This window comes from Acomys russatus, chromosome 19 (genome assembly GCF_903995435.1).
Source record: "Acomys russatus chromosome 19, mAcoRus1.1, whole genome shotgun sequence".
NCBI classification, from domain to species: domain Eukaryota; kingdom Metazoa; phylum Chordata; class Mammalia; order Rodentia; family Muridae; genus Acomys; species Acomys russatus.
The window spans coordinates 37,164,512-37,235,466 of record NC_067155.1 but is presented as its reverse complement, the minus strand read 5'-3'; the positions used below and the strand labels follow the sequence as shown (position 1 = coordinate 37,235,466).

Here is a 70,955-nt window from a genome sequence, read left to right as displayed (position 1 = left end):
GAGATGGGAGAACGACTGGATAGTGCTGGGTGGCAAGCTCCTGTCCATCTGTTCTAGCGTCTGCCACTCCAGAGAGACACAGGGACACACTGGGAGAGATAGCAGCCGGCATACAGAGGCAAGAAGGAAGGAGAGAATCCAGAAGGGGGAACCAACCCCTGGGGGCTGATGGGAAAGTCCCAAAGCAAAGAGGACCAGGTGGACATAGAAGTGTTGGAAGAAGGTGTCTGCTTCCCCCTGGTGACCTGCACAGATGTTTACCAATCCCTGTCTAAACCTGCCCATGGCTGAGCCCCTATTGTCAGCAGGGACCACTGTGTGACCAACATGGGGTCAGCAGGCCCTGCTGTGAATATCAGAGCCTGAATATGATTGTATCTGTTTTATGACAGCCTGGGATACTGGGAAGGCCAAGGTTGCAGCCCAGGTTTGGGCCGCAGAGCCAGGCTGCGCACTCAGGCTTAGCCTGAGACACAAAGGCACAGAATGCCAGCAAGGATTTTGGAGGTGACTTTGGCCTCTGACTGAATGTTCCCACTTGCAGGGAGCTCACTATCTCCAGAAGCACCTGTTTGTTCCTGGCCAGTTTGATGACTTGCAAGAAGTTTGTTTGATTGTTTGTTGGTCTGTTTGTTTTCTTTTATAACGCTAGGAGAGAAAGGCAGGCCCTTCTACGCACTAGTAAAATGCTGTCCTGAATGACCACACCCCAGCCCCTCACTGGGGGATTCTAGGCAGGTGCTCTACCCCTGAGCCACACCCCAGCCCCTCACTGGGGGATTCTAGGCAGGTGCTCTACCCCTGAACCTGCTTTCAGTCCTATTTCACCCTCGAGATGGGGTTTCCCTAAATTGCCTAGGCTGACCTTGAGTTCTCTCATTAGCCCAGACAGGCCTTGGGTCTTTAATCTTTCTGTCTCAGCCTCCCAAGTATTGAAACAAGAGCAGCGCATCATCATAACTAGCATGAACATAAAACAGATTAAAAGCAGGTGGGTAGAATAATAGGTAAGACATAGTAGATAGCTCAATAGATAGATAGTAGATGATAGACAGGCAGGTACATAGACAGGCAGATAGATAGATAGATAGATAGACAGGCAGGTAGATAGATAGATAGATAGGTAGGTAGATAGATAGATAGACAGACAGACAGACAGACAGACAGACAGATAGATAGGTAGATAGATAGATAGATAGATAGACAGGTAGATAGACAGGCAGGCAGGTAGATAGATAGATAGATAGATAGATAGATAGATAGATAGATAGATAGATAGACAGGTAGATAGATAGATAGATAGATAGATAGATAGATAGGTAGGTAGATAGATAGATAGACAGACAGACAGGTAGATAGATAGGTAGGTAGATAGATAGATAGATAGATAGATAGATAGATAGATAGGTAGATAGGTGGGTGGACGGATGGATGGATGGATATAAAGAAAGAGATAATGAGAGATAGATGATAGATGATATATGTGTGTGCACATGTATGCGCGTGCGTGTGCGTGCATGCGTGTGTGTGTGTGTGTGTGTGTGTGTGTGTGTGTCCAGATAAAATTTGAAGGTGGGAGTCTTTCTCGGTTTCTCTCCATCTTGGTCTCTCCCTAAGCCTGGAGTTCACTGTTTCACCAAGCCCTGGAGGTTCATCTGTCTCTACCCATTAGCTCTGGGGTTTAAGGCTCAAGATACCATGCTTAGCTTCTTCTTCTTTTTTATTTTTAATATTTTATTTAATTTTTTAATTTATGTGCATTGGTGTGAGGTGTCAGATCTTGGAGGTACAAGACAGTAGTGAGCTGCCATGTGGTTGCTGGGAATTGAACCTGGGTCCTTTGGAAGAGCAGGCAGTGCTCTTAACCACTGAGCCATCTCTCCAGCCCCATGCTTAGCTTCTTAGAAGATTTTAGTTTATTTGTTTGTTTGTTTGTTTGTTTGGGAGGTTGGCACACATGCGAAGGCATGTGTGTGGAGGTCAGAGGACAACTTGCAGGCATCAGACCTCCCTTTTTTCCAACTGGGTCCCAAGAATCAAACTCAAGTTGTCAACTTGGTTGCAAGCACCTCTACCAGCTGTGCCCTCTCGCTGGTCCTCACATCTGGCTCCTCACACAAGCTCTAGAGATCTGAGCTCAGGTTCTTGTGTGAACATTTTGCCAACAGAGCCACCGGCACTGCCCTCCTTGGCCATTTTGGTTTGTTTCTGAGATAAGGTCTCACACTACAGCCCAATCTGGCCTCCAACTCATATGTAGCCCAGGTTGACCTCAAACTCACAACGGCCCTCCCGCCTCAGGCTCCTGAATACTAGATTACAAGCACATGGTGCCACACCTGGCTCTCTACTCCTCTCTTATCCATTCAGGGTCCTGGTCTGGGGACAACCATTTGCCAGTGAGCCTTTTTGTCTTTTCTCCGTCCCATCTCAGTCATGGCTATACGGACACAAGAGGTTCAGAGAGCAAACAATTGAGTTTTAGTCAGCCCCATCCAGTCAGGGAAGGCCAACTGCGACAGAAACCAGCCAGTTCAGAGCTCTCCCAAAGATGGTGCCTACCGGAACACACAGAAACAGGTTCCCCCAAGATCAGCACAGGAAGGCGACAGAGGCGTCATCTAATACTGGGTCCTCCAATGAGTATGCTGCAGTACCCTGGGGCAACCTCTATCATGCAGCTAATGCTAATGGTTGCCCAGCCTGGGCAGCTCAGGGAGGCCTAGGGACATCCTGGACATGAGGTTCAGGTCCTGCTCCCAGGAATTTCCGAATACAGCTAGGGGAGGCCCATTCGTCAGGGATTCAATTAGTTGGAGAGTTGCTGTTAATTTTTGTCCCGGTCAGAGAGGCTGCACCGGGTGCTCTCTGGGCAGCTCTTCCCTCACAGCTTGGGGTCATTCTGAGTGGAGGCGGAGATGATGCTGGCCAGGGCATTAATGAGATGCCTCTAGGTGCAAATGTGAGTTTAATAGGTGTTACTTAGCGTAGTACGCCTCCCGCACACCCGAGCCTGCTGCACAGGCCTCCTGCCTCGTTAGAATAAGTAATTAGAGTGTAGGAACACTGGCCCCGACACTTTAATAAAGTGTCAGCCATCACCGATTTGGTATTTAATAAAATAAAATTAAATATTTATTGTATTTTGGGTCTGCGGCATATTTGAGACACGCTCGACCCCCCACGAGTCCCCCTACCCACCTCTGAGGAGTCTCTACTTGAAAATGGGATACATGTGTGTGGCAGAGAGAGACCCAGAGGCAAGGGACAGAAGGCGAGAGAGCTGAAGGGATAGGTGACCACCCTGTGGATAAGAGGGACACAGCATTCCAGTTAGGGACCTCGCCTTTGTGTCTCTCTTCTGCTTTGTGCTCCCTATCCCACCTCACCAACGTCCTCCAAGCACCTATCAACCTAGCAGCCAGTGTCAGCCCAGCTCAGCTGTCCCCAGACATGCAGACACTGCAGGAGACCCCCCAATACTGCCCAGCCCCACCCACAGCCACCGATAAACAGAGGGTGCAGGCATGGCATGGGAACTCTGACATGCAGTGTGTCCCCAGGGGACAGAATCATGAAAAGACCACCAAACTCCACAAGGCCTTGGTAAATTCACACCTACTCCACCCCACCCCCCCAAAGTGGGAGCCCTGGTCTCCCCTTTCTCCACTGCACTCCCAGATCCCCCAGATCAGGCAAGATCTGTTTTTTTGTTTTTATTTATTATTTTATCATCATCATTATTACAATGGTGATTAAACAGGAAGCTGGAGAAAAGGACACAGAATGGGGAGAGATGCGTCAGGCAGGGTACCAGCACCAAGAGCATCGCTGAGAAGTGATGGGGGCCTGTCATCCCAGGGCTGGGGATGCTGAGGCAGGAGCATTACAGTTTAAGAACAGGAAGGGAAGGGAAGGGAAGGGAAGGGAAGGGAAGGGAAGGGAAGGGAAGGGAAGGGAAGGGAAGGCATCATGATGTCTACACCCAAGGATGAGATTCAAAGAAGCATTGAAAACAGGAAGATGAGGGCAGGAGGAATGGTCCCCATCAGCCACCCCAGGAGTCACTTAACCTGGAGCTTCAGGCCACAGATGGCTTCTCTCTGCATCAAGTACAATGAGACCCCCCAACCCCCCACCCTACCCCGGGGGTCGGTGTGCACCTGTCTAGGCAAGAACATGTTCATGGTGCAAAGCCTCCTCTTAGTGTGTGAACACTGAAGATATATACTAGAACCTTCTTCCTGCATCAGCCGGAGTGCTCAGAACTGGGAGCGAGTCAAATAATCAAGCGCAGGGCAGCGATGAGGCACCTTTGAGTAGAATACTATGCAGCCATGAAAAAGCACAGCCACACACATGAACCCTATGGACATGTCCTAGCCAGTGAGGTACCAGTCCTGGCCTATCCAAACATTCTCTGTCGTCTCCTTTATCTCTCTTCCTCCTCCTCTCCCCTCGTTTTCCCCCCATTCCATCTCACTCTCTACTGTCTTTCCCCTTTGATAGGTGTGAACCCCCACAGCTCACTACTAGGACTGAAACTTCCAAGTGTGCCTCTCCCTTAGGAACTCCACACACACAGAAACTTGCTTCCCTTTCTTTGACAGGGAAACCAACGTTCTGTCAGGACCTTTGCCGTGCCTGACTCCTGGTCTTCACCCTGGAAGCTTGTTCGTGATTACCCATTGACAGAGGCCTGGCTGTGGCAGATGGAAAGGCCTGGGGCAGGGTTCACAGCCCCTTGGCACCCACCCCCCCCCCCCCCCCCCCGCCCAGGACAGTCCATTCTTCTGGGAGCTTGGAAACAGATGGAGATCACAGCCAGGCCACACTAAACTAAAGAGTCTTGCTGCAGAGCTGATGCTGTTGGAATATAGAGGGGTCACAGGTGGGAAAGATCCCACCTGCCCCAGGCCAAGGAGTATCCTAGATGCAAATCCAATTGTGAATTTTCCCCCACCACACACTGCGGAGGAGCCCCCTGGATGAGGTGGCTCACATCCCAGAGCCTGCCCATCCCTCACACAAGCCAGACAGGGCTGAGGTGAAGCAAGCAGCTCACACACCAGAGTGTGGCTCTTGAAGCAATCGCTAGGAAACCCACCAGTAAGCTAGGGAGGCACAGCTGACTTCAGTGAACCCCCCAATCTGTACCAAAAAACTCTAGAACTGCGGACTTCAGGGACAATCCCTGCTGAGAGGTGGGAGCCAGGTCTCAGGCTTTGGGGTCTCCCACGGTCTTGACCTTGGTAGCACTGAAGCTGGGACTCCCTGCTCCCTCCCTCTTCCTGTCCTCTGGGAGCTGGTCCTCTGAGAAGCCAGATCTGATTGTGGGGATGTCCCTGAGCCCCAGTTGCCAGGCAACTGCCTAGTGCACCCGGCAACGTGGTCTTGAGCCTCCTTGCCCCAGCGACAGTGTTTCCACTACATCAGCACTGCGAGTCCCCAGAGTCACCTCCCACCCTTGTCCCCAGGGCAGCCTGGATCCTGGCCATAACAGCTTCACAGCCAGAGGTCTAAGCAGGAGCCCTGGTGTGACACTGTGGGAGACCTCTCTTCCCAGGCCAGAGGGCGATTGCCACCTGTAGGGGGCCTGTCGGCACAACCGAGATGAGACAGTCCCACACCGGCCACCGCCACCTTCTGCCTCTCTCAGGGAATGAACTGGTTTTCCACACAGGCTTCCAGCTCTACGGTCTATGGGGACATGATGGGGGCCCCAAAGACTGTCGGGTGTCCTGTGGTCCTGTCCTCAGTCCAGGCCCCTGGCTTCAACAGATGTGGAAACCCGTGTTGGAAAGCCCATCCAGAGCGCCAGACAGCATCACGTGGAAACTGGTTGCAAAGAGCAATTAACACTTCATTAATAATCAATGAGTTGCCAATTTGCACATCGCCCAGGAACAAATGGCAGATCGGGTTCGGCTGCTGCACGAGGGCTCTGGAGCCAGCAGCCAGGGGGCAGCCAGAGTTCCAGAGGTGATGGGGGGGTGGGGGGGATGGGGGATGGGGACGGCTGGCTGGGGCAGGACACATAGGGACCGTGTAGGCATCTCTGTGTGCCTATAGTGTGTCAGAGAGACTCCCGCTCTATGGGGCTCGTGAGGGGGGGGGACCCTGGTCCATGCACTCCACAGCATGAAGCAGTCCCTTCCTCACGGACAGCTTTGAACCATACCGGGAGCAAAGGTCAGATAATACAGCTTGTCATAAAGGCCTGGGCCTTTCCCCTGTGCGGTTATGGGGCAAGTGAGCCTTTATGGAGACCCTACCGTATATACACTTCCTCTACACGTCAAGCAGGTTTCCCCACTTGAAAGGCAAGGGCACCAGGTGCAGAGGAGGGAACTGAGCCTGAGTTTGGATCTCCGAGTTTGGCCCTGCCTTAAATTCTACACCGCCCTATCCTATCCCCTACCCTAACCCTGTAGAGTCTCTCTGCTGATTAACCCTTTCTTAGCAGCCAGCAGCTGCAGCCTCTAGAGTCAAGGAGGGCTCTCAGGAGCAGGAACTCAAGACTAATTGACTGCTCAGGCCTCCTTAGCCCTACAGACCAAGCTCAGCCCCGCTGCCTCCCATGTGCCCTTCTAGCTCAGCTCTAGCCAACAGGTGCTCCTGGAGCCAGAACATCCTGCCAGGGAGATAGAGGCGCACTGGGCGCCCTGATGACTTCAACGGCAGTTATCCAGTTATCGCCACGGGGGCGGGGGGGTGTACTCTCCCCATGGCTGAGGCTCCAACACCGGTGGTCGGAGAGGTGTAAGAGATCTAGAAAAGTCAAGTATGGAGGCACCTGGAGGGGGTGGAAGCAGCCACATCAGCATGTGCAAAGGCCCTGGGGTACAGTGTGCACCTGGAGGAGGAGCCCACTGGGAGGTGGATCAGAGAGCAAGTAGGTGAGGCAAGCACTCACGGGATACAGGGCCCATCACGCCTAGAGTCTGGGTTTTATTTCAAAGTTTTAGGCAAGGCACCTGGCCTCACAGTCACTGGCTGTAGGAGGGTCTTAATGTCCTGAGAGTTGAGGGTGGCACCAGACCAGGTAGGAACAGGCTGCGGGCGGGACCAGAGTGAGTGGTAATCAAACCCTCAGAGTCTCAAGTGCTGTTGGCAGGTGTAAGGTGACTCCCAGTTGGAACCACACAGGACTTCTCAGTTTCCAGCCTGGGGTCCCTGATCCCCCTCTTGCCTCCCGTCTGCACCCGGCACCCTCGCCGTGAGATTGAATTTACAACGGACGCCAACACATTTAAATCCATTTATTGCAAAATTACTTTTCAATAATTACATCACTGTGCCGACTGTGTTGCATAATGAAATTAGCACGAGAGACATTAGAGACAATATAAAATTATAAGAAATATTGAAATACCGCTTTCCCGTCTGTCTTCACGAGGCCCCATAGCTTAACTGGGGAGCTGGTGAACCTCATCCATGGAACTGGAATGCACTGAGGGTAATTACATAACGCCTTCTCTATAAATTAATTATAACTGTTATTGCAGATTTGTGTTATCGGATTGAAATTCCCCTCCACCCGAGCCTATTAGCAAAGAATGGGCCCCCAGTAGCCAGTGATCCTGAGCTCCCAGGGGACCCACGGTGTCAAGAGGGCAAAGGAAAGACAGGAGGAAAGACCTGGGCTACGTACGGGGTCAGAGTTCAATATCTATTCCTGCTGTGTGTCTCAAGTAAGGCCACCCTACATCTCTAAGCCCAGGTTTTTCTCAAGCCTGATACAAGTTGAAGATCCTTTGTCCAAAGTGCTGGAAACTGACAGTATTTCAGATTTTAGGGTTTTTTTATACTGGACTTGGGAATGTTTGTGTAGACTTTACCTAGGTCCAACACCCTGAATCTGGAAGTCCAAAATGCTCTGAAATCTGAGAATTTCGAGCACTGGTGTGATAATTTAAACATTTCTGATCCACGGGGGGCTTAGGGACAGCTCAGTCTATGATGCTTGGTATGCTCGCCATGTCAGCATGAAAAACAGAGTTGAACCACCCAGGACCCACATAAACAAGCCAGGTGGTGTGTGCTTATGACCCCAACACTGGAGAGGCCGAGACAGCAGGATGCCTGGGGCTCTCTGGCCTGCCAGCTTGTCTGAATCTGTGAGTTCCAGGACAGTGACAGACCTTGTCTTTAAACAAACAAACAAAAAAAAAAAAAAAAAAAAGGGCAGCTGAGCCAGGTGTGGTGGCGCATGCCATTAATCCCAATAGAGGCAGGCAGATCACTGTGAGTTCGAGGCCAGCCTGCTCTACAAAACAAATCTAGGACAGCCAAGGCTACACAGAGAAACCTTGTCTCAAAAAAAGAAAATGGGTGCTGGAGAGATGGCTCAGAGGTTAAGGGCACTGACTGCTCTTCCAGAGGACCTAGGTTAAATTTCCAGCAACCACATGGTGGCTCACAACCATCCATAATGAGATCTGGTGCCCTCTTCTGGCATGCAGGCATATATGCAGGCAAAGCATTGTATGCATAATAAATAAATAAATCTTTTTAAAAAGTAAAAATAAAATAAAAATGGGGAGGGCTCCTGAGGAATGACGCCAGGGGTTGGCCCCTGGCCTGCACAGGGGAGCATGCATGCGCACACACATGAACACATGCACACTTGCTGTGGCTGGGCCATGGGTGGTCCCATAGCTCAGTGGCTTCATGTGAGCCATCAGTGGTAGCCAACCAGAGCTTCTGAGCTAAAACCATTTAAAGGCTTGGGTAGGTACTGGGACTTAGAAACTCTCGAGGCTGTGGACTAGGGTACACATGTCCCCAAGCTGGACAGATGGACACAGGGCACTCAGGACAGTGCTCTGCCCACTTGCCAGCTGAGACCTAGAAAGAAGGCTCCGTTGACCTGCTGCCCACAGGCCTCTCTCTGTGACTGCCCCAAACCCGAGAGATGTCCCAAGGCTTGGGCTGGGCCCTGGGGGTGTCAGGATTATTCAATCCTGCTCCCTCCCACCCTTCTCCTAAGCCAAGAATGTTGGTCACTGGCTGACAGAGTGGGACAGTCCTGGAGACTTCCTGGAAGAGGTGATGTTTCCGTTGAGGTGAACAGTGACAAGTGTGGCCACCAAGGAGCCCACTGTACAGAGAATACGACAGTAATGGGCTCTTTGAGATGGGGCAGGTCAGTTTCTAGTCCTGCCAAACATGCCATACTGGCCCCAGTCACCCAGACACAGTCTCTATGTGTCAGAGACCAGGCAAGGCTCAGCCAGGTCCTCTGTTCAGCAGAAGAAACATTACAGGTCACTCATAACAGCTCTCAGTAGGGTAGGAAGCCGCCTCCAGGCTGGTGCAGCCAGAACCAGGTGCCTGTCCTTGCAGCTACAAAAGAGGACTGGAGACCTATCTCTCTTGTTGGACAGCCCCACAGCTTCTTGGGCTGTCCCCAAACAGGGAAGCCACCTCTCAATGCCAGTACAGTCTGTTTGCAGGAGGTCTCTCAGAACACCAGTGAACCTGGCGGTCACACAACACAATGGTTCCACACTCTATGGTTTAGGGGTGGGCACCCTGCGTGATGTAAGCTCTGAGAGGCTAGACCGTGGGGACCCTTGAGATGTATCTGCTGCAAGGGGTTGGCCCAAAGTCACACAGCCCAGCCCAGCTGGCTTTGCAAGCCTCCAACTGTGTTTTCTGCTTCCTGGTCAGAGACAAAGAGAGACACCCACCCAGGTCCTGAAAGGCCTAGGAAGTAGCCAGGGATGTATATATCCCGCCCTACACAGGCCTACTACCACAGTCTTATGGAAGTCCAGGGTTGCCCAGGGTGAGCCCTATCCATGCTTGAAGTCCAGGAAGACGGTGTCCCATCACAGGGCCTGTAACAAATTTGTGTCATGTTTTCTCACCTCACAGGGTAATCTAGAGTGAAGGCGGAGGCTGAAGTTGACTTAGAGATTTTAAAAGTGGAGAGAGTTAGAGACATGACTAGGGGTAGAGCCCCTGCCTAGAATCCCCCAGTGAGGGGCTGGGGTGTGGCTCAGTGGTAGAGCCCCTGCCTAGAATCCCCTAGTGAGGGGCTGGTGTGTGGCTCAGTGGTAGAGCCCCTGCCTAGAATCCCTCAGTGAGGGGCTGGGGTGTGGCTCAGTGGTAGAGCATCTGCCTAGAATCCCCCAGTGAGGGGCTGGGGTGTGGCTCAGTGGGAGAGCCCCTGCCTAGAATCCCCCAGTGAGGGGCTGGGGTGTGGCTCAGTGATAGAGCCCCTGCCTAGAATCCCCCAGTGAGGGGCTGGGGTGTGTCTCAGTGGTAGAGCCCCTGCCTAGAATCCCCCAGTGAGGGGCTGGGGTGTGGCTCAGTGGTAGAGCACTTGCCTAGAATCCCCCAGAGAGGGGCTGGGGTGTGGCTCAGTGGTAGAGCACCTGTCTAGAATCCCCCAGTGAGGGGCTCGTGTGTGTCTCAGTGGTAGAGCCCCTGCCTAGAATCCCCCAGTGAGGCCTGGGGTGTGGCTCAGTGGTACAGCACCTGCCTAGAATCCCCCAGTGAGGGCCTGGGGTGTGATTCAGTGGTAGAGCCCCTGCCTAGAATCCCCCAGTGAGGACCTGGGGCGTGGCTCAGTGGGAGAGCCCCTGCCTAGAATCCTCCAGTGAGGGGCTGAAGTGTGGCTCAGTGGTACAGCCCCTGCCTAGAATCCCCCAGTGAGGGCCTGGGGTGTGGTTCAGTGGTAGAGCCCCTGCCTAGAATCCCCCAGTGAGGGGCTGAGGATGTGGCCATGCAAGACTGAATAAAAGAAAACCAGCTGGTGTGGTGGTGAGTTGAACTTGTGACCTCTGAGAGAGAAGTAAGCACTCTTAACTGCTGAACCACCTCCCCATCACACCTGTAATCCCAGCCCTTGGAAGGCTAAAGTAGGTGAATGTTGTAACCGACGCTACATAGTAAGACCTTGTCTCAAATTATCCATGACGCAAAGCAAATCAGCGTCTGCTTCAGTGATGGCCTGTGAGGCTCAGGGCATTTTTTCATTCGGTAGGTCTGACCTTCATGACCCAGATCCCGGGTTCCCATCTGTCACCTTGAGGGTAGGCCATGGCCAGCTCCACCATTCTGGTTCCTGGCCACCCCAGCCTGTCTTGGACACAGTGGAGGCAGTTGCTGAAGCCCTTTGGGCTGACAGATCCCGGCTCATCCTCTGTCTTTGTATCCATGTCATATATGCTCCCCTCCCATTAGTTAACTCAGTTTGGGTGCACAGCTGTGTGCACAGCAGGTTCAAGCAGCATCAGCCCAGCAGATAGCTAAAAAAGATATAAAATTTTTTAAAATTAAAAAAAAAAAAAAACAAAAAAACAGGCTGTATCCTGGGACAGACTAACAGACATTGACTGAGCCCTAGCTGTATGCTTGGAACTGGGTGAGGGCCCAGAACTTGACCATACACAAACATCTCTTTAACCCACAAGGGCCCGTCCAGGAATCACCTCCTCCATGAAGGCTACCCTGCCTGAACTCCTTGAGAAGAGTAGCCAGCTCACCACCCTGCTTAACCTGGTCTCTTGAGTGTCATTTGTCACCTCAGGGGCCCTGATGAGGAAGGGACACAGAAATGGGAGACCTACCCTGGAAAGCTCCTGAGAACCTGTTAACCTATACACCTGAGTCTCACAATGTAGCCCAGGATAGCCCCAAACTCCAGCTCAGGCTAGTGTTGGGATTGTAAGAGTCATCTCTTCCTTCTGCTTTCAGTAGGAACCAGAAAGGCCAGGGTGTGGGTGGCAGGACCTCTTGGGGTCCCTCTCACCACCACCTCAGCATGCACCTGGGACTCAGATGAATGACACCCAACTTCCCCTATAACCTAGAGCACCACCATACCAGTCCCCGAGCCTCAGTTTCCCCAGATGCTTAACACACCTTCCCAACGTCCCTCAGGTAGGTCTGGACCTCACTCCCCAGCCTCTGTCACCCCTGGAGCTGACCTTGACTCTGGCTTAGCAGGGAACCTCTCCCCCCCATCCCCCCCCGCCCGAGAGCACAGGGGAGCAGGCCAGGGTGGGGTGCAGCCTGGCACTGGCTCCTGGTAGACAGGTCTGTTTGTTTATATAAGCAATTCAATATTTAAGAGCCGGCCAGCCGCAAGCTCTCTGCTTCCCCCTTTCTTTGTCTCTGCTCCCTCCGCCTGCCTTGCACCCCCTCTGCCACACTGGGAGATCCTGATGGAAAATTCATTAGTGGCCCCGTCCCCCTCCCCTCCCTTCCTGCCTTCCCAAGCAGCTCAGCGCGTCAGCCTCTCCATCCCCATTATCTGGAGACGCCAATTTCAAAGAGACATCTTAATAGTGATGTCAACGAATTAATTAGATGTGTTAATGAGCTAAAAGCAACCCAAATTAAATTAATGCAGTAATAAGCGCAGACAGCAAAATTAGCTCCAATTTCTCTAAATGGTTCTGAACTGTACACAACACCTCATCTCGCTAGAACATTACCACCCCCAAGCTAATCAAGAACCGGCACAATTAGCTGCTTAATTACAAACAGGCGCGTGCGCAGGCAGGCGCACGCGCGTGCACACACACACACACACACACACACACACACACACACTAGCTCATACTCAATAAGATAAGAGGGTGAGAGGGTAAGACGGTGGAGAAGGCTTGACCAGGGGCGGGGGAGAGGGGGAGTGGGAGGGGCCGGGAGGGGGTAGAAAGCTGGGGTTGCAGACCCCCTGAAAATAGTGTGGTCCTTGTCACCTCCTCCTGAGTTCTCACTACTATGCATAGCAGAGAGCAAGGCCTGCAGAGGATGGCCACGGTCCAAGTACAGTCCTGTTTGCTGTGGACCATGGTTGGTGCTCTCTGCATCAGGCCCTGGAGGATGAAAGAGGGAGGATGGAGGACTGGAGGAGGGCTGGCTGGCATCTGGGTGGGGTTGGTCCAGGTGGAGGAGAAGGAGGAGGAGGGAAGGTACTGGAGAGAGGTGGGGGCAGGGAGCACTCGAGTTGTTTACGCATCAGAATCCGACTTGGAACTAAAAAGCTAATTGTCCGGCCCGGTTGATTTCCCACTGGACAGGGAGAGCCGCTAATAGCTTCGTGAGCAGCTCAGGTATCTGATTAGCTGTAATTGCAGAGCCTGAGACAGAGGGGGAGGGGAGGGGGAGCGGAGGAGTAGGGGGAGTGGAGGAAGGAGGAAGGGAGAGTGGAGAATGGAGGGATGGGGAGGGGAGGAAGGAGGGGCTTTGGAGGGATAAGGAGGGGAGGAGGGATGGGAGGAGGGAGTGCACAAACATCAGTCAGGTCCCCCTCAGAAGCTGGGGGGTGGGGGTGGGGTGGAGAGAGCAGGTACCAAGCAGCAATAAAGAAGAGGATCATTGACCACAGAGGATGTAGGGGCAGGCAACCCAGCCACCAGCAGTCCTCCCTAGGAGTCTACACTCCCTAGATTTATCTGGACTTAGGAACCCGATCTCTTGTCAGGAGCCAGCCAGAGGTGCTCCACCATCAGGGATAAGAGCGGACACAGGGCTCAGCAGCTGCCCCAGCAGGGAGTGAGGACCAGGAGATTTCAAGGGTGGAGCACTCTCAGGGCACACAAACTGTCCAGTCTCCTAAGTCGAGGATGAGTCTGTCCCTTTCGGGTGTAAGTTATCAGTGCTGGAGGGAAGGGAAGAGAGGACTGGCTTTCCCCTCCTGCACAGCCCCCAGGACCCCAACTTCAAAGATGGAGCCCAGGGTGGCGAGGCACCAGCTGTCCTGCATCACTACAGGAGCACCTGCACCGCAAGGCCTCCCGCAACCTTCCTCGCACCTTTCCTTGTCTCTCTTTTCTGCGTTTTCTGTTCACACACATGTCCCCCCATCTTCTGTTGAACTTAGGACTCTGTGAGCACAGATTGTTTCTTGTTCCAAGTTGGCTCCCACATGAGGCACCCCCTCAAGATCTCTGGCCAAAGTTGCTCCTGGTGGGAGAGCTGCCTCCCACCCTGGTGCCCCAAAATGACTGGCAATGTTTTCTGCCTTGCGGAGAAGGCTCCTGCATGTTATGAGAGCCCGCCTCCCCGCCCCCGTGACACTGTACCAATGGTGGGGACCTTGTGAGATTCAAGCAATATAAGAGGGTCCAGTGAGAGTCCATGTGGAAATGTCCTTGCGGTGCCTGGATAGGCAGGTGGAGGTGGGGTGCAGGGATATCGTGAGGTGGGGGGCCCTGGAATGACCCAGAAACTTCTAGATTGGGGTTCTCCGAGTTTCTCCACTGCAGTCTAGGCTTGGTAGCCTTTTACTCTTGTGAGCACTGGAAGGCTGGGTGAGGTCACAGGATCCTGCATGGAAGAGCTTGGGACTCGAGGCCTACTCTACCCTACCCTCATGCCACGGCTAGCTGTGGACTGTGGGACCGGCAGGATCACACCTACCAAATGGGGAAGTCACCATCCCTGATGCCACCTAAGGCCACCCAGGTCACTTGGACAGAGTCTCACACAGCATCCATCATGGGTTAGAAGGGGCGGCCTGTGTATGGGTCTGAATGAATCCATTTCCCAGAGGCAAACAGTGAGGCTGGCGTGATTCAGACTGTCCACCCCAGTGCAGGCCTCTCTCATGCTCTCTTGAATGCCAGGCTGGGGTGCCCTGATATGGCACACACACACACACACACACAGTCTTAGTCTCTGAGAATGGAAGGATTGTTTTGCTCAGGGGAAGGCCCTAGGGAGCAGAGCCCTGGGGACAAACCCAGGGCTCTGAAGCTAGGAGTGGGCTCACAGCCTCTCTCTGTCACCCTCTTGCCTCCAGCCCTGACACACGGGTGCTTGGTTCATGGAAAGAATCCAGGCCCTTCACCTATAGTCAAGCTGTGTGATGCCTATAGGCAGGTCCATGTGTAAGGTCACAGGGCACAGCCAAAGGGAGCTCCAGGCTGTGGGGAGCCAGGGAGCCGTTGCCCCGTCAGGCACACACCTGGAGATCTTCAGACTCCCATGGCCCATGCCAATTACAAACTCACTTTGCAGTACTTTAATTTGTCTCTGGGGCTTTGGAAGGAAAATCATACGATTATCATTATTATTATTATTTTGGCTGCAAACTCCAGCGGCTATTATATAAATTACATGTAATTGAATACATCGGAGGCAGTTCCCTCTAAATGTGTCTTCTCCTTCCCACCATGGGGGCCAACCCCATTTGACAACTCTATCAGCGCTTCCTCTGAGAAGAACATCCTGGCACCTGAGAGGAAGACAGAGGCGTCTGGGCTGCCCAGGCCACTCCACCCAAGGAAGGAACCAAGAGGCTTTGAGAACAATTCATTGTGGTGCCATGGTTGTGCTGTGTGACCTCGAGCAAGCTGCGCAACCTCTCTGAACTTTGCTTTTCTCATCTCATCACTTTTTTTCACTTTTGTAGCCCCTCTCTCAGACAACCTGACAAGGCCTCTCAGCCTGACTGCTTTCAAGCTGTCCTGTGCCTGCTAGGAACAATGCACAAGGTGCTAACTGTGTCAGGTCCTTCACACACCAAAAATGCACTCCAAGGGATTCCTTGGCTCCAGGATGCAGCCAGGCCAGTTTCAGGTGTCAGACATGAAACAGCTGGTATGACCAGAACCCAGAAGGCACCTGCCCTGTGGACACCCGGATCTCTCAGACAGTAGCAAGATTGACAACCACCATCCCCTGAGGGGCCAAGAAGAGTGGGTAGTGGGTGGAAAAAGAGGACACCTCGGCTCAGAGAGGGAGACCACATGGCCTGAGGTCACACAGGAAATAGAATGGGACTAGTATGCAGCCCACATATGGCATGAACTGCGTCAGAGGCTGCAAGTATCAGAGGACAAGAGAAGGAATCAGTGAGCTAGTTATGGAGGAGAGTGCTGAGGACATTGGGGGGGCTGTATCGGGGTCAAAGAAGGTTGCATGTGGGGAGCATATTCCCCACACGGTAGCCAGAAAGTGTCACTTTCTGTGTGAGCTTAGACAAAGCTCCACAGCCTCTCCTGGCCTCAGTTTCCCTTTCTGTACTTGGAGGGGGTGCCCCGGTAACTTTGTTTAGGGGTACCTCCCCCACTCCCACCCTCAAGTGTATGTCCAAAGCCTTCTGCCAACACTAAGAGACAGCAAATGCCTACAGGCTTTCTCTAGTCTGTGGTGCTAGCTTGTAGTGGGGGTGTGGGGGTTCCCCTGAGGCTGGTCATAACAGGAAGATTTCCTCCCCTGCAGGCTGGCAGGTTCTGAGACTAACGCAGCCAGGTGTTCTGCGGGCACTGTGAAGGGACGCTAAGAGGGGACCCCCCTAGGCCTCATGCCACCATGGGCCCCTCTCCAACATTAGCAGCTACAGGCCCCAGACCGATAGCTGCTAATATCCAACGGGAAGAAAGAGACTTTTCAGGTTAACCCCCACCCTCACTTCTGAAACAGTGTCTCACTATGTAGCCCTGGCTGGCCTGAGATTCTCTATGTAGGTCAGGCTGGTCTTGAACTCACAGAGATGCTCCTGCCTCTACCTACTGGTAGCTGAGATTATAGGTATGTGCCATCACATCCTGAAACTCATCCCTTTGGTACTGCCTAACAATAACAGGATTTTTTTCTTTCTTTCTTTCTTTCTTTCTTTTCAAAAATTGGTGTCACAGGCCTCTCATAACATCATTTGCGAGACAGGGCTGGGGGCTTAGGAGTTCCATACCAGCCTGGGCTGCAGACCAAGACTTGGTCTCAAGAAGACACAAATCGGGCTGTAGTTGTGGCGCCGGCAGTAGAGTTCTCGCTTTGCATACCTGGAGCGCTGGGTTCCATGCCCAGCTAAGTATAACCCAGGCATGATGGTGCACACCAGAACCTGAGCATTCAGAAGGAGAAGGCAGCAAGACTGATCAGGAGTCAAGGTCATCCTTGGCTCCATAGCCAGTTTGAGGCCAGCCTGGGCTGTCTGAGGTCCTATCTCAAAAAGAAAAATAAGTAGACTGAAATATAAGGTCATATTCCCTGGTTGTTAGGCTTTGGATCTTACTGCAGTTACTGTGAATTGATTAGCTATATAGCCCCTCCTTGAGTTGCCCAGGCCTCTGTGGCACCAGCCGGGGACGGGGGGAGGGGGGGGGAGGGAGGGAGGGAGGGGGGCGGGGAGAGGGGCTAGCACCTAGCACTGCCTTGTATGCTACCCTCCTCCCCAGTCTCAGCCCCAGCCTCCTTATCCCTCTCAGAATAGCTGCAGTCGGGCCTGCCACGCGCTCTCCACCCCCAACTTGTAAAGTAACAACCTGTCACGCTACAACCTCTTTGCGCCCAAACCACTCTCTGATCTGTGTAAACTGCAATTGATGCGGCGCCGCTTGATATTAATATCTTTTGTTTGTGTGTCTGGTTCCCAGAATCTAATTAAGGAGCGTCGCTGCGGAGCCGGGTGCTCCAACAGTCCCCTGCACACACCCAGCTGCTGCGCGCACACGCGGCTCTTTTCCCGGCCTGCGGCCCCTCTGCGCGCTTGGGGTGCGCTCAGACTGCAATCTGCAAGTCCAGGCCAGTGCCTGTGGGCCTTGCAAGTCCAGGCTGACCTCACAGCACGGGGAGGGGCTGTCCTGTGCGGTGGGCGGGGTTTCCTGTGCAGTGGGTTGGGCAGTTCTTGTAGTGGGCGGGGTTGTCCTGTTAGGTGCGCAAGGGCTGTTAGGGTGCTGAGGGAGGGTCCTCCCCTTGGAGGGAGTTGAGTAGAGGCTGCCTGTGAGATAAGAAGGCCTAGGCTGGGCTCAGTCCAATCAGATAACCATACTGGGACAGAGCCTGCCATCTGTCCTTGGGGTAAACCAAGGTAATCTGCCATCCCGGTGGACAGACAAAGACAATGAGGCCGAGGGATGCTGGCCTCCCTATATGCAATGGGGCGGCTCTGGGCTCTTCCCTGGCCCTCCAGGCCCCACCTATACCCCTTAGGAAGAAATCACTTATTCCCAGAGAGACTAAGGAGGACCAAGATCCAGAGTTCTTCTGTCTGAGGCCACCGGCTGTCCAGCTCCCACCCCTCTGACTTAGTTACAGGAAGTAATGGCACTGTGCACCTTTTGAAGCCACCCCTTGAGCCAGCGGTCTCATAGCCAGTGCCCTCGGGCCAGGCCTCAAGGCAAGCATGCAACTCTCTCCTAATGCCTCCCGGAGCGCAGGGCGCCAGATGAGGCATGCCAGGCCTCGGGGCAGGGGCACAACAGACTAAAGCCGGTCCTCATGGTGGCTCAGGGTAGTATGCCACTCGCACTGCCTCTGAGTCGCCCGCAAGGCCACCACCCCACAGAGGCCCGCGCGCTTAGAAACGCCGCAGCGCCACCTACCGGTCGCGCTAGGAAGTGCTCAGCTGGCTGGACTTTGGGGGGGCTATCGCGGAAGCCTAAGGAAGGCTGCCAGCCTAATGCCACTCAGTGTGTCGCTTAGCCATTCATTCTTTGACTCCGTTTTACCGATGGAAAAAAATCAAGGTGAGAAAAAAGTAGCTTAAAATGACCTCAGTTGAAAGCAACCAAATGGGCTCACCCAGTTGCAGAGTCTGACCTGCCACCCTCCAGTTAATTAATAATCATTTACAATGTTAAACCCATGCCAACCTCATATTCTGTATGAGAATCCAGGAAGTGTCACAGGATCCTGAGCTGTCCCAAGTCCCTTCCAAGTCCTGGCATTCTGGGGAGGGCTGTAAGAACCTGAGTCAAGAGACGGAAGGACAACGTATACAGGGGATGACCCCAGGGCACCAGCTTGGGCCTGCAACCTTGCTGAGCGGCGTTCTAAACGTTCTAGAGACCCATGCCTCAGTTTCCCCGCCTGCACCGTATATGGGGAAGAAGCTACAATGTCTATTTTCCTCCACCTTGGATGTGTTAGCAAAAGCCTCTACAGGGCCAATCTGGGGGCATAGCTGAGATTGAGGTGGCCCTGTCCCTTGTGGGGTGCCCCAGCACCCATGGCTGTCACTGGCAAGAAGTCTAGTGCTCCCATCTACCGCTGCCCAGAGCCCTCCTACACCCCCCAGCCTCACTTGGGGGTGGGCATCTCGGATGAACGGTAAGGGACAGATGGTGCCGGCCGGGGTGCCAACCCAGCTGGATCCGGGTAGAGCCTGCTGCTGGTGAGGGCAACTGCCAAGAACTGTGGCAGGATTGAACTCCAGCTGCACCTGGGGGTGGGGGCAGAGGACGATGATCTGGGTTGGTGCTGCAAATGACAAGTATGACCTTGGACGGACCTCCTCTCCCCCCCATCTCCTCTTCGGCACACACACACACACACACACACACACACACACACACACACCTGCCGCCAGGTCTCTGCAGTCATGACTCTCCCATTCGCCTTCTACCACATCACCTCAGGATTTTATTACGCACAGCTCCCTTCACACCCAGGCAGTGCCACCAACACTCTGTGAGCTTAGGCAGTCGCATAACCTCTCTGAACCTTGTAATCTTCATCTAGAAAACCTAGGTCTTGGGGGGGGGGGCACGGAAGACGGTGGAGGGCAGAGCCTCTGGGCCTGTTCCCAGCAAAGCCTCCAAGGCCTACAGGATTGCAGGCACTGTGTTCATCATGCTGTCCTGTTCCGTCCTCACAGCCAGCCTTCTTCGCCAACCCATTTTAAAGATAGGAAAATGGAGGCTTATATGATGGCAGTCGGGAAGTGGCTTCCAACCCATGAGTCAGGATAGGCGGGGCTTTCCACATGGATCAGCCACACCTCCCACTCAGGTCCAGGACACTGGTCACACGCTGGGGAGGAAGGAAGAACATACACACCACAGAGGGTTAACACTTGGCTGGGCTACCCCTAGCAAGCAGTTCATATGGCCTCCTCCTCGGTGCATGTGTAGGTCAACAGCTGAGGCTGCAATGAATCTGGGGGAGCCCTGTGCACCCCCGAAGTTCCCAGCAGCCTGTACACACCATGGTAGATGGACCACAGCCACACCCCAACACCACATGGGTGTGCTGGGATTATGTCACAGCAAAATCGGGGGAGGGGGGCCTGCTCTTCTCCTGTTCTGGGTGGGTGTGGTCGGCTCTGTCCACAATTGAGTGTAATGGCCCTTCAGGCTGTAGCCGTTTGCCTGACACTGTACATACACACAAAGAGATGTGTGGGTTGCCTGCCTTGCTATGCTGGGTGCAGGTGTGTCTGCCGACTGAGCGCAGTCACACACCTGCACTTTGTGGGTTCAAATGCCAAGTGACCTATAAACAGCTAGTGGTGACTGGGTAGGCAGATGTGGGAGACACGGAGGATGGAGGACCAGTGGATGATTGGGTAGATGGATGGGTATTGGTGAATAGACTGGTGAGCAGATGGGTAAGTAAGTGTGGGGTGGGTGGATGGATAGCGGGAAGATGAGCAAGTGGGTGGGTGGGTGGGTGGATGGATGAAAGGATAATGGATAGGTGATGGATGAATGGATGGTTGGATAGGTAGATGGATAGACAATAAATGATAGATGCATAGATGATGGACAGGTGGTGGGTAGATGGATGGGTGAATGGATGGATGGATGGATGAATGGATGGATGGATGGATGGTTGACATCTGGGTAAGAGGGTAATGAAATCGAATTCTTGACATCATATGGCTGCACTCACAGCCATTTTTTGCTAGTGAAAATGGGCTCCTCTCTATCTTACTAAGCCCCATCATGCAGACAGGGGAAACCGAGGCAGGAGGTAGGAAGAAACTGGTGTTGAACCTCTGGAGGGTCCCAGGACCCTGCCCCCAGAGAAGCACCTGCCTGGACCAGGTCAAAGGTCCGCAGCCATACAGACCCTGAACTTCAGACATACAAGCGGAGTCCTCGCGGGGAAGGCTGTTGGAGCCACCCCTCTCCCAAAGTCCACCCCCATCTCTAGCTGCCCCCTCTGTCAGCCCTCCATCTCTGTCCTTTAGCGTCTTAGGGAGCCAACTGTTTCACCCAATTTACTTCAACCCCTCCTAACTCAGTGGGGTCAGAGTCTGCTCACTGTGGACTGCGTAGCATTGACTCGGGCTGTGGAGAACTTGTAATTAAAAGGGGACCCCCTTAGACGTTCCAGCAGGGGGCCTGATGACTTCAGACCCAAACCCCGGGTGGTGGCACAAGGAGGTGGAGCTGTAGGATACCAGTCCCTAGGATTGGCCTGTTCCTGGTGATGTCACAGGGGCGGAGCCACAGAAAGCCCCTTTACAGCCTGGGTGGGCTTCTCGAGATATCAGAGAAACTAGGGCGCCGGGATGAGGGGCGGGGGAGGGGTGTCACATGCCTGGTGTGTGTGTGGTGTGTGACTGCAGGATGGATTATATGACCCGAGGCTGAAGGGTACCAGGGGCCTAGCCTGCTCGCTTCTGAACAGTGAAACTTTTCAACCCCAGAGAAGTGAGGAGGCGCAACAGCATTTTGATCACGTGCCTCCAAGATGGAACGCGAGATCTTTGCCACGTTTTTATTGGACTGGCTGATTTTGGAACCTGGGCCTTGCCACGTAGCCCAGGCTGGTCTTGAAATCCTGATCCTCCCGCCTCCATCCTCCAAGTCCTGGGCTCACATGTGGAGGGGGCCACTATGCTGTGTGTTTGAGGCACGGGGCTGGAAACCAAGTCTTTGCAAGTGCTAAGCAAGCTCTCTATCAACTGAGCCACAGCCACAACCTGCCTGTGCTGCATGCTCAGGCCAGAGATCAATTCTAAGTGTCCGTCCTCAGGCGCTGTCTACCTCGTATTTTGAAAGAGGGTCTCTCACTGACCCACATCTTGCCACGTACTCTAGCCCAGCTGGGCATCCTCACCTAGGAAAATACATCTCCTGCGGCCTTGCTCTTTTACATGGGTGCTTGGGGTTTGAACTCGGGCCATCGGGCTTGCACAGCAAGCATTTTACCCACTGAGCCATCTCCTCCGCTGAACTTTGGCAGCCTTGCGGAACCCAGGTGCCGTGTCTTCTAAGATGGCCTGACTTGGTTCTTCCAAGGCAGTAGTTCTCAAGCGGTGCGTCATGACGCCTTGTGGGGAGCTGGTGAGGACCCTTTGACTGCGGTCTCCGATCAGACATTTACTTCACTATTCATAACAATAGTGAAATTACAGCTAGGAAGCAGCAAGGACAATGGGTTTATGCTTGGGGGTCACCACGTGAGGCACTGTATTGAAGGGCCACTGGGTTAGGGAGGGCGAGAACCACTGGTGTTAGAACTCTGTCATGGATAGACCAAGAGTCTCGATGGAGGGGACCCAAGAGATAAAGTCACCTTGTGGCCTCCACTAGGGCTCTGAGATGAACCTGGTCACCCCGAGTGGTGACTGTGGAGCAGCAGGAACTGGGGAATGGGGCAGGAGTTATGGGCCCATGCCAGCATTCTAAGGAGAGGGTGTACGGGGCGGGTGAGGAAGGCCTACTGAAGCAAGAGGCGATCCAAGGGTCGGAGAGGAGCGGATGTGAGGGGTAAGTGTGAGGTGCGGGTGGCCCGTCTCAGGTCTCGCTGGTTGTAATCTGGAGCTGTCGGGGTTGATGGCAGATGTGAAGAGGGACAAGGAGACCTTCCGTTTCTGGTCTGTGTTGCCAGAGCTGCCTAGAAGAAAGGGGAAGACGACAGCAGGCACGAGTGGCGAGGCACTGTATCTGCTCCTTCTCCTGGTGTGGCTCCCTGGCATGGCACTGGGTAAGGACACAGACCTGAAAGTCACTCCTGAATTCTGAACATTACCCCTCCCCCGAGACAAGGGCCTGGGGACCCTCTGTGGGGAGCTAGGGGCTCTGTGTATATATATATATATATATATATATATATATATATATATATATATATATATATATGCTACATGTTCTTGTATGTGGGCTTTATGGATGAGAACGTGTGTGTGTGTGTGTGTGTGTGTCTGTGTGTCTGTGTGTCTGTGTCTGTGTCTGTGTCTGTCTGTCTGTGTATCCTTCCAGGAGATACTGAGACTAATGTTGTCTCTGAGGCCCTGGGCATGTGTGTGCACACACCTACTCATGACTGTGCACACATTAGGACTGAAGAGTTCCAGGCTCCTGTCTGGTCTCTGTTGCTTGTGACACACAGGCATATGTGGTGTGGCAAACAGGTGACATGCCCTGTGGATATCCTGTGTCTGTCACAGAAAATGCATGGTAATGCACATAGGTGACACGCCCTTTCCTGCACGGTGTATGATGGCAGGGCATGCTCATGTGTATGTCTATGTGTGGCTGCTGAGACATGGTTTGCTGTGCCCAGGAACCAGGCACCACGGCAGGTCTACCGGGCTTGGAACACGGAAGGCATCATGTTAATCCATGAGTTTGCTGAGATGTACTGAGTACCAAGCCTTCCAAACACAGCAACAGATAGAAGGTATGGACTGCAGTGCTCCTGAGACTCACTCATATTCCGGGGAAGGTTGCTGTCAACCAACAGCCAAATGTCTGAGGTGACTGAGGGGAGGCAAATGTGAGGAAAGGGAGCAGGCAGGACTCCAGGGCCGAGCAGGGCCCCTGGAAAACTGACAGGGAGAGTAACATGGGAGCTGATTGGCAGCCCCAGGCAGCACAAGAAGCCAGTGCAAAGACATCCGTGTTGCTGAATCCAGGGAGGGGGACAAGAGAGAGTCCTCGGGCCCTTATGGCTCCAAATGCCCTGACTCAACATGGGCCTCCAGGTTGCAAGTTTCCCAGTTAGACACCCATGGTCCCAGGTCACAGGAAGCCGGGTTTCTGGAATAGAGGGAGGGGTGTGGGGGTTTGAATAGGAAGGGGCCCCATAGACTCCTGTGTCACCGGGGCGTGGCACTTTTAGATGCTGTGCCCTGTTGGGAGAAGTGTGTCACTGGGGGCAGGGGAGGGACAGGGGAGGCTTTGGATGCACAAGCCAAGCCCAGAGTCACTCTCTTCCTGTTGCCTGCCCAGCCCATCAGGATCTAGAACTCTCAGCTCCTCCTTCAGTGCCGTGCTTTCCCGCCACGATGATAATGTACTAAAGCTCTGAACTGTAAGCCAGCCACAATTAAATGTGTTTCCTTTATAGGAGTTGCTGTTGTCATGGCATCTCTTCACAGCAATAGAAACCCTAACTAAGACAGGGGACACTAACCTGGACTCCAAGAGCCCTGGAAACCCCCACTGCAGGTGTCCGGCCCACCAATTTCTAAGGTGCCTATGGTTGGCAATGTCCCCACAGAACTGGCTGGCACCTATGAGGAGGTGCGGGAGTGGGGCCGGGGGGCCGGGGAGGGGAGATAACCAACTATCTTCAAAGTCCAAGCTCACTGTACCTGAGGGAAACAGACCCAGAATGGAGAAGCCCCACCTCAGACCCTTCAGGGATGAAGGGGTGAAACTATTGGGGAGCTTGCTGCCCCAATCAGAGGCACATCCAGAGCATTCACAGGGAGGGGCTGATCAAAGTCAGGCCACCCTGGCAGAGACACTTGAATCTTTTGCGGTTGGATAAGAGGCAGAACTTATTGAGTCGATTGGAAGCCAGAACAGACAATCTTAGACTCCTACGTAGCCAAGAGGGTCAGAGCGGAAGGCACTAGGAGAGCCGGGCAGACTTCAAGAGAGGGAAACTAAGGCACAGAGCTGAGTACTTCCAGTGAATCCTGCCCAACTGAGGTCTCGTCTCTTTCCTCCAGCAACTTCTGCGACAGCGGGAAATGTGTGTCCCTGGCTGGGCCAGATCGCCACCTGGCCTCACCTGCCCCATCCCCACAGGAGCCATTTACCTTGCAAAGCTGATCCAAGATATTAATTAAGATAAATCTCCTTCCATTCTGAGATTCCTTTATCATGTAATTTATCAAAATTATGTTAATTATTTCTTTAAGGCACCAAAATTATTACCTCTTTTGTGTCTGATTTGTGTTAATATTCATAATTTAATAATTCAATATCCCGGCCATCTGGCCAAGGAGCAGGGTACGATCTCTCCCTTCTGCTGGAGCCAAGACTTTGCCTCCGCCCCATGAGCTCTCGGGGACCTGGTTGCCCTGTTCCTCAGGCTTGAACCCCTCGCTCAGGCCCCCAGGACCCTGGCAGGGCCCCTGTTCCTCAGCCCCCAGTCGCAGCACACAGGTACCGGGGCGGCTGCCACTGCATTTGGCAGGTGAGGCTAGCTGAGTTGACGTTTTCCACACTTTGTGAGTTTTACGCTGTAATTTGACATAATTAATGCCTACATTACTGCTGATAATTTAGCTAGTTAATTAAACTCGGAGGAGATAATTAAGGAAAGGCTACTGCTTGAGTTGCTAATTGTTTCTGTCATTATTTCTAGGGGGCCGACAGCTGCCGGCTGAGTCATCCTATTCCGTCAGCTGACGGGGGTCACATGATGCAAGGGGGGGGCCTCCCCTGGGACACCCCTCCCCGCCCAGCTTCCAGGGGAGGGAGCTCACAGCCAGCTACCTGGCTGTTACCTGGAGCCTTGCCAAGCCCAGCGAGGCCTCAGGGCAAAGTTGGCACCGTCCCCTTTCCCAGTGGCCTGAGAGTGCAGGGTCCCTGCCTGACAGCTCACCCACTGTGAGGGTTACAAAAAGGTAAGCAGAGAAAGCTAAGATAGGCAGGGAAGCACCCCCACACCTCCACCACAGGCCAGCGTTCAAGTCTAAAAGAGTATAGCATGGCCCTTACCAGGAACACTTCAGTCTACTGTACTGGTCAGATAAGAGGTAGGACTTGCTAAGCCTTCCTCATCCTTCTGGAAGCCATAAAGAATAAGAAGAATGACAAAAGATCGTAAGAGGAAGAGACTGGCTGAGCCTAGTCACTCTGTCCTAGAAAGCATGGCTGTGACCAATGTGTTCCCAAACTGTAGCTTCCCTGCTTCATGGGATGACCCCTGGACAGCCTAGAGGGGAACCCAGAAACAGCCCCAAGTGGCCATGGAATAGCAAGGCCAGAGTCTGGGGAGCTCACAGTCTATGAGGACAGAGGATGGGACAGTGTGGATGGACCCCAGCAGGAAGCCTAACCAGGCCATCAGAATTCTCTTGGCCTGGAGAGATGACTCAGAGGTTAAGGACTGCTCTTCCAGAGCCCCTGAGTTCAATTCCCAGAAACCATATATTGGCTCACAACCATCTATAATGTAATCTGATGCCCTCTTCTGGCCTGCAGGTGTACATGCAGGCAGAACACTGCATACACAATAATAAATAAATCTTTAAAAAATAATAATTCTCCTGCCAAGTACCTCAAAGAATTCTGGATCCATTCCCCCCCCTCCCCAAACCAGATGTCCATATGGCAGAAAGTTCCAGATCACCTCATTCATGACTCAGGGACATGCACAAGGTAACAACTAAGAACAGCCTTCCCTGTTTCTGCCCCACCGGTCTCTACTTAGCGACCCTCCCATACCTCGTAGTACCAAACTGCCTGCTGAGGCTTCTGGGGTCCCATACCCCATCATGGCACTCCACATCCCAGGTGGCCTCCAGCTAAGACAGCAGGGTTTTTTTTTAGAAAGAACTCGAGCCTCCAGGCCTCTTCCCTTTAAACTGTGGACTTCCAGCCTCCGTTGGCATCAGCTTTCGACCAACTCACCAAGTCATTGGTCAGCATAGGTGGAGGTTCAGTGTTCTCATCTGCGGGAACCTAATTCCTCGTGTGCTCAGAGTGGCTGCCATTGACCAGCTCTCATCCCTTTCTCCCCCAACCACCGTCCTCTCCTAAAGCCGTAAGAGGCAGCCAATGTGGGCTAGCATGGGAAGATTTTTCAGTCTCACCAGCCTTGATGAAAGCCAGTGTAGGTTTAGACAGGTAATTCCTGTAATTCCACAGGAGATGCAGGAAGCTGTACCCGCCCCCCCCCCAAAGCTTCTGGAAACAGGTTTTTGCAGGTAAAAGTAAGAATATTAGGAACTTCGTACCACTGTTATCCTCAAGACCAAAATACCAAACAGAAATTCCACACAAGAGGGAAACTCGGACACACTGGGGCAGCGGGAGACACCCAGGGGGACCGATGGAAAGAAAACTGGGGAGGCACAGTCACAGCCAAGAATTCTGGCAGCCACCCCACACTGACAGAGGCAGAAAGAACCTTCCGCAGTGCCCTCCCAGAGCTCCTGGCCCGGACTCCTACACCTCAGACTTCAGGCCTCTGGAACTCTCCATTCTGAAAAACATGTCTTGGCTATTTTAAACCCCCAAAGAATACTTTTATTTCTTTAGTTATGGGGCACATGTCTGTCCTGTATGTCTATACCTGGCCTTCATTTAGAATCAAGCTATCCACGCGGTAAAGGCCACAGGTGGATCACCCTCAAGCACAGTAACTCAGGACTAAAAAAGAGCAGTCTACGTGGGTGGGCACTAAGGCTGTTTGATTGTCACCGTTAGGAGTCTGTTCCCTCCACAGGGCAGCAGGGCCAGTGTGCGATGAGACGAGAGCTCAGACACAATCTGGACTGAGTTGGCTCTCCTATGGCTGCTTCCATGACCCCTACCCCATGGAAATGGAGAAGCTGTTCTCTGTGTGTCTTGGGGCCTTTGCACCAGCTCACTTGCCAGTGTGTTTATTCACCATGCTGCTCCTCCTCAGGGCTCCCAGGCCCCATGATTCCCTCATAGAGTCCCTGAGCCCCCAAGATTGCATGCTGTTTGGGGGGAGGTTCCAGACAGGGTTTCTCTGTGTAGCCTTAGCTGTCCTGGACCAGGCTGGCCTCCAACTCACAGCGATCTGCCCGCCTCTGTCTCCCCGAGTGCTGGGATTACAGGCATATGCCACCACAGCCAGCTCCGAGGGGTCTCTTGTTCGCCAGCAGTTATAGATAAACCCTTTGGAGTCAAGCATGGCCCAGACCTGTTATTGTAGCACTTGAGAGACTGAAGTAGGAGACTTGTGAGTTTGGGGCCAGCCTGTGTTCCATAGTGAAACCCTACCTCAGAAACAAAAGTACCAAAGTCTGAGAGTTTTTGCTGCTGGAAAAAAGACATCATGGCCACGAGCAACTCTTTTTATTTTTAAGATTTGTTATTTTATTTATTATTATGTATACAATACTCTGCCTGCATATACACCCGCAGGCCAGAAGAGGGCATCAGATCACATTATAGATGGTTGTGAGCCACCATGTGGTTGCTGGGAATTGAACTGAGGACCTCTGGAAAAGCAGTCAGTGCTCTTAACCACTGAGTCATCTCTCCAGCCCCCACGGGCAACTCTTAATTGGAGTTGTCTTACAGTTCAGAGGGTTAGTTCATTATTATCATGGCAAGAAGCATGGCGGCATGCAAGCACACATGGTCCTGGAGAAGGAGCTGAGAATTCTATATCCCGATCCACAGGCAGCAGGAGACTGTGTGCCACACTGAGCATAGCTTGAGCATAGGAGACCTCAAAGCCCACCCCCAAAGTGACACACTTCCTTCAACAAGGCCACACCCCTTAAGGGTGTCTCTCCCTATGGACCAGACATTCAAACACATGAGTCTAGGAGGGGGGCATAGCCATTCAAACCAACCACAACAAAATAAAAGGACCTACTGGGTGGACAGCCAGTGAATGGTGGCTTTCAGTGACATCAATGAGATAGGCAGCTACAGGTCACACTCTTCCTGTGACAAGCGCCCAGGTGACACAATGGCCTGGAGGGACAAGCAGCTGTGCTGATTCATGTAACTGCCTTAACACAAGTGCAGATCAGGAGACACCCAGAAGCCCAACCCAGGTCATAGGCAGTGGGGTAGGCACACAGAATAGCTTAGCATGTAGAGGCACCCCATAGGGGATTGACCCCACACCCTAAGAGTGTGTGAGGGAATACCAGGCAGACACCGACCCCAGAAAAGATCTTCTCCAGTGACTCAGTGAAGTCACACATCTTAAAGATTTATAACACTGGCCACAAGGGAAGAGCCTTGCGCAGGATCTGAAATTCTCTAAAAGCCACATTTAAAAAACCAGTAAAGTGAGCCAGGTGGTAGTGGCGCACAGCTTTAAATCCCAGCACTGGGGAGGCAGAGGCAGGAGGATCTCTATGAGTTTGAAGACAGCCTGGTCTACAGAGTGAATTCCAGGAGAGCCAGGGTTACACAGAGAAACCCTGTCTTTAAAAAACCAAAGACAGACAAACAAAAAAGGGTGAAAGTGCTTGCCAAGGAGCTGTGGATGTGAGTATGTTCCTTGAGACCAAGATGGTAGAAGGGGAGCACTGACTTCCCAAGTGGTCCTCTGATGTCACAGGAATGCTGAGGCACTTACACACACACACACACACACACACACACACACACACACACACACACACGACACATGTAATTCTAAAAGTCCCTCTATTTAACCAACTCTACGTAAAATATCACCAAGTAATTGCAATGCAGGATCTGAAATTCTAGTGAAGTGATATGTTATCTATTTTTCTCTTTTTCTTTCTTTTTTCCTTCCTTCCTTCTTTCCTTCCTTTCTTTCTTTTTTAAGACAGGATCTCACTGTCCTGGCTGTTCTAGAAATCCACTTTGTAGACTAGGTCGACCTCAAGCTCACACCAATCTACCTGCCTCTTGCTTCCTAGTGCTAGGATTAAAGGTGTGCACCACCACAATTCCCAGATGCACTTTCTATTGAATGTTTTCAAAATCTCTCAAATAAGGGTGGGAGTGTGTCTCAGTGGTAGAGCACCTGCCTAGAATCCCCCAGTGAGGGGCTGGGGTGTGGCTCAGTGGTAGAGCACCTGCCTGGAATCCCCCAGTGAGAGGCTGAGGTGTGGCTCAGTGGTAGAGCACCTGCCTAGAATCCCCCAGTGAGGGGCCGGGGTGTGGCTCAGTGGTAGAGCCCCTGCCTAGAATCCCCCAGTGAGGGGCTTGGGTGTGGCTCAGTGGTAGAGCACCTGCCTAGAATCCCCCAGTGAGGGGCCGGGGTGTGGCTCAGTGGTAGAGCCCCTGCCTAGAATCCCCCAGTGAGAGGCTGAGGTGTGGCTCAGTGGTAGAGCACCTGCCTGGAATCCCCCAGTGAGAGGCTGAGGTGTGGCTCAGTGGTAGAGCCCCTGCCTAGAATCCCCCAGTGAGGGGCTGGAGTGTGGCTCAGTGTGCCAGCGGCTTTGGATACAATCCCCAGCATCACAGAAAAGGAGGCAGTTCTTCACATTTAATGCTCCTGGCATAGCTTTATTCTTCTGGCTATGATTCAGGTCTCAACAGCAACCTGTGGCCCATGGCCACTATACCATGCCACTGGGCACTGAGGATTCTGTTTCCCCATCAGCAGTGGTTAACCTACATGTCCCTTGTCATCCGTCACATGTCAAAAGATAGCCAAGTGCCCTCAGCTGCCAGGACTGGGGACTGGGGACTGGGGATATAAAAGCTAAGGCGATTTTTACTTTATGTGCTGTAGTTGGAATACAGGGTACCACCCAAGATAGACAAGTGCTCTACCTCTGAGTCACACCCCAGCTGCTCACTGGGGGATTCTAAGTAGGGGCTCTACCACTTAGCCACACCCCAGCCCCTCACGGGGGATTCTAGGCAGGTGTTCTACCACTGAGCCACACCCCAGCCCCTCACTGGGGGATTCTAGGCAGGTGTTCTACCACTGAGCCACACCCCCAATGCTCTACCACTGAGCCACACCCCCAATGCTCTACCACTGAGCTATATACAGCCCCAGCTTGGTTTTCTTTTACTTTCTGTTGTTGTTGTTGTTGTTTTGGTTTTTGGTTTTTTGAAGACAGGGTTTCTCTGTGTAGCCTTGGCTGTCCTGGACTCACTTTGTAGACCAGGCTGGCCTTGAACACACAGTGATCCACCTGCCTCTGCCTCCCGAGTGCTGGGATTAAAGGCATGTGCCACCACCGCCTGGCTCTTTTACATTTTTTAACGTTAGAGTTAATTACATTTATATATTTATTTGTGAGCTTGTGTGTGTCCAATTCTGTGTGCCATGGCACATGTGTAGAAGTCAGAAAACAACCTGGAGGAGTCGAGTTTCTCCTTCCATCATGTGGGTCCTGGGTTTTGAACTCAGGTCTTCTGGCTTGCTAGCAAGCGCCTTTGCTCACTGAGCCTTGCCAGCCCTATTGATTCTGAGACAAGGTCTTACTTAGTTGCCTAAGTATACTTTAAGATCTCTGTCATATTTCCTCAGCATCCCTAGTAGCCAGGATGAAAGGCCGGCACCACAAGCCCCTACTTGCAGGACAGTTATTAAAACATCAGAACACCAATCCCAAAGTGGTCCCCTGGCCTCAGCCACCTGATGATATTGACATAGGCACATCCATTTCACCCAGCATCAGCCCGGAACCCAACATCTCCATCGACAAACGCACTGCTCCTTTCCAGAAAGTTCTTCCCCATAAATAACAAGGCTAGAAATGGTCCATATTGGGTGTCTAATGTTTGAAAACCATTATTTAAGTTTTACAGGACCATGTGAAAGCAAACACAAAGATTCTTTTTTATTTAAAAAGAGAATATGATGTCATTTCTTTATTTCTTTTTTTGGCTTTTTTGAGACAAGGTTTCTCTGTGTAGCCTTGACTATCCTGGACTCGCTTTGTAGTATGATGTCATTTCAATCTGAAGAGTTAGAGGTGTCCTCCAGGCCGCACCTTCAATTGGATTGTATCTGGTGCATTTTTATCAAGTGCCAGCGACCTCAGACAAAGGCATGGGAGTTTTCTTTATTTGGAAGCTTAATGGCCACACTTGGGCTATCCATCTCCATCAACAGCTCCACTCACCTGGGAGATTAGTTAATGCAGAACCCCAGAACTCCAACCTGGGAGCAGAGGGCTGTGCCTCCCCGATGCAGCGCAGCCCACAAGGAGAAGACACCTCAGTTGACCAGCAACCGTTTCCTGGCACATGCTGAAGGCACCTGGTCAGAGATCTCTGGCGAGATATGGTGTGGATGGCCAGAGAGGGATGTCCTGAGGCAGGCTAGGTGAGCTGGGCTCCAAACAAGTGAGGCAAGCGGGACCCAAAGAAGTCACCGCAGGGAGGAGCACCTGTAAGGTGGGGAGCACTAAAGGATCTTGCTGGCAAGTATCAGGCAAGACTGGACTCCTGTCTCTTGGCTGCCGACATCCTGGAAGGTTGAAGCGTGTCCAGGAAGATGGAACGTGGCCATAGGGTTCATGTCCACCTCCCACTGCACACAGAATGTCCCAGGGCTCTGAAGTCCTGAGCACATTTCAGCGACTCTTGTATGTCTCCCATGGTGGGGTAGCCACACACAGCTGTGGCTGAGCATCCATGCAGGCAGGACTGAGTCACTGGAGACGGGGACACGGATAAGCAAGCCCACAGTACACTCCAGCCACGGGCTCCAGGTATGGTCCCCAGCTCTGAGATGCTCTTAAGGAGTCCTCGAGGGACCCCAAGTCACTTTCTTTTACCCTCCATCCACTCTAGTTTGGTGCCAGGGTGCAGCTTCAAGGTCCCACAGCAAGATGGTGCGTGGCGGAGCTCAGCCAGGGTCTGTCTCTGTGCTTGAGAACACTGGCTGCATTGACGTCCCCTCAGGCTTGAAAGGGAGTTGATGGTTCACGACACAGGTCTTTCTCATTTATTCGCGCATTAAGAAAATACCAGAGGAGCCAGGCGTGGTGGCGCATGCCTTTAATCCCAGCACTCGGGAGGCAGAGGCAGGTGAATCGCTGTGAGTTCAAGGCTGGCCTGGTCTATAAAGCAAGTCTAGGACAGCCAAGGTTACACAGAAAAACCCTATCTCGAAAAACCAAAAATAAAGAAAAGAAAAAGAAAGAAAGAAAGAAACCAGAGGAGCCCCCATTGTGTGTGAGACATTCTGTTGGCACATGGAGTCCACAGTAGGAAAGAAATGACTGAGTCCCCTTGCCCCCACCTCAGTGTCATCCACCTTAGACATCAGAAAACAGGGCAACACCCAAACACGCTGCTCAGGACCTTCTGTGAGAACAGGAAGGCAAAGTTACCCAGAGACCTGGAAGTAGGGAGCCAGTTGTGAGGCAGCAAGCGTGTGTGAAGCCCTCCCCCCATGCCCTCCCCCCCAGCCCCCAACCCCTGACCCCAGGCACAGGAACCTGGCAGCGAGGGGGGAGGACAAGAGGTACTGCAAGGAGGTGAAGCTCTGTGAACACAGGGTCATGCCCCTATGCCCAGTCATGGTGTGCCACTCCCTACCCTCAGCTTGACTTCCTCACCTCTTTTTACACAGCCACTAGAGCCCAGAGGCAGGCCCTATCCCGCCTGCTGCCCAAAGCTCAGAATGTCTTCCAGAAGCTTCTGACTCTCATAGCTGAAAACCAATGTGGACATAAAACAAACAAAGAAAGAAAGAAACAAATAAACCCATGCCCAACTCCATACGCACACAGGAATATTAGGATCTGGATTAACTCTGGGAACAGAAAGTGCACACATATTAAGCCCTGACTGTATGCACAGGCAACAAAAGAGCACCTAGCTGGGAAACCTTGGTTCCCTCAAGGTTCTGGCTCCACAAAGGCCCACTCCCATCCTTGTGCGCTATCCCAACGGCTTTGGACAATGGAGTCTGCAGATTCCAAGCTGGGGGTGGCGGGTGAAGACAGCTCCACCTGTCTCCGGAGGCCACCTCATTGTTCCACAGGCCCTTCATGCTCTGCCTCCTGGCTGAAGGGGCTTGGCCTTCAGCATCTGTGCTCTAAGGATGACTTCCTGGACCCCTCTGTCATCATGCCCTGTGGGGCAGCAGGCACCAAGCCCCTGGAAAATAGCAGGGATGCCATACAAGCCTGGGTCTGTTCTGGGGCCATCCTATAGGTTACCAACCACCAAGCTGGCAGCCCCAAGGCTACATCTGAGGTCTATGGAGAGCAGCCTGTATAACAAGCAGGGGGCCAGTGTCCTGACCCCTCTTCCATATACATAATCTGCAAGGTAGCCATCCCATGGGAATGAGCATCCCCGTGCCCCACCCAACCAGGACACAGCACAGGAGCTCAGAGAGCCCTCTACCCCTGAGTTCCAGCCTCCAACTTGCAGCTGACCTGCACTGTGACTTCTTGGAGCTACAGAGCCTCCCTGAGCCTCAGAGACCACCCTATCTGTGAAATTGCTCCTGGCACCTCCCAGCAGCCCCAAGCCTGTTGTGTGCCAGACTGCCTCCCCTGGTGGTCAAGAGGCTGAACTGCAGTGAGTCACTGCATGTTGTTTTGTTGTTGTTTCATTTTGGTTGGTTGGTTTGGTTTTTCCAGACAAGATTTCTCTGTGTAGCCTTGGCTGTCCTGGACCCGCTTTGTACACCAGGCTAGCCTCGAACTCACAGCGATCCGCCGGCCTCTGCCTGCACACCTTTAATCCCAGCACTGAGAGGCAGAGGCAAGAGGATCTCTGTGAGTTCGAAGCCAGCCTGGTCTGCAAAGTGAGTCCAAGACAGGCAGTGCTGCACAGAAAAACCCTGTCTTGAAAAAAAAAGCAAACAAAACCAAACAAACAAACAAAAAACCTATAATTTGCCAGGGGCAGTGGTGCAGGACTGTAATTCCAGTACTCAGGAGGCAGAGGCAGGTGGATCTCTGTGAGTTCGAAGCCAGCCTGGTCTACAAATTGAGTCCAGGACAGCTAAGGCTACACAGAGAGACCCTGTCTCACAAACAAACAAACAAAACAAAACAAAACAAAAAACTGGGTGACCAGGTGGGATCAAGAGAAGTCAAGGGCCAGGTACATATGCCCAGACCCATCTAAGCCTTGTGCCCTTAATACAAAAAGGATCCTGGAGCTCCAAGCTGCCCATGGAGCCCAAGACTCAAAGAATAAGGTGATGAAACACCACAACTGTAGCAGCTTCTGCATCCACGATCCATCACTGAAGGAAGTCAGGACAGGAACTCAAAAAGGGCAGGGACCTGGAGGCAGGAGCTGATGCAGAGGCCATGGAGGGGTGCTGCTTACTGGCTTGCTCCTCATGGCTCGCTCAGCCTGCTTTCCTATAGAACCCAGGACCACAAGGCCAGGAATGACACCACCTATAATGGGCTGGGCTCTCCCCACCCCCCATCAATCACTAATTAAGAAAATGCCCACTGGCTTGCCTACAGTCAAAGCTTATGGAGGCATTTTCTTTTTTCTTTTTTTTCTTTTTTTTTTTTTTTTTTTTTTTTTTTTTGGTGGGGGCAGCTGTGGGAAGGGGTGTTTCGAGACACTTTTTCTGTATAGCACTAGCTGTCCTGGAACTTGCTCTATAGACCAGGCTGGCCTCAAACTCAGAGATCTACCACCTGCTTGGTCTCCCACATCCTGGGATTAAAGGCGTGCATCACCACACTCAGCAAGGAGGTTCCCTCTTCTCAGATGACTTTAGCTTGCGTTAAATTTGGGCCATAAAACTAGCCAGCACAACTGACCAACTTGACATGCAAAACACATCACCGTAAAGCCACAACTTTTGCTCTCTTGTTCATCTCCCAAGACCACCCATTTTAATATAAACATCACAATATCAAACATTTTACAAACAAGAAAGTCATTCAAATTCAAGCACTCTAAAAATTCAGTCTTTAAAAAAACATATATAACCCAGTTTCTTTTAAAGTCCAAAGTCTCTTTTAAAATTGAAAGTCTTTCAATTGTGGGCTTCTATAAAATAAAATAAGTTAAATACTTTATTTCAAAAGGGAAGAACCGGGCCACAATCCCAATCAGATAAAAGTAAAACCAAACTCCAACAGTGTAAATAACTCAATGTCCAATATCTGGGATCCACTCACGATCTTCTGGGCTCCTCCAAAGGCTGAGGTCACTTCTCTGACTCCACCCTCTACAGCACACCCAACTTTTCTCCTAGATTCAGGCTAGCTCCACACCACTGCTGGCTGCTGACCTTGGTCCTGGGGTCTGCTGCAACTGGCCTCCACTTTAACCAACAGCCTCGCAAAGGCTTTCTTCATGATGCCAAGCCTCAACATGACCCCGTCAGTCCTGGCCCTTCCACTGCCACTGAGGTTCTTCCTTCACCAATGGCCTCTCTCGGGTGACCAAGCCTCAGCTGTTCTCCATGACCCCTTCATGCCCTCAAAACCCATAGCACCAGGGTGACTCTCACATAGGACCGAGTTCAGCTGCCAGCACCAGGTATAACCATCGGCCGCCTCTGGAACACAGCTTCGGTGTGCTGACCATGAGGAAACGCTTCCCAAAAGACTTCACTTCAGGGATGCTGGGCTCTTTTTAATCAGAGCTGATTCTTCAGCCCCGGCTGACCAGCATCCATTGCCCCAGTGAAACAAAGACGTTACTTCAGTGGTTCTCTTACCATGTTAGCTGCACGTGATCCTTCAGGCCAAGCTAACCAGAGCCACAGATTCTTAACCCCAAAGAGCAAACGGCTCTAATCAGAGTCACTGAGGGACTCTCAGAATTCCCTGTCTGCACTGCTCTCAGCATTTTTATCTTCCAAGCTCCCACGATACAGCTCACTGAAATCTCAACACTCAATGGCTTTTCTAGCGCAAAGTTCCAAAGTCTTTCCACAATCCTTCCCAGAATACACGGTCAGGTCTGTCACAGCAATACCCCACGCCTACTACCAATTTCTGTCCTAGTTAGGGTTATCATTTCTGTGATGAAACACCAGGACCATTTGGGGAGGAAAGGACTTACGTTTTAACATGCATAGTCCATCACCGAAGGAAGTCAGGACAGGAACTCAGTGCAGGAACCTGAAGGCAGGAACCAGCGCAGAGGGTATAGGAGGGTGCTGCTTCTTGGCTTGCTCCTCATGGCTTGCTAAGCCTCCTTTCCTATAGAACCTAGGACTGCCAGCCAGGGGATGGCACCACCCACAAAGGGATGGGCCCTGGCCCCATCAACCACTAATTAAGCTAATGTCTTTCAGTTAGGCAGTGGTGGTACACACCTTTAATTGGGAGGCTGACGCAAGTGGATCTCTGAGTTCCAGCCCAGCCTAGTTTACAGAACAAGTTCCAGGACAGCCACGGCACTCTGTGAAAGAAAGAAAGAAAGAAAGAAAGAAAGAAAGAAAGAAAGAAAGAAAGAAAGAAAGAAAGAAAGAGAAAAGCCAGGTGTGGTAGTACATGCCTTTAATCCCAGCACTCAGGGAGGCAGAGGCAGGCAGATCTCTGAGTTCAAGGCTAACCTGCTCTATGAAGCGAGTCCAGGGCAGCAAGGGCTACACAGAAAAACCCTGTCTCAAAAAGAAGAAGAAGAATGATACAAGACAGAGAACAAATGGTTTTTCTAGAAGCTTCACTTTTAAGTATATTTTCATTCCCATCATTAAAACTTTTTTAAAAAGAAAAATGAGGAGGAGGAGAAAAGGAAAAAATAAAACACCCTACAGGCTTGCCTACAGCCCAACCTTATGGAGGCATTTTCTTTTTCTTTTCTTTTTTTTTTTTAAGATATATTTATTTATTATTATGTATACAATGTTCTGCCTGCATGTACCCCTGCAGGCCAGAAGAGGGCATCAGATCACGTTATAGATGGTTGTGAGCCACCATGTAGTTTCTGGGAATTGAACTCAGGACCTCTGGAAGAACAGTCAATGCTCTTAACCACTGAGCCATCTCTCCAGCCCGGCATTTTCTTTAATTGAGGTTCCCTCCTCTCAAATGACTTTAGCTGATATAAAACTAGCCGGCACACTGCCACGCCCAGCGCCATTACTGCTGGGCCAGCCCTGCCTATCCGTGGCCTGACTCCCCCAAGCCTCTCACCCTACTGTTCTTCCTCAAGCCTGCAGAGCAATCCCAGCTTTGAGAAGACACACCTTGCAGCCGCCCAGGGACTCTATGATCAACCCCAGGCATCTTCCGTCCACATGTCAATGGTGTCCAGGGCAGAGACCCCAGACCATGGGGACCTAATGGTTATAGTATCCCACTCTGCCCTTCCCATATATACAGCCAGGAAGCAACTAACATGTCCAGAGAGGATGCTGGGTAGCTTCAACTGTCAACTAGATACAGTAGAGTCACCTGGGAGGCATCTCAATGTGGGACTGCCTCAATCAGGTTAGTCTGTAGGCTTATCCTGATTGCTTCAATTGAAGTTAAAAAAAAAAAAAAAAAAAAAAAAAAAAAAAAAAAAGACCCAGCCTGGAAGTGAGCAGCACCATTCCCTGGGGTTGGGACCTGAATTAGCTAAAAGTATAAAAGCAAACTGAGTCAGGAGGTGGTGGCACGCGCCTTTAATCCCAGCACTTGGGAGGCAGAAGCAGGCATATCTCTAAGTTTGAGACCAGCCTGGTCTACAGAGTGAGTTCCAGGACAGCCAGGGCTACACAGAGAAACCGTGTCTCGACCCTCCCCAGCCCCCACCCCCTCCACCCACACAAAAGAAAACTGAGCTCCAAGGGTGTACATAGCCATTCTGTTTTTTGACTCTGAATGTGATGCGGCCGGCTGCTCAAAGCCCGGTCACGTGACTTCCCTGCACTAACAGACTGTAACCTGGAAGTGGGTGCTAAAAACAACTCTTTCCCACTTTAATTGCTCTGTTAGAATATTTTTATCATGGCAACAGAGAAGAAAACTAGCACAGAGAAGAGCTCCACCCAAAGCATCTGGCACAGCCCAGGGCTGGGACACAGGCACTCAGCCCCTGGCACAGTGACATACACAGGCAAATGTGGGAGGGTCAATGTCTTTATTGAGGTTACAAGGACCCAGAGCAGGGCCCTGGTACCCCCAAGCACCCCATCTGGGACCACAGCACCGGTCTCTTCCTGAGAAAGGCCAGGACCCTGGTGCTAGCGATGTGCAGCTCACATCTGGCCACCTTTGCTCTTCGAGGGCCAGATCTTGGAAAAGCGGAACTTGGACTTCTTCCTCTGGAGATCTGAGGGGAGGACAAAGCCACGGAGCTTCCGGTGAGGCTCGGGGAGTTTCCTTCCTGCCACCTGTGGGGGGCCGCCACGCCCACCGGAGGCCCCGCCCCTACCCAAGCTGGGAAGACCATCCTCCCAGGCTCCTGCTGGGCCCCATAATTACCCAGGTTCTGGATCATACTCTCCAGCATTTCATCCTCCTCTTGTTCCCTAGAATGGGGAAAAGGGTGACTGACTGTAAGGGATGTGGGTCCTGGAGAGCTTTAGAGAACAGATGCTTTCTCCCTAACACCTCATCTGTTTGTTTTCTCAAGACAGGGTTTCTCTGTGTAGCCTTGTAGACCTCTGTGTAGCTTTGTAGACCAGGCTGGCCTCGAACTCACTGAGATGCCTCTGCCTCCCTTTGAGTGCTGGGATTTCAGGTGTGTACCACCTCTCCTAGCTGTCTGGTTAAAATTAAGTGCTAAATTGGGCTTGCTGGTGTAGGCACATCACAACAGCTACTTGGAAGTCCTGGGCAGGAGGATTGAGTTTGAAGCCTGCCTGAGCCAAAGAGTAAGTTCAAGGCCAGCCTGGGCAACTTAGGAAGACCATGCCTCAAATTAAAGTAACAGTGCTGGGCTATAGCACAACATTGGCAGCCCCCACTGAGGGGCTGGGGTATGGCTGTGTTAGAGTCCTCATATAAAGTACTTCAGTGAGGGGCTGGGGTGTGGCTCAGTGGTAGAGCCCCTGCCTAGAATCCCCCAGTGAGGGGCTGGGGTGTGGCTCAGTGGTAGAGCCCCTGCCTAGAATCCCCCAGTGAGGGGCTGGGGTGTGGCTCAGTGGTAGAGCCCCTGCCTAGAATCCCCCAGTGAGGGGCTGGGGTGTGGCTCAGTGGGAGAGCACCTGCCCAGAATCCCCCAGTGAGGGGCTGGGGTGTGGCTCAGTGGGAGAGCACCTGCCCAGAATCCTCCAGTGAGGGGCTGGGGTGTGGCTCAGTGGTAGAGCACCTGCCTAGAATCCCCCAGTGAGGGGTTAGGGGTGTGGCTCAGTGGGAGAGCACCTGCCCAGAATCCCCCAGTGAGGGGTTAGGGGTACAGTGGCAGAACACTTGCCTAGTATTCATGAGGCTAAGTTTATTTCCAGCAAAACACACACACACACACACACACACACACACACACACACACACGATAATCTGTCACTACAACCACTACTATGCACAGAGAAAGTAATGCTCAGCAGAGGGGACATAAGGCCAGAAGAACCCATCTAAGAGGGAGCGCCACAGGGCTGGGCCACTTTGGAACACTCTGGCCAGCCACTGTCCTCACTCTCCAGAAGGTGGCCTACATAAAAACGAAGTTTTAGGGGCTGGGTAAATGGCTCAGCACTCAACTCCCTTTGCAGAGGACCCAGCTTCAGTCCCAGCACCCACAGAGTAGTTCACGACCACCTATAACTAGAGTTCCAGGGGATTTGATGCCCTCTTCTGGCTTTTATAGGCTCTTGTATACATGTGGCGTACACATATTCTTGCAGGAATACAGGCACACATATAAAAATAGCGAATAAACAAATACTTTTTTTAAAGCCATTTTAGGCTTAGCTGTTCGGTTTCACAGTCCAAAGACCGTTGGTCTATTAGCCACCCATGGCTGCCACATGGATGACAGGCCATTTCCTTCCTGAGCTGTATGAGGCAGTAATACTGGAAGGAGCCCTAACGGAGGGCTAGCCTCCCAACCCCAAGTGCTCTTATGTAATGCAACCTGGCTTCCACTGACTAAAAGGCAGCCTGCCTGCCAGCTGGGTCTCCCATCCCTCACCGGAGCCGGTCCTCATCCAGGAAGTCAACGATGTCACTGCGGTCATTCACGGTGTCCACATATTGCTTCAGCAGCTCCTGCTCCCGCTGGCGGTCCTGGGGGGACTTCAGACGCTCTGTGGAGACAGCCTGCCGTAAGTAGGAGCCCCACTCCTCTCAGGCACACTGCCTACTATGGTTGGACTCCTCCCCCCCACCACCCCCGCCGCCCGCCCCGTTGGAAGGGAGTGCTTGACGGAAGAGCTTACAGTGTGGGCCAGATCAAAGAACAAGCCATATAGCCCGAGTGTGGGGCCACCGGCCTCTCTGGCTTTGCTATGGCTGAGGCAGAGGTCCTACAGCTAGGATATGGTGGGCAGGCCGTTCTCATCGCTAAACAGGCCCCTCCCACATCATCCCCTTGAACTCCACACTAGATGTCGGGGTCCGGGGAACAGGGGGAGCACACTGTGAGGCCCTTACTTTGCAAAGCATCAGACTCAGGCACAGACCAGCTAAGGCATTTCTCGGAGGTCACACAGCCAGAAGCATAGGAGCAAAAGCCTCATGGCTTAGCCACAACCGTATCACCATTAGACTCTCACGGGTCAAAGTAGAGCAAACGGGGAAGTTGGCACATGGGGCTACGGCTCTCAGGCCAGCTTTCCCGGGGACAGACGCGCACCTGGCTTGTCCATCAGCCTGCGCAGCTCGCCCTGGAGGTCCATTTGCCGCTCCTCCAGGTGCTGGTCCTTGGACCTGCAGGACACATATGGCTGAGACTCAACCTGACCAGGCTGTCCCCAGCCCCATCCACCGGCTGGTCCCCACAGGGCACCGCAAGGCTTGGGGGTTCGCACTTGTACATGAGTTCCGATTCGAGCCTCAGCAGCAGCTGCTTCTCATGAATAAGCCGGAACCAGTCCACCATGAGGCCATCCTCGGCGGCGTCTGTGGAGAGACATAGCTGGAGCAGGGAGACCACAGAGTGCCGACACCCACCCTGGTGCAGAAGGGCAGACCTGGGACAGGGAGAAAGCTAGCTAGAGGTACTACAGGAGGAGGGCCTGCAGCCAGCTTGGGCATAGCCAGTCTGCAACTAGCATGGGATGGAGCCGGCCTGTACAAGGAGGGGGCGTGGCCAGTAAGGGATGGCCAGCCGTATGGGGGCGTGGCCAACTCATGGGCGTGCCCAGCGGTAGGGTAGTGGTAGGCCACATTTAGGAGCATGGAAAGATAAGAGTGTGGCCCCCAGTGGGTCTATGGTCAGTAATGGGGCATGGCCACTGGTAGGGGCACTCTCCAAGCTGCTCACCTCCCTCGGCTGCCCGCAGCCGCTTCTCCAGCTCCACACCCCTGAGCTCCAGGGCATCCAGCTGATGCTCAATTTCCTGCAGCTGCCTCTGCAGCTCCTCCTGGGAGATGTAACTGGGGTGTAGCTGAGGGACCAATGGATAATGAGCACAGGCACAGGACCAAGGCCTAGCCGCCCCCTGATGCCCAGCTTACTCACCCTGACTGGGGAGGTCACAGCCTCGCCGGGGGGAACAAGGACACTGTTGTGGATGGCAGGCCTCTCTGGAAAACAGACAGACTGAGGCCCAGAGTCTTGAGGGCACCAAGCCCAACAGAACCTGGACATGGCCTGACCACTCTACTCTAGGCTGTGAGCCCCAGCAGGCATTGCCCCTTTCATCACATTCCAAACAGAATGGCATCTCTAGGACCGACCTCTTGTCCCCCAGGTGGCCGTCTCCTTCTCCTTCCAGCTCCTGGACCGGTCTTCTGGCTTCCTGAGCTCTGACTGGAGCCAATCAGCGGAAACATCAAGGCTGGGAGGGACAGCTAGTTTCTTGCGGTGTGATGGAGAAGGCGAGGGGGCTGCAGGCACAAAGGTTGAGGGAGGGGGCAGAGACACGTGTCAAGCCTGCTGGCCAGAGCTCTAAGCCGCTACTCTGCCCCAGGCCAGCCAGTGTTGCACTGCCATGCGCCTCCCAAGAGGGCACTCTGTCCTGTCCAGACTGGCCATGTCCACCCAGGGAGGCAGCATCCAACAGACCCAGAATGCCAGTGCTGCTGACATCACAGATGTGACCCACAGATGTTACAACTGGACTAAAAGCAAGCATGACCCAACACATATGTGTTTACAGGCACACCTAAACATGCATGAGCATCCATGCCTGACACATACATGCACATATATTCAGACTATTGTCTGAACATGCCTCACACACATACATACATACATGAATCCACATGTACACATATGCAGGCCATGTCTCACCCATGTATATCTGATGCCTGAACACACATGTGCACACATATAGGCTATGCTTGAACATGCCTCATACATCCCAGGTAAAAACACATGTGCACACATTTATCCAGTGTGCAAACACATACATTCACATATATTTTCTATATCTATGCATGCATGTACATATTGATACCTTATATCCAAAAATATATGCATACATAAGTCCTGTGTCTGAACATGCATGTACACACCCCCACATATACGTGTCATACATCACCATATATACATAAACACATATCTTGTGCCTGAATACATGAATGCACACTAAACCCATGCAGGAACACATACGTACATACATTCCTACCATATGTAAGCACCCCCTCTGGCTAAGCAGGGCCTCTGTCTGACCTCAGTAAGTATGCATACCCCACACAAGGACACACCTGGATTTCCCACAAGTATTACCTGCAAGGCTGGGCCCGGAACCAGCCGGGCATGGTGTCCCCTTGAGCTGAACGTGAGCCACGGTGATGTGGTTGCTAGAGTCAGAGCTGCTGGTGGCTTTCCTGGGAGTGTCCCCTGTCCTAGGCTCTTTTTGCTCCAGAGCCCTGGGTAGAAAATAAAGTGAGTCCCAGTCCAAACAGGGACAGTTAGGAGTCTGTCTCAAGGCCATATGCCTGTGTCCAAGGTCCATATGCTCTTAAGGAAGCCACCTAGCCAGGCCTGCATCATCCCGGCCTCTAAGTCTAGGACCTGTCTGCTTTCAACCCCAGGGCACAGGGCTGTGGGCCGCTCCATGCTCCCTGTGGGGGCCGGGGGCCTCAGGCTTGCAGGGACAAGATGCACTGGCACCCTAAACCAGGCGAATTGCTTGGCATGGCACACCAGGTGCCCTGCATTCGCCACATCCCTTAAGTCATCCCACCAAAATGAGGTGTCCCTGTCCCCCTGTCCCCATCACCTGGCAGGTAAAGAGTCCCAGAACACTCAGGCTGGTATGAGGCAACTTTATCTACAAATACTGAAAGGTCCAAGTGCATGTATGTCTTCTGGCCAGAACTGGGTCAGTCCCCGGATGGGCACTGCCATGGTCTCATGTACAGCACTTGCTGTGTGCTGGCCAAGCTCAGACTGCAGACCCACGAGCACAGGTGTTGCCCTGCCAAGTGAGCCCCACACAGCCACCCCTGCTCACCTCCCAGCAGGGTTTTTCTTATCCACAGGCTTCAGGCGGGCCCTCCATCCTTCTGGTCCCTCCTCCTGGCCTTCCTGACAGGTGGAACCTGGACCTGAGTGTAAGGAACAGATCAGGTAGGTAAGACAGGTTGGAATGTCTCCTTATAATTACCTGCACCCTTTGACAACGCCCAGAGCCAATCCATCACACAGGACACAGGTGGGGCTTCTAGCCTGGCCGCTGTGTTGTATACTCCTGAGGGCATCGCTGCCCCTTTCTGAGCCTCAATTTCCAATCTGTCAAATGGATGTTGACATGGAAAGAAAGCCCTGTGGACTGACTCTCCATGTGTGACATCATGAGGAATGACTGGGCATGGCTACTTGTCCATAGTCATCCTTAGCTCACACCTAACCGTGGCTCAACAGGGAAGTCAAAGAGAAAGTTGCAGAACTCGGGAGGCAGAGGCAGACAGATTGCTGTGAGTTCAAGGCCAGCCTTGTCTACAGAGTGAGTTCCAGGACAGCCAGGACTATACAGAGAAACCCTGTCTTGAAAAATCAAAGAGAGAGAGAGAGAGAGAGAGAGAGAGAGAGAGAAAGTTGCAGAAAGATACCTCTGCTGTGCATCCTGAACCCCACTCTTCCCAGACACTCACAGATAAGGCAGGGGCATGCTAACCCAGAGTGTCTGGGAAGAGCTGCCGGGGGTACAACAGGACCCCAATCCTAGACAGGCCCATTGTGAAGGTGTATGGGGCCCTCTTTCTGCACCCTGGGGATACAGCTCAGGACAGAACGCACAGTGGCCTGGGTTTAGATATGAATCTGGGACAATGGTCATGATGTAACCCTGGGAATCCTGGCCACATAGCTACATAGGGATGGCAGATGAAGACCCATAGAGGACTATGGGTGCTGAGAGCTGAGACACAGAACAGCCAACACCCAGAACACCCTTCAGAGAGAAAGGCAGCCAGGACATATAACAACGCATGTAGAGTGACAGAGCCCAGGGACCCCTCTCCATCCCATAGAAGGGAGTCTTACCCTTTACTGCGGCCACCGCTGCTTGTGACCTGGAGCCAGCGCTGGTCTTGCCAAGCCCTGCAGATATACCCTGGCTCTTTTTGCCATCTTGGAGGGTTACAGATGCCCAGCGGGTATTGCCTACACTTGGGGGGACTGTAGGTTCCGTCTTCGAAGTGCGGTTAAGGGCCTGGGGGGTAGCTGAATGTGACAGCTTGGCTGAAGGGACGGTTTGTGGCACTTCATTCTTCGGAAGGGTGGTTGGGACAGAGGAAGAGGCTGGGGAGGGCCTGCGGGGAAGAGAGTGGGCATCATATATGGGTGAATCAAGGAGTCACACACTCCCCAAAAGCTAGTTGCCAGAGTGACCCCAATGAAACGGCGGGCAGTCAACCCCAGGCCAGATGGCCCATGGCATATGCTTGGGGCCCTTACATGCATTGGTAGCTCTTTTGCACTATTCAACCTGGTATCCTTTGCGATTAAAATGTCCCCCAAATACATCACACATAGTGTGCCAGAGCTGAAGCACCATAGAAGGTCCAGGCTGGTCTGCACTTGCCCGGCTCAGTATCAACTTACTCAGGGGCTTGAACAGTCCTGCCCAGGTTCTAGCCCCAACCTGGGCTGTATGGCGATAGCTTACCTGCATTGTCTTAAGCAACACACATGCAGGTACACAGAACCCAAGCAACATGTGGCACCGTGCCAAGCTCTGCCAAGCCTACCCTGCAGAGGCCTTCAATATATTAATCTCCTGCTGATCCCAGGACCAGCCCAGGAGCCTCTAGGCACCAAACGGGGGTGTGTTCAGGCAGTTACAAGCCAGGAATGTCCCACTCGGAATACATGGACCAACCCAGGATAGAACCTCTTGACTCACTAGACAGCTGTACTGGGTTGAATGGGGGTCTCCTAAATTCACTGGGGAGTCCCTGAGGAGCTTGGGGTATGGGCTCATTTTTAAAAGGTGGTAGTGTGCACCTGCTCTACAAAACAGGACGGCCAGGGCTACATGCAGAGAAGGCTTGTGAAAGAAAGAAAGAAAGAAAGAAAGAAAGAAAGAAAGAAAGAAAGAAAGAAAGAAAGAAAGGGGCCTCAGTAGATGTGACCACTTTAAAATGCAGTCACACTAGAATACATCGGTCCTCTTTCAAAAGCTCTAACGTTATAGGAGACAGACAACACAGGTGTGGTGTTGCACACCTGTAATCCCAGCACTGCGGAAGCTCAGACAAGAGGATTTGGAATTGAAGGTCAGCTTGTAAATCAGAGGACTGGGATACATACATGAAACCTTGTCGCAAAACCACAAGGACTGAGCAGACAAAATGGCTCACTGGATAAAAGTACTTGCCACGAAAGCCTGACAGCCTAAATTCAACCCCTTACATAAACATGGGAAGAAAAAAACAACTCCATAAAATTGTTCTATGACCTCCACACAGACATTGTGACATGTGCACTCCTCCCCACAAACACATCACATATAATGAAAAAATTAAAAAAAAAAAAAAAAAAAAAAGAGAGAGAGAGAGACTTAGGGTGTGGCTCAGTGGTAGAGCACCTACCACCTGGGATACCATAGTGAGAGGCTGGGGTGTGGCTCAGTGGTAGAGCACCTGCCTAGAATCCCCCAGTGAGGGGCTGGGGTGTGGCTCAGTGGTAGAGCACCTGCCTAGAATCCCCCAGTGAGGGGCTGGGGTGTGGCTCAGTGGTAGAGCACCTGCCTAGAATCCCCCAGTGAGGGGCTGGGGTGTGGCTCAGTGGTAGAGCACCTGCCTAGAATCCCCCAGTGAGGGGCTGGGGTGTGGCTCAGTGGTAGAGCACCTGCCTAGAATCCCCCAGTGAGGGGCTGGGGTGTGGCTCAGTGGTAGAGCACCTGCCTAGAATCCCCCAGTGAGGGGCTGGGGTGTGGCTCAGTGGTAGAGCACCTGCCTAGAATCCCCCAGTGAGGGGCTGGGGTGTGGCTCAGTGGTAGAGCACTTGCTTAGAATCCCCCAGTGAGGGGCTGGGGTGTGGCTCAGTGGTAGAGCCCCTGCCTAGAATCCCCCAGTGAGGGGCTGGGGTGTGGCTCAGTGGTAGAGCACCTGCCTAGCATATAAGATACCCTCAATTCCATCTCCAGCACTCTACAAAAGAATATAAAAAAGAAGAGACAGAGAAAGAGAAAGCAGAGTCCATGCAACAATGGAATTAGAGATGGAGTGAGGCAGCCACCAACCAGAGGATGCCAGGAAACTCTAGATGGGAGAGTGAAACTCCTCTGGAGCCTTGATGGAGTATGTGGCCCACCACAGGACACACTTCTACCACTGAAGCTGTCCTGCAAGGGGTGACTCTCCCCACTCTGTCCACACCACATGGTCAGTGCCCAGTGGAAGAAACTATAGATGCCAGACACAAAGGGATGCTCAGAACCCCACTCCACTCATGCAAGCCATCCAAGGCATGGAGCCAGTGTGGCTCCCAGTCAACACCTGTTTCCCTGCTCATAAGGGTCCTGGAGCACCAGTCTAGAGTGTGCCACCAGCAGTCACCAATGCCTGTAAGACCACCATGCCCTGAATTCCTGCCTCTATCATGTTGCCGACCTCCACTTCCCAGATAAGGAGGCTAAGGCCACACAGTCATGGAGGGACAGACTTCTCCATGTCCTGGTGGGCAGGTCAGAGCCACATCCCACATCTCTCCCACCTACCTGCTTGGAGCCTGGGTACCAGCTCCTGTCAGCCCCGGCAGGGCCTTCCTAAGAACACTTAGTGCTTGCTCCCGGCTGCTCTCCTGGGCAGAGGTATTCACAACAGCCGAGACCTTGCTGGCAGAGGCATTCACCACAGTGGTGAGCTTGCTGGTGGAGGCAGTTACCACAGCGGTGACCCTGCCGGCAGGAGCACTCACCACTGTGGACACCTTGCCATCAGTGGTACTCGCCACAATAGGGGCTTTGCTGGTGGGGGTATTCACCCCAGGGGGGGCCCTGCCATTGGGAGCATTTACCACAGTGGGGGCCTTGCTGGCAGGACTGCTTCTGGCTGGGGCTGGGGCCGGAGAAGGGTTCTGGAAAAATTTCTCTCGGGCCTGCTGGGTCCTAGAGGCTGAAGGGGTCCAGGCTGGGGTGGCTGCTGTGCTTGGAGAGTCCGTGCTCAAGATGAGGGGAGTCTTAACACCTTTTGAAGCTTCCTGGACTTGGGGTACAGATGGGTGAGAGTCTGGAGCACTTGGGGACACAACAGGACGGGAACCGACGGTCACTGTGCTGCTCTGAGCAGGTGATGACCATCTTGTCGGGGAGCTGTTAGTCACATGGGTGATAGCTTTGCTATTCACAGAATTAGTGGCCACTGGGCTCATGTGTAGCCTGGGCCCCACAGGGCTCCCCACATGGACGCGGGAGGTAGCTGGCTGGTTAAGTTCAGTCTGGACGAAACCTTTGGCCGTCGTGTTGCCTACAGCAGGTTCCCAGGCCCTCAGCGGTACCCTGGCCTTTAGCGGTGTCACCTCTCCATTTGTCTCCTGAACCTTCCGTGAGGTGCTGACTGGCTTGGTGTCTGCAGCAGCACCCTTTGGCTGCCTGGAGGCCAGGCTTGACAACTTGGGACTCACAGGGGTGACTTCTTGGCTGTGATGAGTACAGACAAAGACCCCTGGCTCTCCCGTGGCACGGTAGGCCCCTGAATGCAGGGTGTTGGAACACTGTTTACACCTGTGGGAGGAAGCCATAGAGACTGAGGGCCGGTGCTATCGCTCAGTCATTCATTCTCCCCCTCCCTTATTCATGGCACTCTCCCAGAGGCATGCACTGCCGTACTCCTCCATCCACGCATGCGGTCGCCGATCCATTCATCAAGTGTCCATTAATGATTTCAATCATTGTGAGTTGCAGCCTCCGCTGGTACCCCTGTCATGAGTGTGGACACCACAGGAAGTGCTCAAACATGTCACCAGATGCACACATAAAGACTGCATAGTATACCCCACTACCAGGAGTCCAACTACCCCAAGCTTGCAAAAGAGGGACATGGGATTCACTTCTTGTCTCCCAAATCTAGAGGCTCTGGGAGGCAAGAAGGAGATGACTAAGGGTCACAGAGTTAAAAACAAAACAAAACAAACCCACAAAGAGCTGAGAAGACAAGGGAGAATGAGTCAGTGTGTCCAGAGGAGGACATTAAAGGAGGCTATTAGGGTTCAGCAGTACTGTCGCCATGGAAGACAGCTGGGAAGACCATGGGAGCCACGAGAGGTGTGTGAGCAGGAAAGGTATGTCCTGCCATGCAGCAGAGAGTCATACCTGAAGCAGCTTCGGTGGTATAGTCGCCCATCAGCCAGGTGCCGCTGCACAAGGTGAACGTGTTTGCCACAGACCCCACAGCTGTTGCTAACAGAGCTGCCCGCAGTCCCCAGAACCTGCAATGGGGGTGGGGGGGATCATGGATCACCGTGGGGCAGCTGGCATCTTCAAACCCCCCCACCTCAGCCCAGAGGTGGCCAACAGACCCCCACCTTTATAGGCTGGAAAACTGAAGCCCTGAAGAGCCACTAGCCAGGGCATAGGCACAGCTACACACTCCGAGGCTTCAAACTGGCCCTGTCGGGGAGCAGGAGACTGGACTTTGGGAATCCTGGGACCCAGTGTGGGGCTAGAGACAAACCTAGTACCTTGTGCTACCTCTCCAAGCTCTGGGATCAGGCCAATCCCCCTCGCCCCACCTCTTAGGATCCAGGCCTACCTTGCTCCTGGCTTCATGGAACCTAGAGTAACCACTGAAGGACAGCAGGGGGCGCTCACGCCCAACACTGCATGGCTGGCCAGGGAAGAAAGGTCCAACCCAGTGCCCCTTCCCACACAGGAAAGAGGACAGCAACCTAACCAGCCTGGAAAGGTCTATGGTTCCAGTTCCATTCCACCTGGAGGACCTCTCGTGCCTCAGTTTACCCATTTGTACTATGGGAAATCACAACTCTTGCCATGCCTAGGAAAGCCACCTCAGTGGGCACACTGGATACAAAGCAATGGGAAAGGGTGCAGTACCCTAAGAGAAAAACCCCACAGCCCTTCAATGCCCACTCAACCAAGCTATGCTTACAGCCTTTGGAGATGGCCTCTCTAAGCCACCTTCACTCCTCTGGACCACAGGGTTTGTCCTAGCTGGAGACAGTGGTGATCTCTGAGTTGGAGCAGCTGAGGGCAACTTGGCAGGCTGGGCCAGGACCTTCTTTGCAGAAAGTTCTTCAGTTGAGTCTGATGAGGGTCTCTTTATACCAGCCATGCCCCCAACTGGCATGAGACACAGAAAACAGGAGTCAGGGAGGGAGGTTCTCACCCAGAGCTTGGACCCTCTAAGAGGTCCTTGTGCCCACAGTGAAAGGCACAGGGCCCCATAGAACAGCTGGTGGGATGCAGAGCTGAGGAAGGGCAGCCCGAGGGCACATTCTTCCCAGAAAATCCTGGCCTGGCCTTCACCCCCCTTCTCCTAGCCCACAGCCCCATGTAGGGTCACGGAAAGGGACTTTTCTGTTTCCAAACCACCAGTGGGGCTGGCCCTTGGCCCAGGGGGATTCCGGAGATTTCTAAAGCAATAAGAGGAATGTGGTGCAGGGAGCCAAGCAGCTCCCCACTCACAGGGCCGGGAGAAGACCCGGTCTGTCTGCTCTGCCCTGCCCAGCCCTGCCTGAGCCACACAGCTTCCATCACCACAGTCAACCCAGCATTACTCAGGATCTGCCAAATGATTCCAGGAGACCGCTGAGACCCCGGGGGTCGAGGTGGACAAAGAGGGTAGAAAGACGGGGACAAGAGTATATCTGTATGTAGGAACACAGGGTGGACAAAAGCCTGGATGAGCATTCCCTGGCAGGACTAGGTTGGGGAATAAGGGAGCCCGGAGCACTCACTCTACACTTGCACAAAGGCCCTTGGTCTCCTTGGTAACAGGCATGGCTACAGGTATCCACATGTGTAGTCTCAAAAAGGTACCCTCCCCGCATCACTACCCATCAGTACGGGATCATGAGAACTGAAAATGGGCAAGGGGCCAAGATGGGCCACTGAGGCATGGGCTGGTGACCCTGACGACATCAGCAGTCTTCTTGGGTATGCCTTTGGCAAGGGAGGGCCCTTCTGGACAGATACTCACTTGGCGACCGGCCATGGAAGTAATTGTAATACTGTGACACATAGGTGAGGATACTCAGCCGGTCTGGAACCTTCAAGGCCACCATGTCCTCGGCATCCAGCAGGGCAGGGATGCCCAGCTGTTTCTCAGCCACTTGAAAGGCCTGGAGAGGGGTTTAAGTCAGTGGGACAGACAGTAGGAAAAATGATGGTTGGGCCACCAGGCCAGCTAAAAGAGGGACGCAATGAAACCTGGGCTCCAAGTCCAAGAGCTCCTGCCTGAGTGACCTCCCAGGCTCAGCCTGTCCATGTGTATAAAGCTCAAAGTCCCAACAGATGCTTCTAAGGAGACCAGACACAGGGCAAGTTGTATGCTGGGGGCAGGTGCTATGAATTGAACCCAGGACTTCCAACATGCTAGGCAGGTACTCTACCACTGACCTATGCCCCAGCCCCTCACTGGGGGATTCTAGGCAGGTGTTCTACCACTGAGCCACGCCCCAACCCCTCACTGGGGGATTCTAGGCATGTGCTCTACCACTGAGCCACACCCCAGCCCCTCACTGGGGGATTCTAGGCAGGAGCTCTACCACTGAGCCACACCCCAGCCCCTCACTGGGGGATTCTAGGCAGGTGCTCTACCACTGAGCCACACCCCAGCCCCTCACTGGGGGATTCTAGGCAGGGGCTCTACCACTGAGCCACACCCCAGCCCCTCACTGGGGGATTCTAGGCAGGTGCTCTAAGGCTGGGTCACATTCTCAGTCCTTCTTTACTATTTATTACTAAGTAGGCCTGGCCCAGGTCTTGAACTCACTCCATAGGCCAGCATACTCTTGAACTCATAATCATCCTCCTCAACCTCCCAAGTAGCTGAGATGATAGGCCTGCAGCCACAGTTGGCAGTTTGACAAGGGCTTTGAGTGGGTGGAAGTATCAACAACCACAGGTGGGTATCTCAGTGAAGCCAAGAGTCAAATGAAGAGAGAGAGAGAGAGAGAGAGAGAGAGAGAGAGAGAATAGGGCGGAGTCCGAGGGTTACTTGGCAAGGGAAGAAAGCGGGCGGCGGGGGGGCGGGGCAACTAAAGCCATATATAGGTCAGTATGTATGGTGCTGGAGATAGGCAGCAGACAGTGGATGTGGGAGAGGCACTGAGCTGGTAATGCAATGGTCTGGTATGCAGTAGGTGCCCTGTATATGTAGGTTCCTGGCCTTCCCAGCCCATTGTCTCCTGTCTCCGGCTCAGGGTGTCAGCCACATCATAACAAGCTGCTCTAAGTAGATGAGGTTTGGCTCGGTAAGGCTGTGGAGGCTCAGAGTTGGTTCCAAAGTGATGAGCTCCAGGGGTGGGGTGAGGACATGCACCCTCCCAAAGACTCCTAGAGCCAAGCCTGGCAGTACAAGCCTGTAGTACTAGCTACTCAGCAGGCTGAGGCAGGAGGATTACAAGTCCAGGGCGAGTGCTGGTACTGGGAGTGTGGCTCAGCGGTAGAGCACCTGCCTAGAATCCCCTAGTGAGGGGCTGGAGTGTGGCTCAGCGGTAGAGCCCCTGCCTAGAATCCCCCAGTGAGGGGCTGGGGTGTGGCTCAGCAGTAGAGCACCTGCCTAGAATCCCCCAGTGAGGGGCTGGGGTGTGGCTCAGAGGTAGAGCACCTGCCTAGAGTCCCCCAGTGAGGAGCTGGGGTGTGGCTCAGTGGTAGAGCACCTGCCTAGAATCCCCCAGTGAGGGGCTGGGGTGTGGCTCAGAGGTAGAGCACCTGCCTAGAATCCCCCAGTGAGGGGCTGGGGTGTGGCTCAGAGGTAGAGCACCTGCCTAGAGTCCCCCAGTGAGGGGCTGGGGTGTGGCTCAGTGGTAGAGCACCTGCCTAGAATCCCCCAGTGAGGGGCTGGGGTGTGGCTCAGAGGTAGAGCACCTGCCTAGAATCCCCCAGTGAGGGGCTGGGGTGTGGCTCAGAGGTAGAGCACCTGCCTAGTATGTGTGAAGCTCTGCTCTGAGTACTGTAAAACCTAAAAACCTAAAAAACAAAACAAAACAAAAAAAAAGTAAAGCTCCTAGAGCTCCCTTTAGCTTAGGGCAGAGGCACTGATGTCATGGGCCTTGTTCCTTTTGACTACCCACATCCTGGTGGCTCCCAGAGCTCTCCTGTAGTTCCCTTCACTAAGGCTCCTCTTCCAGATGCCTGTGTGGCCTCCACGTAGACGTCAAGTCGGGGTTCCTATGCTCCCCCCACATGTGCATCCCCCGAAGGCCCCCATACACATTCATACCAAGCCTTAGATCTCCCCTGACCCACAGAGCAGGCCCAGGACCTGGTCAGTCTCATTGGTGGCCCTCTGTGTGCACCTCTCTCCTGCAGAGCCCGGGGAATGAGAGCCTCCAGGTTCGCACTTCCCAGGAGGGAAAGACCAAAGTTTTTTCTCTGCCATGTATTGTGCCTGCCTAAAGACCCCACGCCACCCAGCTAGGACCCTCAAGTGCGTGTCCTGCCTGGCACCCTATAGCCCCAGGGCCTTTGCCCAAGCTGACCTGCCAGCAAGACACCCGTGCACCCATTCTTGCGGCCTCATCTCTTTAGCATATATGCCCATCTCACACCCAGTGCCATTAGAATAGTGTTCCAGCCACCTTGACCTCGGCCACACATGGCTGTAAGCTTCTGCAATGCAGCCAACACCTGAGGAACTGCCTCTATTGTGCACATGTATGTGTGTATGTGTGTGCATGTGTGTGCACATACATGTACACATGCACGTGGAAGGCAGAGATGAAGGTCAGATATTTCCCTCAATTGTTCTCTACCTTATGTTTATTTTTCTATATGCATCTGGTGGGGGGTGTGCACACATGTTCAAGTGTGTGTGTGTGTGTGTGTGTGTGTGTGTGTGTGTGTGTGTGTGTACGTGTCATGCAGTGCATGTGTCCTGTGTGGCCATGAGTGTAGAAGGCCAGAGGCTAACACTGATGTCTTCCTTGATTCAAGATTTCTCGGTTGAATCCAAAGTTAAGCAATTGGGCTAGCCGGCTTGCTTTTGGAGGTCCCCCGTCTCTATCCCCCATGCACTGGCATTGCAGGCCAGCTATGGTACCCATCTGGCATTCACATGGATGCTGGAGATTTGAACTCAGGTCATCATGCTTGCTCTACAAGCAGTTTACTCATTGAGCCGTATGCCCAGCCCAAGGGGTTGGGATTAAAGGCCTGTGCTACCATGCTCAGCCCGGAACTGAACCTTTAATTGTATTTCAAGACAATTAAGTTGCAGAGGCTGCCCTGCCTAGATGGGTAAACCATCTCATGTCCACTGTCTCGGCCGTCCTCAGAGATATCAGTGTCAGGGGCCCATGTGGACCTTGCTTGGCCTGGAGTAAGAACAGATGTGTTCAAGGAACAGTGGGGCTTATTTTGTAGCAGGGAGAGTTAGGCTGGTACAGGGAAGGGTCTCATGATGGGAGTACAGAATAGGTCTGGAACCAAGGGGCCAAGGAACACTGGGTGATGGTGCACGCCTTTAATCCCATCACTTGAGAGGTAGAGGCAGGTGGATCACTGTGAGTTCGAGGCCAGCCTGGTCTTCAAAGCAAGTCCAAGACAGCCAAGGCTACACAAGAGAAACCCTGTCTCCAAACAAACAAACAAAACAAAGGGCCAGGGAAGGTAGTCTCCAAGGACTAGGTCCAGTCCACCCCCAGGACTACCAGGACTCACCCTCCCACAGCCTCCAGGGGCCTTGCTCTGCCCTGTGTGGATCAGCCCCTCCATCCTCAGGAAAGGAAGTTGGCTGCCACTCCCTGGGCCCCCAGCAAGGGACAGAGGGTTCTTGGGGCCTAAGATCCAAGATCAGAGGTTGCTCACAGACCACAGCTTGCTCAGCATGGAGCTGGCTGAGGAGATAACAGAGAGACCAAATGTCCAGAATGGGGCCCCTGGATATCTAAGGGGAAGGCTCGCTTCCCTGAGGCGCAGAGGTCCTTCAGACATGAAGCTGGGGGTTTGAGGCATGGGGCTTAGAGGACAAGGCAGTGGGCATCAGCTGGCCAACTCACCAGCTTGTTGTTGTCATAAATGTTTTCTTTCCGGAGAGCACTGAAGTCTCTGAAAGATAAAAACACTTGTGTCAAGCTGGGCGTGGTGGCGCACGCCTTTAATCCCAGCACTCGGGAGGCAGAGGTAGGTGGATCACTGTGAGTTCGAGAGCAGCCTGGTCTACAAAGTGAGTCCAGGACAGCCAAGTCTACACAGAGAAACCCTGTCTCGAAAAAAAAAAAGACAAAACAAACAAACACTTGTGTCAACAACAACAACCTGTCATAGCACACACCTTTAATCCCAGCCCTCAGGAGGCAGAGGCAGGCAAATCTGAGTTCGAGGCCAGGCTAGTCTACAAAGTGAGTCCAGGACAGCCAAGGCTACAGGGAGAAACTGTCTCAGGGGTGGGGGTTGGGTAGGAACACTTGTGTCAAGCCAGGTGTGCTGGTGCACGCCTTTAATCCCAGCACTCAGAAGGTAGAGGCAGGAGGATCTCTTTGAGTTCAAGGCCAGCCTGGTCTACATAGCAAGTATCAGAAGAGGTAGGTCCATATAGGGCAACCTTGTCTCAACAAAGCCACTCAACTCTAAGAAGGAAGTAAGGCCTTGAGGGCCATTTTGCCCAAATGGGGAAACTAAGGCCAGAAATGGGGCTGTAAATTCAACAGGTCTTGAGCGAATGTAAGATGGGTAGGCTGACACCAGGTCTGGCTCGTAGTCTACTCTGACCATAATAATGCCACTGCCTCCTATCACCTCGGGACTGGTGCCCCACAGTGGGTCCTCAGCTCGGTCCTCACTTCTGGCCCCTAAGGAGGCTGAGCCCTTGATGACCATTCCTGGTCCCTTAAGAAGTATCAGGAGGGGCTGGAGAGATGGCTCAGTGGTTATGAGCGCCACTTGCTCTTCCAGAGGTCCTGAGTTCAATTCCCAGCAACCACATGGTGACTCACAACCATCTATAATGAGGTCTGGTGCCCTCTTCTGCAGATAAAGCACTCATATGCAATACATAAAATAAATAAACCTTAAAAAAAAAAAAAGAATATCTTCATTTTGAAAAAAAGAAGAAGAAGAAGAAGTAGCAGGAGCCAAATGCAGAGATGGACAGTCCCCACCCCGGGCCCACAGCTCAGAGTAGGCCTCTTCCAATGGAGAAAGGACAGTGTGGAATAAACACGAGAGACCCTGGGGTAGAGAACAAAGCCAACATATAGACAGATGGGATGACACATGAATAGCAGGCGACTCTCTGTATATCAATCTGGTTACCATTTATATTTCCATGGCACGTAGGGGACCACTGTTCTAACAAGCTCATAAACACATACATCCTAGAAGCTCACAGGTCTTGTGGGCTGGACACTGAGCACAAAGAGGCGTCAGGACACATGCAAGACCCTCAGCAGCAGGAGACAGGGCCAACCATTCAATCTTTCATTCCTGGGAAGGTGAGACTTGGTGTCCACCAGGGACCCTACTTGGTCCCTGGAAATTAACCCAGGGTGGGGCCCCCAAGCAGCTTGGATGGTGGAGCTTTCTTGGAGATGCCAGGGGTGCCACCCACCCAGTACCTAGTGGGTCTCAGACTCCATGAGCATGTCACAACATGCCCTGAAATGCCCTCAACGTGACACACCATGGCCCATCTAGAAGCTGCTTTGTCTAGCCCTGTGCTGACAAGAGAGGTCAGCCAGAGCCTGCTGGCACCCCAGGGGAAGCTGGCTAAAAGGCGACCGTCCATTCATCCACTTGCGGTCTGTGGGTCCCAGGGGCCAGCTGCTGGCACTTGAGTGACCTAAATTGTCCAGGAAGCTTCCTGGCACAGAGGAAGGGTCTCTGACCGAACACCACGTCCTGTTTCTTAGAGTCTGCCTCTGGCAGGCCACTTCCCTTGGGACCCCCAGTTTCCCTGGCTTTAAGGACAACACAGCTTCTAAGACTGAATTCTTAGCCGGGCAGGCATGGTGGCGCACGCCTTTAATCCCAACACTCAGGGAGGCAGAGGTAGGTGTATCTCTGTGAGTTCCAGGCCAGCCTGGTCTACAAAGAGAATTCCAGGACAACCAAAGCTACACAGAAAAATACTGTCTCATGGAAGAAGAAAGAGGAGGAGGAGAAGAAGAAGGACTGAATTCTTTTTTTTGTTCTTGGTTTTACTTTTCTATTTAAAGTATGTATTACATTGTATTTATTTAGTCAGTGTTCTTATGGGTCGGCATTGGCGTACCATGCATGTGTGGGGAGTTTAGGTTCTCTGCTTCCATCATGTAGACACTAATTGAACTCAGGTCATTGGACTTGGCAGCAAGCTCCTTTACCCATTTTTCCAACCCAAACTTCGTGTGTGTGTGTGTGTGTGTGTGTGTGTGTGTGTGTGTGTGTGTGTGCGCGCGCGCGCGCGCGCGCGCGCGCGCGCTGCTTGGAATTGAACTTAGAGCCTCACACATGCTAGGTAAGCACTTTACTGAGCTATACTGTTCAGCTGCCGCCTTCTTCTTCTTCTTCTTCTTCTTCTTCTTCTTCTTCTTCTTCTTCTTCTTCTTCTTCTTCTTCTTCTTCTTCTTTTTTGGTTTTTCGAGACAGGGTCTCTCTGTGTAGCCTTGGCTGTCCTGGACTCGAGACCAAGCTGGCCTTGAACTCACAAGCAATCTGCCTGCCTCTGCCTCCTAGGTCCTGGGATTGAAGGTGTGCACCACCACCACCTGGCTCTTCAGCCTTCTATGCATGTGTGTGCACGTGCATGTTTATTTGTGTGCAGCTGTATATGAAGGCCCATAGGTCAATATCAGGTGTCTTTTTCCATCACTCCTTGACTTACTGACTCTCAGTGAATCTGGGGCTCACTGACTGAGCTAGCAGGGCCAGTCAGGGACTGATCCTTTGGTCCCCAACCACTTGCCACCCCAGCACTGAGATGACAGATGCCTGCCACCTGCCCTCTTCTATGGATGCTGGGCCTCGAACTCAGGGCCTTGTGTCTTCACAGCAAAGGCTTTACCAACTGAGCCATATCCTCAGCCCCTCCTCCCCCTCTCCCCTATCTCCCTTCCTCCCCCCTCCTTCTTTCCTTCCCTAAGGCTCTAGGAACAGACCTTAGGCCCTCACCCACCCTAAAAACACCTTTTACCACTTGGTTCCATCCCAGTCCCAAATTTGAGTCTTGCTCAGGACACCGCTTGGCCAGATGTGACAGTCCTCTTCCCAGTACACAGGAGTGTCTCAAACAACAAAGAGGGAAGGTTCAGATGCCTATAGCCACCCAACCTGGGGCAGCCTGGCTCTGAAGCCACGCCTTGACCAGTTCTATGTCCTAAGGACCCTCAGAAACCTGGGCTACAAGCCCATTTTATAGACTAATTCAAATGAGACCTGTCAGTCCTGCCACATTGTGGGGTTCAGGGCTGTAGTGTGTGTGCTGCCCTCCACCCTAACAAAACCTCCCCTTCAGCTTTCAGCCCAGCCCGCCAGCTGCCAGTTGCCCAGCCCTTCAGGAAGAAACTCCCAGCACTTCCGGCCAGGACCACCTCTGATAACGCACTCCAGATGCCAAGACCACCCGCACAGTGAGAGGTAAAGCCAACACATGACAGGAACAGGGAAGGGCGGGTTTCGGCCCTCAGAATTGTGGGTGGCCTCCATGCACCTATGTGGGCACAATCCACCTGAGCCTGTCCCCAGATGCAGGGTGTCCCTAGACTGTCCTAGGACAGGCATGTGAGTTTCCAGCCTGCACCGACAACCCAGACTCCCTCAGCCACGCTGGTCCCTCCCATCCTCCACCCTTTGAAAGCACAAGCCCTTCTCCGGAGCCCAGGGTCACTGACCTAAATGGCTACTGCTAGGAGGCTGGACAACAAACTGTGTTTTGTCTCTAAACAGAGGAGGAAAAGGCAGCTGCCGGCCTCCTACTTTCACCTCTGTCCACCCAGGGAGGCCAGCGCCTCCCTGCTGCTTGCTCTAGCGCACAGTTCCAGACACTTCAGAGCCCTTCCTGGCCCCAACAGTGCAGCCAGACTCTGCGAAGGGGCATGGTACATAGATCGAGATAGAACCTTCCTTACCAGCTAACTCTCAGAACAAAGTGTAAACTGCTTCCTGGGCCCAAAAGGTCTCCTTGGCCACACGGAACTACCCTGGCCGGTCCCTTCAGTCACCACAGGCCATTGACACCAAGCCCAGCCTCTGGACCTCAAACTAAGTCATTCCCCATCTCTGCCTGACACATTGGCCAGGGTCCCCTGAGGACACTCAGGTCCCCAAGTGGATATGTGTGTGCCTTTGCTTTCCCACGCCCTGAGCTCGTGTCAGCCTAGAGATGGGGTACAGAAGGCAGCACTTCTGCCCTTGAGTTGCTGAGACCTGAACTAGGGTCGTCCTGAGTGCTAGGATTAAAAGCTCCTGACTTTATTTTTTATTTTGTGTGTATGGGTACTTCGCCTGCCCATCCAGCTTTGTACCACACGTGTGAAGTGTCCTCAGAGGACAGGCGAAAGCACTGGATCCTCTGGAACTGGAGTATAGTCAGTTGTTAGCTGCCACGGGGGCGCTGGGCTTTGAACCCCTGGTTGAACAACCAGTGCTTTTTTTAACTGATGAGCCATGTTATCAGCTCCTATTTAGTCATTTTTGAAATGGGATCTCACATAGCCCAGGATAGCCTCAAACTCACTTTGTAGCCAAGAACAACTCTGAACTCCAGATCCTGTTGTCTCTACCTCCCAAGTGCTAGGATTACAGGTGTAAGCCATGCCTTGGCGTTCTGACTGAGCCTATCAAGCAGGGACTAACCATCTTTGCAGGGAGGCCTTCCTGGCTAGCTTCCCAGAAAGCATCAAGGGTCCACCAGGGATCCAACAACAGACTCCAAACTGAATACTTACGGCAGGTAAGCTATCATCTGAGACAGGGTCTCAGGTAGCCCAGGCTAGGCCCCCTAGGTAGCTGTGCTAGCTAATTTTGATGTCAACTTGACCCAGGTAAGAGTCATCTTGGAAGAAGGTACTCAATTGAGGAAAAGCCTAGCAGACTGCCTGGGGCAAGCCTGTGGGGTGTTTTCTTGATTAATGATTGATGTGGTAGGGTATCGCCCATCATGGGCTGTGCTCCCGGATGCAACACACACACCTTGAGCAGGTGGTCCTGGGTGATACAAGAAAGCAGGGCCTAGAGCCGGCCGTGGTGGCGCACGCCTTTAATCCCAGCACTCGGGAGGCAGAGGCAGACAAATCGCTGTGAGTTCCAGGCCAACCTGATCTAAAGAGTGTGTCCAGGACAGGCAAGGCTACACAGAGAAACCCTGTCTTGAAAAACCAGAGAAAGAAGCTGGGCGTGGTGGCACACGCCTTTAATCCCAGCACCTGGGAGGCAGAGGCAGGCGGATCCCTGTGAGTTCGAGGCCAGCCTGGTCTACAAAGTGAGTCCAGGATGGCCAAGGCTACACAGAGAGACCCTATCTCGAAAAACAAAAAAAAAAAAAAAAAAGAAAAGAAAAAAGAAAAACCAGAGAAAGTGGTTGGGGGGGTGGGGGGTGGGGTAGAGGGAGGAAGCAGGCTGAGTTAAGTTATGAGAGCAAGGCAGTCAGCTACATTCCTCCACGGTTTCGGCTTCAGTTTCTATCTCCTGCATTAAGTTCCTGCCTTGACTTCCCCCAAAGACACAGTGTAAACGTAAAGTGTAAGACAAATAAACCCTTTCCTCCTGTGGTCATTTGAACAGGAATGTCTCCTATAGGCCATATAGTTGAATGCTTGGACATTGGGGAGGGAGAGACGCTACTTGACAGGGATTAGGAGGCATGCCCTTATTGGAGGAAGGGCGTCACTGGGGGAGGGGGGGCTTTGGGGTTTCAAATGGGCAGTGTCTCTCTCTCTCTCTCTCTCCCAGTGCCTGTGGATCCAGATGGAGAACTCTCAGTTCCTCCAGCACTATGTCTGCCTGCAGGCCGCCACGCTTCCCCCATGGACTAAATCCCTAAGCTGGAAGCCAGCCCCAATTAAATGCTTTCCTTTATAAAAGATGCTGTGGTCCACGGTGTCTCCTCACAGCAAAAGAGCACTGACTAAGACACCGCCTCAAACTGGTCATGGTGGGATTTTTATGGGGGTTTTGGTTGTTGGTTGGTTGAGGATTTTTTTTGTTTTTGTTTTTGGGGGGTTTCTTGGGGGGTTATTTTTTCAAGACAAGGTCTCTCTGTGTTAGCCTTGGCTGTCCTGGACTTGCTCTGTAGACCAGGTTAGCCTCAAACTCACAGCGACCCGCCTGCCTCTGCCTCTTGAATTACAGGCCTGCACCGCCATGGCTGGCTTGGTTACGGTGTTTTTAATCACAGCAACAGAAACCCTAATTAAGACAGTAGCCAAGGATGGCCTTACACTTCAGATCCTCCCACCCCTACCTCCTCAGTGCTGGGATTACCAGCATATGCCACCATGCCACACCCTGGAAGCTGCTTTTGCCAAAAAGCACTGATTCCTCCCTCAGGCCCGTGAGGTGAGCAGAAGCACGAGACCCGGCACCTCCACCTTCCCTCTTTGTCATCTCCTTTCCTCTGGGCCATAACTCCAGACGGCTCGGTCTAACATCTGAGGATAATTATCTCTTCTCCATACCATGCCGAAGACACAAAATCCAAGGCATCTACTGTCAACTTCCAGACCCCGAAAGCCACCTGAAGGTCTACATCAATGATTCTCAACATGTGGGTCACCAACCCCTTTGGGAGTTGCAAATCAGAAATCCTGCATACCGGATATTTACATTACAATCCATAACAGTAGCAAAATTACGGTTATGAGGTGGCAACAAAATAATTTTATGATTGGGCTGGAGAGATGGCTCAGCGGTTAAGAGTACTGACTGCTCTTCCAGAGGTCATGAGTTCAATTCCCAGCAACCACATGGTGGCTCACAACCATCCACAGTGAGATCTGGTGCCCTCTTCTGGCGTGCAGTGCATACAGGCATAATACTGTATACATAATAAATAAATATTTTAAAAAATTTATGATTGGGGCTCACCGCAACATGAGGAGCTGTATTAAGGCGCCGCGGCCTTAGAAAGGCTGAGAGCCATTGGACTACAACCATTGCCTGAAACCTACAGTCTTCTTCTTGCATTCTGGAAACAGCTGAGTGTCACAGGATAGACACTGCCCCCCGCCCCCACCCATGAGAAGAGTTGCCCATGATAGCGATGGCTAAGCTGCACCCTGGAGTGGGAGCAATCACACTGACGCCGTCCCAGGAACCAGTACGGCCCCAGAGCAATGAGAACGTCAGATCATCCTGCAGAACCAGAGCTGAAGTGACTAACCAGACTCCACCTTGGCCGGGACTGCTTAGCTACAGGCCTCTCACCCCTGCCCTAATTCTTCCTCTAAGGAAACCAAAGCTCAAGTCAGCACCTGGAAGACAGACTGATCAACTCCTCTTTCTCTGTCATCCATCTCTATATACCATATTTTTTGGACTATATGTCACATTTCCCCCCCCCCAAAAGTGAGGGGGGTTAGGGTGTGTCTTATGGTCCGGTTGTTGTTTTTATTGTTTTTCTTGTCTTACTGCTCTAAAAACTGGGTGCGTCTTATGGTCAGGTGCGTCTTATAGTCCAAAAAATACGTTACTGAGACAGGCAAAGAAGCCTTGTGTGGTGGAGTTCCTGAAGCGGGCTGCTAAATTGCCGTGTTGCTCTCCCCAAAGTTACACTCGGGGAGGCGGGGACGGGGGTCTCCAGAGATGGCACAGCTGTGAATGCCTTTGCTTGCAGAGCATGTGGACCTGAGTTCAAGTGGCAGCGCCCGTGTAGAGAGCCAGACGTGGTGGTGCAAACTCCAGTGCCAGGCAGATGGAGACAGGAAGATTTCTGGGGCTTTCTGGTCGACCAGTCTAGCTTATTTGCTGGGCTCCAGGCCAGTGAGAGACTCTGTCTTGGAAAGAAGGCAGGGTTGGACAGATGGCTCAGTGGTTGAGAGCACTCATTGCTCTAACAAAGAATCTGTTCGGTTCTCGGCACCCACATGGTGGCTCACAATCATCTGCAAGTTCAGTTCCGGGGCAATCCCATGCCCTCTTCTGACTTCCAGGGGCACCAGGCATGCACACAGTGCACAGACATCCATGCATCCAAAACACTCATACACATAAAATAAAAATTCTTTTTATGAATTTCAAAAAAAAAAGAATGAAAACAAGGTAGATGGCAGCCAAGGAGCAATGCCTGCCTTGTACATGCACTTGCGCACACACATATAAAGCACACACACGTGCAGAGGCATACACACAGTTACTTAGTACCTCCCAGTATAACTGAACTTGGAGACAGGGACATCACAGATGTGGTCAAGTGAACATGGGGTCATTAGGGTAGCCTGACCTGACGTGCTGGTGCCCCCACTCTGAGGGACTTGGACAGAGATACACACAGAGGCAGGAGGGTGTGAGGACATGAGAGACCACAGCGTGCTATACACAAGCCAGCAGAGATGAGCAGGCCCTGTCTCCACAACCTCTGAAGAATAGGCCCTGCCCATGTGTGCATGTTTTTTGTTGTTGGTTTTTATTTTCTTTTTTGTTTTTGTTTGTTTGTTTGGTTTGGTTTTGGTTTTTCGAGACAGGGTCTCTCTGTGTAGCCTTGGCTGTTTGGACTTGCTTTGTAGACCAGACTGGCCTCAAACTCACAGTGATCCGCCTGCATCTACCTCCCGAGTGCTGGGATTAAAGGCATGCTTTTTGTTTTAAAGGCTTTGTTTTTGTTTTTCAAGACAGGCTTTCTCTGTGTAAGGGCTATCCTGGACTCACTTTGTAGACCAGGCTGGCCTTGAACACACAGAGATCCGCCTGCCTCTGCCTCCCTGAGTGCTGGGGTTAAAGGTATGCACCACTACGGCCAGCTCCATATGTCTATCTTAAACTTCCAACTTAATTTTTTCCCCCAGTACTAGGGATTGAACCTAGGGCCTTACAGAGTGCTGACATCTATCACAAAGCTACATCCTCCAGCTGTCAGCCTCACATTCACTGAGACTGGGTCTCCTGGAACACACAGCTCAGGCCAGCTTGGAACTTACTATGCCACCCAAACCAACCTGGAACTTGAAATCATCCTGCCTCAGCCTGGGGCCACAGGTGTGCAACGCCATGTTTGTTACATTCCTTTGCTCAGGACATTTGTTGTTGTTGTTTTGTTTTGTTTTTCGAGACAGGGTTTCTCTGTGTAGCTTTGACTGTCCTGGGTTCACTCTGTAGACCAGGCTGGCCTCGAACTCATAAAGATACACCTCCCTCTGCCTCCTGAGTGCTGGGATTAAAGGCATGTGCCACCATGCCCAGCTTGCTCAGGACATCTTAAGTAAGGTTTTGCTGGCATTCTCTTACCTCTCTTTTGTTTTCTTTCTTTCCTTTATTTCGTGTTTGTTGGGGGTGGGGAGCAGGTGTTCATGTGAGTGCATAAATGAATGTTAAGGCCAGACCTTAACCTTGGGTGTCATGTTGATCCCATTTTTTTGAGACAGGGTATCTCACTGGGGCCTGGAATTTACCAATTAGAATAGGCTGGTTAGCCAGCAAGTCCTAGGATGCTCCCATCTCCACCTCCCCTGACACTGGATTAGAAGTGCACACCCCTGTCCCTGGCTTCCGTGTATGGATGCTGGAGATTGAACTGGGTCCTTGTGTTTACAAGGCAAGCACTTTGGTGACTATGCCACCTCCCCAGCCCCTAGGGTATTCCATTCCATCACAGAGTAAATGACAACATGGAGGAAAGAGACACCCACCAGTATACGGATGACTGAATAGCCTGAGTCTAACCCCGCCACCACCCATCAAACACAATGACCCTCCTAGTCCTGTGAGCTTTGGCTGTGAAGGAAGCCAGCCTCCATTCGCCCTCCCCACCCCACCACACACACACACCCGGCACCTCAGGGGACCCCTTGGGAATAGCCCCACCCCCCCCTAAATTCCCCTATGGCTGACTTCATGTTCTTGAATTTCCTGGAGGAAAACTCAACTATGCAGAGGTAGGCACCAGGCTGGGAAGGGAATTCCTAGGCCTGCATTATCTCTAGGCAAACTCAGCACATCTGGGGTTAATTCCACTGGCAAGAAGGCAGAGAAAAGAGACAGCTTTCTTAGAGAGAGGCCTGCAGCTCCAAAGTGGAGAGAGGGGCTCAGGGCTTAAGGGGAGCATGCAGGATAATGGTGGGGGTGTGGAGAGACCAGGCGGTAGATCTGGGGAGCAGGCACAGGGAACAAGGCCTCTGGAAGGCCAGCGCCAGCCTGAGTTGTCTCCTGGGAGGACAGCAGCCCCCTCCCACTGTCCTGGACCGTTTTTTTAGACGGAAGGCAGTGGCAGGGGTCTGGGCAGCCGGCCTCAGGCTGGAGAACAGAAGGCCTCTGTGCCCAAGAAGCTTCCTGCTGGCCACAGCCCGTGTGGGAGGGAAGCTCAGCTGGCCTTGCCTGGTCCACTCTCAGCTCTGGCCAAGGGAACTTGGGGACAGAGCACACCCTGTGAAACTCCTGACCAGGAGAGTCTGTAGTCTTGACAGAGTCAGAGGCACCCACCCAAGGGAGTTCCTACAAAAGCTGCTTCAGCCACCTGCTGTTTCCAGAGGTGGCCTTGACACTAGCCTTCAGAGCTGTAGGAGCCTCGGGGACCTTCAGGTCACCCCACCAATGACCAAGAGCTAGAAGTGTCCCAAGCACTCATTGTCTAAGGCAGGGGGACTGTCTCAAATTTGAGCCACTCTGGGCTATATGTAGTGAGTTCTAGACCAGCCTGGACTATGTAATAAGATCCAAGTAAAGAATAGAACCCCAATACCCTGGGGCTTGGCGTGACATGGGGCTCGGTTGGCAGCAGGGTACTTGCTTGGAATGCACAAAGCCCTGGGTTCTGTCCACCCCAGCAACTGCCTAAATTGTGCATTGTGGTGCACACCTGTAATCCCACCACTCAGGAGTTGGAGCCAGGAGGATCACGAGTTCAAGGCCATCCTTGGCAACATAATGAGTTCAAGGCCAGCCTGGTCAACAGTGAGTTCCTGCTTCAGAGATATATAATGAGTCTCTCTGTCTCAAAAAGAAAGAAGGAGGGATGAAGGGAGGGAAAGGGAGGGGGGAGGCTGGTTATGCTGGGCATGATACCACATGTCTTTAGTCCTAGCATTTGGGAATCAGGTAAAGGCACCACCCCCCTTGGCTCATACCCACAGGATACTATGCCTCTGGCCCCATGGCCCAACTAGAGCCCTATGGCTGCTCATGTTAAGGCCCAAAGGGAAGCCGGCCACATTGCGGCTTCCTACTTTGGGCAGGGCTGCTAGCCAGAGGTGAGGTGGGCCAGGCTGCTGTGCTGGGTGGCAGCCAGCTCTCACCTGGTGGCTTCAAGGTGGCCTCATTGCGGAAATTGTCCTTGTGGGCAGGCACCTATAAACTCTGGAAAATCCGGGCTCTGAGGCAGAGCACGTGGTATGAGGCAGGGGGCTGGCTCAGGTGGCATCACTGGTTAAGTCTATTTCCTCAGTCCCGTGGGCCTAGCGATGTGGGAGGGACAGGGACACAGAACACGTGAACTCACCGCCTGCGGCCTGGCCCCACCTGGCTGGCTCCATGCCCAGGCTTGCTCCCTCACAGCTGCGCTCTACCAAGAGCCACAGGAAGCACACTCAGCAGGCAGGAGGAACCTCTGAGGTCAGACAAAGGGAAGGACTTCCTGGTGGCAAAGCTAAGGACAAGGAGACCGGATGTCTACCTTCCTGCTGCCAAAGGGTCTTCAGGGGAGGGAGAAGTGGAGCAGAGCGCTGGGGTGCCAGGACCTGCCCTCCCAAACCTGCCAAGATCTGACCTCTGGGCTTCTCAGAGAGGACACCCCTGTGTACCTGTGGTCCATCAAACTTTTCCTCCACAGCTTTGTAGTGAGACACCCACCCCGACCCCCACCTCCGCCCACCACCTAGGCCAGAGCATGGCAGGACACAAGCTGGGGGCATAAAACACTGCATAAGACACTGTGCACATGTGCAGGTAAAATGACAACTTTTGGGAGCCGCCGCTCTCCTCCCATCACGTGAGTCCTGCAGATCCAAGGCAGGTCATCGGACTTGGTGGCAAAGCCTCTGGACCCACCAAGCCATCTCTCACCAGCCCACGCTGGGGGATTTTAATGCTTAGCTTCAGATGGTGTAAGCCCTTCCTCCAGCACTCAGCCACACTTCAGCGCACTGGTTCTCAACTTTCCTGATGCCACGACCCTTTAATACAGTTTCTCATGTTGTGGTGACCCTCAACCATAACATTATTTTCGTTGCTACTTCATAACTGTAATTTTGCTACTCTTACAAATCATAATGTAAATAGCTGTTTTTTTTTTTTTTTATGGTTTTAGGCGACCCCTGTGAAAGGGTCATTTGACCCCAAAGGGGTGACACAATCCACAGGCTGAGAGAACCACTGCTTTATAAACACATCAGCCGCTGCAGGTCCTGCCAAAATCTCCACTGCTTCTCCAACGATGCTGTTGCACATGGCCACACCTAGGAATATGTGTCCTCACATTCCCAGAGGCCAGATATCCAGTGTCAAGGCGGAGCAGGGTCATACTCCCTCCAGGGGAGGATCCTAATCTTTCCCAGCTTCTGGAAGCTCTAGGTTGTCGCTTGTCTCATGTCTCCATCCCTGAACTCCTTAGCTCTGTCACCTCCAAACCCTTTCCAAATGCACAGAGGTGCCTGCCAAGCTTCTACCACAACCGCTGAACTCCAGCAGCATGGTCTTATCTGGAGGACTCTAGACAAGCCACCTTCAGGTTTTGTTTGGTTTTTCTTTTTCTTTTCTTTCTTTTTTGTTTTTGTTTTTGTTTGTTTGTTTGTTTTGGTTTTTTGTTTTTGTTTTGTTTTGTTTTGGTTTTCCAGACAAGGTTTCTCTGTGTAGCCTTGGCTATCCTGGACTCACTTGTAGACCAGAGTGGCCTTGAACTCACAGAACTCAGAAAGATCCACCTGCCTCTGCCTCCCAAGTGCTGGGATTAAAGGCTGGTTTGGAGCCAGGCGTGGTAGCGTACACCTTTAAGCGCATTGCCTTTAATCCCAGCATTGGGGAGGCAGAGGCAGGCGGATCGCTGTGAGTTCCAGGCCAGCCTGGTCTATCAAGTTAGTCCAGGACAGTCAAAGCTACACAGAGAAACCCTGTCTTGAAAACAAACAAACAAACAAAAAAAGAAGCTGGTCTGGTTTATCGAGACACAGTTTCTCTGTGTAATAATAGCCCTAGCTGTCCTGAACTCACTCTATACACCAGACTGGCCTTGAACTCCTGCCTCTGCCTCCGCAATGCTAGGGTTAAAGGCCTGAACACAGTATTCTGTCTGTATGTGAGCATGCACCACAGAAGAGAGCCCCAGATCTCATTACAGATGGTTGTGAGCCACCATGTGGTTGCTGAGAATTGAACTCAGGACCTTTGGAAGAGCAGCCAATGCTCTTAACCACGAAGCCATTTCTCCAGCCCCCACCTCCAGGCTTTTATATGGCATTAACTAAACTAAAGAGACTCCCCATCATCTCCGGCTCTCAGTCCGGCTGGGACAGCCAGCAAGGAAGTCAGCAGTCTGTGAGATAACCCACCCAGAGTGGAGCTGAGCAGGCAGGCGCCTCTTCCTCCAGCCTCCTTCCTGTCACAGCCTCTTGGTTCCCTGTCAGCACCTTGAACTTCTGTCTCTGAGGCCAGGAAGTTGTTCCTTCACTTTGGGGGCTGAGGTGATCTTACACAGTATACAGCAGGCTCTGAGGAACTGTCAGTTATACGAGCAAATATTTGACACTTGCTCATGCCAGCACGTAGATGCACACACAAGCACACATACAAGCATAAACCAACACACCCCTCTGCTTGTACACCTCTCCTCCTCTGTGGGGACTATGTGTCAGGCCAGGGGCACACACATCCCCCTGCCTCAGAGCAGATGGAAACCCTGTGTGTCTGCAAAGGCCCTGTCTAGTTACCAACGGAGGGTGCTATGCCAGCCAAAGCCAAGACCATCATCTCCATTGGAAGACTTGTCACATAGGTCTCATCTAGGCTCTGTGCTCTGGATCAGCATCCTGCCCCCACTCCCTGCACCACCTGGAGAGACCTTGCTACCCACATGCCCATTCCAAGTCTATCTTCTAAGGTCCACATCCCTAGCACAGCATCCATCGGAGCTCAGCTTCCCTCTTTACATATGACTGATGGCCCACTGAGCTCACAGCATCCATCTCCCTGAGAGTGACTGAGGCTCCTGCATGGGACTTCCCCCAAGCAGCTCAGGGAGGTGGGGGGTGGGGGGCGGCATATTTCACAACCACAGGGCAAAACACTACTTCTTGCTCAAGATTCCCACTTCCTGAGCAGAGAAAAGCTGGGCACAAGGGAGCTGGATATACCAGGCCTGACTCTGCCTGATATGCGGTGTAACCTGAACACAAGTGTGTGTGTGTGTGTGTGTGTGTGTGTGTGTGTGTGTGTGTGATTTTCCCTGTCTGCGCAGCAAGAAGCCTAGAGCTTCACTCAGCCTCAAGACTTCCCAGGAAAACACCCCCAGACCAGCCACTCTGGCTCTAGCTGTCATGTCTCAGGACGATCAATGCTTTTCTCAGAAAAGCTTGGGCTGTAGGTGACCTTGTCCCATTCCAGGACTCTGGTCACCAACCTAACTTAGGTCCCTGTTACAGATAGTCTGACAAAGAGTTTGCTAAGTGAATAACTGACTGATAGAGCAGACGGAGCTGTGGGCTAAGGTCCCTCAACAAGACAGAGCCAGTGTGCTTCCCAACTTCCTATGCCAAGACTCTTTTTTTTATAGAGGGCTTTAGACCCCATCCCTTGCCCTCTCCTGCGACTTTCAGGGACTGTGGTCCAGTCTCCATTGTCCCCTGTCACCCTAAGGTGCTAAAAGGCATGGGCCTCCTTCTTTGATTGCTTTCCCAAAGATGCCTGGGCAAGCTGGGGGAGGGGCAGTAATCCCACTAGAAGCCTCAAGTGGTCCTGATTTTGGGGCGAAACCTCAGGACAGTACAGGGTCTCAGAAGGCTCACACACACACACACACTCCCGCCCCCAGGAACTGTTCCTTTGCCCTTTCTCAGGGAGCCAGGGGAAGGCGGACGCTGCCCTGAGTCACCACTGACTAAGCCGGCTGGACAGCCCATGTCCTGGCCCCTGGCCCAACTGCACTTGGTGGCCTGCACAGAAGCCACTTGACTGCCGCAGCTTTGGGGTCCACCGAGTGGGCTGTGCCTACAGGTCTCTGCCCTGCCCTGGTGGCTCATCTGAGAGGGGTGTGTCCCCAACCTCTGACCAGGATCCAGGGCAGGCGTGACCTCAGTTTCCCGTTTGCAGCGGTGCATCAGAGCGGGATAGAAGGGTCAAAGAGCACTCACATAAGGTCAGGCCGGTGTCGGTGCAGGATAGCGCAGAAGGCCAGGCCATCGCGGAACGAGGTGGTCATGTTGGTGATGTTCACGTCCCGGTAGCCCTCGCATTGCTGCCGGCACCATTCTTGCAGGGCTTTGATGGCGGCCATGCAGGCGGCGGGACGGACTGACGGTTCGACGAGCTGGCCACAGGCCCCGCTTGGGGCCCAAGACACGGAGGAGGCCCAGACCCGCCGACCACCAGCCGGGCTGGAAGAAAAGAGCGTAGGGAGACCGGCGCCCTACACTGCAGCAGCCTGTGAGGTCGCCGGACCCGCCTCCTGGAGGTCCCGCCTCCTTGGGGCCGCCCCCATGAGACCACGCCCTCTGGAGGCCTGGTCCACAAGCTCCAAGGTCCACACAGGCTCC

The 70,955-nt window shown here is 52.8% G+C and overlaps 1 protein-coding gene across 1 annotated transcript; it reads right to left on the bottom strand.

The window, feature by feature from the left end:
- Positions 1–38,644: 38,644 nt before the first annotated feature.
- Micall2 (MICAL like 2) lies at positions 38,645–70,749 on the bottom strand. Its single transcript, XM_051161159.1, has 17 exons — positions 70,554–70,749; positions 55,149–55,197; positions 51,125–51,266; positions 50,075–50,265; positions 49,279–49,394; positions 47,686–48,690; positions 45,006–45,274; positions 43,975–44,068; positions 43,245–43,387; positions 42,251–42,400; positions 42,033–42,097; positions 41,835–41,958; positions 41,380–41,470; positions 41,205–41,278; positions 40,542–40,656; positions 38,894–38,940; positions 38,645–38,741 (listed from the first exon to the last, which is right to left on the bottom strand). Exons 1-17 carry the CDS (start codon positions 70,694–70,696, stop codon positions 38,668–38,670), a joined length of 2,892 nt encoding a protein of 963 aa, XP_051017116.1. The 5' UTR covers positions 70,697–70,749; the 3' UTR covers positions 38,645–38,667.
- Between the last annotated feature and the right edge of the window lie 206 nt (positions 70,750–70,955).

Bases quoted from the DNA above. Each gene is read 5' to 3' on its own strand.
- Micall2 (XM_051161159.1), bottom strand. From the start codon at position 70,696: ATGGCCGCCATCAAAGCCCTGCAAGAATGGTGCCGGCAGCAATGCGAG. The intron at 50,266-51,124 runs GTGAGTATCTGT...GTCTCATGCCAG, and splicing joins CTTCCATGGCCGGTCGCCAA to TTGGGGGCATGGCTGGTATA. The intron at 44,069-45,005 runs GTAAGACTCCCT...CCTTACACTCAG, and splicing joins AGCGGTGGCCGCAGTAAAGG to GTCCAGGTTCCACCTGTCAG.